At 37.3% G+C, this 72,089-nt stretch overlaps 2 protein-coding genes across 13 annotated transcripts; one reads left to right on the top strand and one right to left on the bottom strand.

Annotated features, from left to right (window-relative positions):
* Positions 1–21,135: 21,135 nt before the first annotated feature.
* LOC107991735 (uncharacterized) lies at positions 21,136–59,905 on the bottom strand. Of its 12 annotated transcripts, XR_007824118.1 has the most exons (7): positions 59,507–59,905; positions 59,316–59,400; positions 59,130–59,229; positions 58,834–58,883; positions 57,963–58,029; positions 56,708–56,790; positions 55,772–56,338 (listed from the first exon to the last, which is right to left on the bottom strand). XR_007824118.1 is itself a non-coding variant. In XM_051090741.1 (6 exons), the coding sequence occupies exons 5-6, from the start codon at positions 28,211–28,213 to the stop codon at positions 22,429–22,431; spliced, it is 1,308 nt and encodes a 435-aa protein (XP_050946698.1). In that variant the 5' UTR covers positions 28,214–28,218; positions 58,834–58,883; positions 59,130–59,229; positions 59,316–59,400; positions 59,507–59,890; the 3' UTR covers positions 21,136–22,428. The 12 variants fall into 12 exon arrangements, 6 of the variants coding, with proteins under 6 accessions (XP_050946698.1, XP_050946700.1, XP_050946695.1 ...); XM_051090741.1 differs by lacking the exons at positions 55,772–56,338; positions 56,708–56,790; positions 57,963–58,029 and adding exons at positions 21,136–22,469; positions 26,947–28,218 and having other exon boundaries at positions 59,507–59,890; XM_051090743.1 differs by lacking the exons at positions 55,772–56,338; positions 56,708–56,790; positions 57,963–58,029 and adding exons at positions 21,136–22,469; positions 26,947–28,218 and having other exon boundaries at positions 59,130–59,216; positions 59,507–59,890.
* Positions 59,906–64,612: 4,707 nt separating this feature from the next.
* On the top strand, positions 64,613–66,949 carry LOC103499351 (putative pectinesterase/pectinesterase inhibitor 45). The gene is made up of 3 exons (XM_008462336.3): positions 64,613–65,830; positions 65,913–66,073; positions 66,195–66,949. Exons 1-3 carry the CDS (start codon positions 64,893–64,895, stop codon positions 66,881–66,883), a joined length of 1,788 nt encoding a protein of 595 aa, XP_008460558.1. The 5' UTR covers positions 64,613–64,892; the 3' UTR covers positions 66,884–66,949.
* The last annotated feature ends 5,140 nt before the right edge of the window (positions 66,950–72,089 follow it).

Here is a 72,089-nt window from a genome sequence, read left to right as displayed (position 1 = left end):
AAAGACTTGTTGATGCAGCTCTTGAAATGCATGTACGATGCATCCCCTTCTGGCAATTGCAACTGGAGTAAATGTGCATTCAAAACATTTCAAATATGGCCCTTGGACAGTAGTGAGATCGAACACCACACTACAGACAGGCCGTTCATTAAATTATGGGATTTTTTGTCCGAAATTTATTGAATGCCTTGTAACAAATGCTGACCATGATTATCTAACTATGGATAACATGAAACTATTTAGACAATAGTATGTATTAGAACTTTGGACAAATAAATTCTTTTGGTAAATATACATGTCCAGTATTTACTTTTTAAATTTAATTTTACTAAACTTTTAACTAAATGTTTGTATTCTTTTAGATAGATATCACTAAACAAATGTATAAAGATACAAAAAAGGTTGTCTAGAGAAATGTAAAAGATCGTTTATATATCTGTAAGCGATCGTTTATATTCCTTAAGCGATCGTTTATATTAGTTAAGCGATCATTTATATATATTTAAGCGATCGTTTATATTAGTTAAGCGATCGTTTATATATCTTTAACCGGTCGTTTAGTAAGGTCTAAGTGATCTTCTTAATACACATAAACAATATTAAGCGATCGTTTATATATACAACACTAATATCTAAACGATCATGAATTTCCCGATTAATGTAAACGATCATGTAAAATATCATGGACTACCATGCACTTAAATAAAACCGATTTCCTAAACGTATATGTGAATAATATTAAGCATCGTTTATATATATCACACTAGTGTAAAAGATCCTGCATATATCTTTAAGCGATCGTTTAGTAAAGTCTAAACAATCTTCTTAATAAACATGAAAAATATTAAGCGATCGTTTATATGAACCACACTAATATATAAAAGAATATTAAGCGATTTCCTAACGTACAGGTGAAGAATATTAAGCGATCGTTTATATGTATCACACTAATGTAAAAGATCATGCATATATCTTTAAGCGATCGTCTAGCAAAGTCTAAATGATCTTCTTAATAAACATAAAAAATATTAAGCGATCGTTTATATATCTAATGTCTAAACGGTATCAACTCTCCATCAAAATTAATATCAAACGTGTATACATAATAATGATAGAAAGATAGTACGCATTTTCATTAATTGTTCAAACCTTGCCTTGTTTATAAGTTCTACTATTATGTCCTTTACGATTACAATTGGAACATCTGGTTGAACTACTAAATTCCCCAACATATGGAATTCTTTGTTTTCTTGGTCTTTCAGTCTGTCGTTTAAAGACTGGAGGTAATATTTTTATGACAGAATCTATAACTCTCCAATCAAAATGAGATCCAACAGGTTGAATACACAATTGTATGTTGTTGATAGTGTTTCTGTAACGCCCCAAAATTTTCGAGGTAAACTTTATCATTTTATGTAAATTTTCGGAAATTTAAAATTTTGGTGTAAATTCTCAGTTGGTTTTGAAAAGGGAAGAAAAAGAAATTTAGGGATATGAATTTCTTTAAATTTAATATTGTGTAAATTAATATAATAATAATATAATATTAATTATATTATTATTATTATTTATTATTATTATTATTATTATTTAATATTATTATCATTATTACTATTATTATTAATTAGATTATTATTATTATTATTGTTATATTATTATTATTATTAATTATATTATTATTATTATTATTATTATTATTATTATTATTATATATAATAATTTTTTTAAAAAACAAACCCTAACGCGCGCGCCCCCTTCTGCTTCGTCTTCTCCTTCTTCATCTTCACGCCGCCGTCTCTCCATCTTTCTCTTCCGCACGCGTCTCCACCTCCGTCCCCGTCTTCGACTCCGTCTTCGCTTTGTCTACGTCTTTGTCTCCGTCGGTTTCACAATGCCAGTGTTCAACCGTCGTGGCCGCCCCATTTTCGATCTTCTTTCGGTCTCATGCAACCAGACATCGTCGTGCGCCCTTCATCCGACCGTGTCTGCCGACGCCCAGTCGCTCTCCGCCACATCGCGTGGCCGAGCAGCCATCGACCAGCCCCAACGTTCGCGCATCTCTAGTTTTTGCAAGCTCCTATGCGAGGTCGAGCCGAGTCAAGCAGAGACGAGCCAAAAATTGAGTCGAGCCACGAGCCACGAGTTGAGCCGAGCCGCGAGCCACGAGCTAAGCCGAGCAAAGCCGAGCCGAGCCAAGAATCGAGCCGAGCCCCAAGTTGATCCAAGTCGAGCCGAGCGGCGAACTGATAAACCCAAGCCGCGAGCCGAGCCGAGCTGATCACCTCCAAGCCAAGCCGAGCTCCCTGTTCACCAAGCCACCTAAGCCTTCTTTCCTGCACTTTGGGTCACGGTGAGTCTTCGGTATGGATTATTTTGGTGAGTTTCCTAATGTTGCGATAACCGATTCGAGTTTAGATTTTGGGTTAAGACATGGTCCTACGTTTCGTTCCTTGAAGGTATTAGGGAGTTGACGTTCAAGTTCTCGGGTTCCACGATAGGCTTATTTGGAGATAGCTCTCTTTACTCGGGTAAGCCGAAGAATGTTGTTTGAACGATTTAAAAATGACTTTTACTAGTGTCATCGTTTAAACCCTTGTGATTTCGTTTAGGTGGATTTCGTTGAGCGTGGACTCGATCGAGGGGCATAACCAAGTTTCAGGTAAGGGATTTCTTATTACAGGACCTCGGATCGAGGCTGGAAACTTAGTAATCCACAGAGGATTTTACGTTGATAACTGTACTAAATGAATTGACGCATGTTTGACTAATATATATCGCTTAGCAACTGAGGTTATAGTTGTTTAAACCTATACTATCTGACTGGTGAAGCTTATGGCGAAATTGTAATATGAACGTTGTCGGAGTGTCACTGTTGTGGACGGTTTAGTATGGACTGATGGGTAACGGTTAGCTTCATCTATGGGGTAGTGTACCTTACTGATATGTGTATCCTTCAGGATCACTAGACTGATATGTGCATCCTCCGGGATCACTAGACTGATATGTGCATCCTCCGGGATCACTAGATTGATATGTGCATCCTTCGGGATCACTAGACTGATAGGTGTATCTTTCGGGGTCACTAGACTAATACGTGCATCCTTCGGGATCACGAGTTTGATGTGTGCGTTCTACGAAACCACTAGACTCTTTATGTAGAGTAACCCTTAATAGGAAGTTAACTGTTGTTCCATAACGGGCCCAGTAATGGGTCCCTTACTGGGTATATCTTATACTCACCCTTTTTCCTTTTTATCTTTTCAGGTAAGGGTACAGCGAGGGACAGACCGACGAGGGGCAAGAAGATGTATCAGAACCTGAAGTGGGTTTATTGGTGGCGTAATTTGTTAGTAAATGCTTGGTGTGTCAGCAGGTTAAGGCACCAAGGCAGAAACCAGCAGGTTTATTACAACCCTTGAGCGTACCGGAATGGAAATGGGAAAACGTGTCTATGGATTTCATTACAAGACTGCCAAGAACTCTGAGGGGTTTTATAGTGATTTGGGTTGGGGTTGACAGGCTTACCAAATCAGCGCACTTCGTTCCGGGTAAATCCACCTATACCGCTAGTAAGTGGGCACAGCTGTACATGTCTGAGATAGTGAGACTACATGGAGTGCCAGTGTCGATTGTTTCTGATAGAGATGTCCGTTTCACTTTCAAATTCTGGAAGGGTTTGCAGACTGCTATGGGCACGAGGTTAGACTTTAGTACAACTTTCCATCCATAGACTGACGGTCAGATTGAGCGTCTGAACCAGGTTTTAGAGGATATGTTGCGAGCATGTGCATTGGAATTTTCAGGTAGCTGGGACTCCCACTTGCATTTGATGGAATTTGCTTATAACAACAGTTTTCAGGTTACTATTGGCATGGCACCATTTGAGGCCTTGTACGGGAAATGTTGTAGATCCCCTGTTTGCTGGGGTGAGGTGGGTGAGCAGAGATTGATGGGTCCTGAGTTAGTTCAGTCTACTAACGAAGCGATACAGAAAATTAGATCACGTATGCATACCGCACAGAGTAGGCAGAAGAGTTATGCGGATGTGAGACGGAAGGATCTTGAGTTTGATTTGGGGGACAAGGTGTTCTTGAAGGTAGCACCTATGAAAGGTGTCTTACGATTTGAAAGGAGAGGAAAGCTGAGTCCCCGTTTTGTTGGACCGTTTTAGATTCTGGAGCGGATTGTCCATGTAGCGTATCGCTTGGCGTTGCCACCATCACTCTCGGCAGTTCATGATGTGTTTCATGTTTCTATGTTGAGGAAGTACGTGTCAGATCCATCCCATGTAGTGGATTACGAGCCACTGGAGATTGATGAAAACTTGAGCTATACAGAACAACCCGTTGAGGTGCTGGCTAGGGAGGTGAAAATGTTGAGGAATAGAGAAATTCCTTTGGTTAAAGTCTTATGGCGGAACCACCGGGTCGAAGAGGCTACATGGGAGCGAGAAGATGACATGAGGTCCCGTTATCCCGAATTGTTTGAGGAATAAAACTTTCGAGGACGAAAGTTCCTTAAGGAGGGAAGAATGTAATGCCCCGAATTTTTCGAGGTAAACTTTATCATTTTATGGGAATTTTCGGAAATTTAAAATTTTGGTGTAAATTCTTGGTTGGTTTTGAAGAGGGAAGAAAAAGAAATTTAGGGATATGAATTTCTTTAAATTTAATATTGTGTAAATTAATATAATAATAGTATAATATTAATATTAATATTATTATTATTTAATATTATTATTATTATTATTATTTTTTATTATTATTAATTAGATTATTATTATTATTATTATTATTATTATTATTGTTATATTATTATTATTATTATTATTATTATTATTATTATTATTATTATTATTATTATATATAATAATTTTTTTTAAAACAAACCCTAACGCGCGCCCCCCCCCCTCCGCTTCGTCTTCTCCTTCTTCATCTTCACGCCGCCATCTCTCCGTCTTTCTCTTCCGCACACGTCTCCACCTCCGTCCCCATCTTTGCCTCTGTCTCCGCCTCTGTCTCCGTCTCTGTCTCCGTCTCTGTCTCCATCGGTTTCACAACGCCAGCGTTTAACCGCCGTGGCCAACCCATTTCCGATCTCCTTTCGGTCTCACGCAACCAGACGCCTTCGTGCGCCCTTCGTCTGACCGTGTCTGCCGATGCCCAGCTGCTCTCCGTCGCATCGCGTGGCCGAGTAGCCGTCGACCAGCCCCAACGTTCGCGCATCTCCAGTTTTTGCAAGCTTCTACGCGAGGCCGAGCCGAGTCAAGCCGAGCTGAGCCGAAAACCGAGCCGAGCCGCGAGCCGTGAGTTGAGTTGAGACGCGAGCTGCGAGCTAAGCCGAGCGGAGCCGAAAAATGAGCCGAGTCGCAAGCCGCGAGTTGAGTCGAGCCGCGAGCCACGAGCTAAGCCGAGCCGAGTCGAGCCGAGGACCAAGCCAAGCAGCAAGCTGATCCAAGCTGAGCCGAGCCACGAACTGACCAACCCAAGCCACGAGCCGAGCCGAGCCGAGCCGATCACCTCCAAGCCAAGCCGAGCTCCTTGTTCACCTAGCCACCTAAGCCTTCTTTCCTGCACTTTGGGTCGCGGTGAGTCTTTGGTAAGGATTATTTTGGTGAGTTTCCTAATGTTGCGATAACCGATTCGAGTTTAGATTTTGGGTTAAGACATGGTCCTACGTTTCGTTCCTTGAAGATATTAGGGAGTTGACGTTCAAGTTCTCGGGTTCCACGACAGGCTTATTTGGAGATAGCTCTCTTTACTCGGATAAGCCGACGAATGTTGTTTGAACGATTTAAAAATGACTTTTACTAGTGTCATCGTTTAAACTTTTGTGATCTCGTTTAGGTGGATTTCGTTGAGCGTGGACTCGATCGAGGGGCATAACCAAGTTTCACGTAAGAGATTTCTTACTACTGGACCTCGGATCGAGGCTGGAAACGTAGTAATCCACAGAGGATTTTACGTTGATAACTGTACTAAATGAATTGACGCATGTTTGACTAATATATATCGCTTAGCAACTGAGGTTATAGTTGTTTAAACCTATACTATCTGACTGGTGAAGCTTATGGCGAAATTGTAATATGAACGTTGTCGGAGTGTCACTGTTGTGGACGGTTTAGTATGGACTGATGGGTAACGGTTAGCTTCATCTATGGGGTAGTGTACCTTACTGATATGTGTATCCTTCAGGATCACTAGACTGATATGTGCATCCTCCGGGATCACTAGATTGATATGTGCATCCTTCGGGATCACTAGACTGATAGGTGTATCCTTCGGGGTCACTAGACTAATACGTGCATCCTTCGGGATCACGAGTTTGATGTGTGCGTTCTACGAAACCACTAGACTCTTTATGTAAAGTACCCCTTAATAGGAAGTTAACTGTTGTTCCATAACGGGCCCAGTAATGGGTCCCTTACTGGGTATATCGTATACTCACCCTTTTTCCTTTTTATCTTTTCAGGTAAGGGTACAGCGAGGGACAGACCGACGAGGGGCAAGAAGGATGCGTGAAGGCCATATGGACGCGTCTGGTTTTCTTTATGCTTTCGCTGATGTATTTTTGTTACTCTTTATTTTCATTGTCAGATCGAGTCACGGTTAGGATATTTGGTTTTGTGATTTTGTGTTTGATGGTTTGAGCACTGTATTTTGAAATTCTCGTGAATGTGATTTAAAATAGGGCTCGAAACTACTTTTGTAATATTATAAAACGTTTTTAATGAATCGTAACCGGTCTTTTATGAGTTTGTGTGTTTTGTGGTCGAGTCTTAGTACTGAGTAGTGACCTCAGCTTAGTCCGAAAAGTTGGGTCGTTACAGTTTCTCTATAATAAAACTCAGATACATAAGAATAGGTATCGAAGTTAAGCATTCATAGAACAACAAGAGCATGTGCACAAGGAATTTCTTCAACATCCCATACTCGGCAACTACAACATCCCATGTTTAACTTCACAATAAACTGTTGATTTCTATCTGTTACTTGGTATTCAGTTGTACTTGTTGGATCAACCTAATACATAACACAAATAAAGACAATTAATAACATAAGAAGAAATATATTCCAATATCTGTATACATCAGATATATATAGATATTAATCTATCATTGCCTATCTGAAACAGGAATAGATAAATTGCTATCTTTATCTATTGGATAGACAAAGATAGCAATCTGTCTCTAACTGTTCGAGATAAAAATATATAAATAAATAAATAATCTTACCAATAATCTTCTCGACTTTTCATGTTCTAAACGTAGAATGTTCTCAACCCAAGAAGTCAAATGACTCTTCATTGTAGAAGCAGCTTTACTTCGTTCATAAAACCACTTTTGCAATACATCCCTAATTGAACAAAGCATCGTTGCCACAGGTAGTTCTCTAAGATCTTTAAACACAAAATTTACACATTCTGCACAATTTGATGTCACATTCTATACCTTTGTCTACGTGAATATGCCCGAGACCACTTCTCAAAACCAATACTACTAAGATAATCTCTAATATTTGAACAAACAGACTCCATGCATCTCATGTAATACTCAAATTCTTCAACAGTGTAGGCATAAGCACAACTAAAGAAATACTTATCAAGTAGTGGATCCTTAAAATGAAGTTTCAAGTTACTTAAAAGATGTTTTGTGTACACACAATACTCAACATCAGGAAACACTCTTAAAACTCCTTTGGGGATGCTAAGATGCCTATTAGAAACAATGACTAAATTATCTCACTCTGAAAAACTACTTCGTATCTTCTAAAAAAAACCATGTCCATGATGCATCATTTTCAGAATCTACAATGGCAAAAGCAAGAGGGAAGATTTGATTGTTACCATCTTGTGATGAGGCTGCCACCAAATTTACACTTCAAAAATGTCCCATCAACAGAAATAATAGGTCTACAATATTCCACCCCTCAATTGATGCACCAAAAGCCATAGAACAAAACTTGAAATGACCACTATCATTCATTTCTAAAGCAATGCATGTACCTATAATAATTAAAAACATTTATATTAGCACAAACAAAAAAAAACAAAAAGAATATCAAAGATGCCAATATTGGTCTATCTAGATAGACTGTGATATTAGTCTATCCACATCTATCTACAAATCAATTAAAATTTGATATAAAAAACTGATCATACCTGGGTTAGATTCAACCAATTTATCAAAGAATCTTGGAATCAATGCATACAATTTAACTGTTTCACCGTGAAATATATTTACTATATGTTCTTTTGCCCTCAAAGCTTTCTGGTAACTTATACTAACTCTAAGATTTGTACGAGCCTTATGCACAATCTCTTTAGGAATGGAATGATCAGTAGACATGAATCTAAAATCATCTATCAAACAATTGCCAATTACTGTTGAAGAAGTTTGCATGTGAGAACTTTGGGCAATACTCAATGAACAATCATGGTCAGAAGTGTATTTTCGCAGCATCCACAAATCACTCTTTTTATAACGAGAAGCCCTTACATACCATTTGCAGTCTTCTTGCAGACATCTAAATTCAAGAGACCTTAAATTTGATATTGTAGTCCTAAATTAAAAGTTGTTCTTCACTGCTATTATGCAAAAACACTTTCAAAGCACTTCTTTACTTTCAAATAAATTTTTTCCTTCAAATCAGAATAATAAGAGATGTCTCTTATAACTTCATCATTTGAAACCTATATTCAATGACATATCAACATTCCCCCGTACACTATTAGATGAAGAAGACATTCCCAAACAATCAACACTTACATTCACAACTAATGGATGTCTACTAGTTGCATCTTTAACAAAAGCTAAATACCAAGCAACATCATTGTTCTTGTTTATCGGCACCACAGTTTGAACATTACTTTTACCAAAATCAAGTAAAATAGATAATTCTACTGATTCATCCAATTCAAGTTGTTCACATATCAAAGAAACCAAAGAATTAAAGTTGACTCGCATATCTACCAAAATTTCAGACACTGAGTAATTCTCATAAACATTGTAGCCATTCCATTGACCTCCATAAAAAACAACAATAGGAATAGACATTCTAATTTGGAAAAAAAGAAAATATAATTAAGCATTTACATGTAATAAGAGAATACTAAACGATCGTGTCAAGAAGTTAATAAATACTAAATGATCGTTTAACACCAATACACGATCGTATATAATAAATTAAACGATTGTTTAAAGACACTGATCATTTAAACCATCATACAAATAAGCTAATAAATACTAAACGATCGTTCAACACCAACACACGATCATTTAAAGACACTGATCATTTAAACCATCGTGCAAAGAAGTTAATAAATACTAAACGATCGTTTAACATAAATACACGATCGTATATAATAAATTAAATGATCGTTTACGTTTAAACCATCATATCCAATTTGATGCACGATCATTTAAAGATATTGTTCGTTTAAACCATCTTATTGAAATTGATACACGATCGTTTTTAGACGCTCATCGTTTAAACAATCGTATTGAATTTGATACAAATCGTTTAAAGATGCGGATCATACAAAATATTGAAAATTTTCATGTTCATAAAGATGAACGATCGTGTTAATATAACAAAACGATCGTTTTGTATATTGTTAAACGATCATGTTGATAGAAGTAAACGATCAAGTAATTCAATGAAAATTATCCTGAAAAACTTCTAACTATTGATCTTCATAATGGTTTACACATCTTACAGTGATTCTTAAAAGTTCAAAATGAAATAAAAAACCTTAAATTCTTACAAACAACAAAAAACTCAAACAACATTCATACTGAAATATAAATTCTTAAATCAACGTAAACAGTAATCAAAACCTTCAACGATCTTCATAACCAAATACAGGATATCTTATAGTAATACCAACATATACTAAACATTCTATCTTCACGCTGAAATATATAATTTTGAACGAAATTTTATAATCAACTAAATAGTTCAAAGAAAAACGATATTTAGAATACTCACCGAAACCAGAAAAACTGAGATGATATCAACAAAGCAGTATACACGATCTTGATTGTCCAAGACGACAAGAAGAGAAACGATTTTATCGAAGATAATGGATATCAGAGTGAATGTTATCGAAAATTACGAAAAATAACTCGAATAGCTCGAATGATCTAGATGAAAGATATATAAAAGACGAGGTGAATAACTCGAAAACGACGATCGTGAAAAAATCGGGAAGAAAAAAAAAATCTGATTTGAAAGATCGTTATAAAAGAATAAGGGCAAATAAGGAATTCTGAAAAAATAATTTACCTTAATGGGCTTGTTACACGGGTCGTAAATAGTTTACAGTTTTGTTACATTTATGTAAGTTTTCCTATAAATTTTCCCATAACCTATAATTTTGATGTATATCATATACACATTAAATTTGAAGCTATAGTTTTAATACGAATTTAATTCATATTAAATTGATATTTGAGCTCATTCAAATATTTTATTCTCTCATAAATTAATTTCGAATCATATTCAAAATTAAATTTCTATAATAAAGTTTAATTACAAAATAAACTTTATATTATAATGTATCAATACATTATATAAATTCCCAAAGTAAATTTGAGCATTTCAAATTACAATCAATACAAATAAATATTGTTACCCATTATGAGGCTAGGAAGAGAACTTAATGAACCTATAGATCGGAAGCTACAACGATATAAGAGTAATTGGTTAAACTTATTAACCACATTAATCAATATTCATTAACTGCGTGTACAGTTCACTAAAGACTCACAGCGAACTCTTCTCACTATAGATAAATTTCTATATCCACGGATATAGACCAATAATAGTAAGTTAGTCTTTCACAAGTGTTCATAAAACCAACTAGGTCAAATTACCGTTTTACCTCTACGTTATTTCTATTCCTTAAATACTAGTGCTCCTCTAATTAACAACCTGTTTATTGTCCAACTTCAAAACATAAACCCTTGTCGTGCCATAGAAAGGGTGTGACCCTTTGTTCATGTCCTAGAGATACCATGTAGGAGAACACTCATCTACTTACCCTAAAGTCGGAAGGGAGTGAATTCCATCTTGTGTGATTATCTTTCTAGCTCTCTTTCGATGTTGTCCCCAAAATGATAAGCATATTGAGTCGGTAATCTGATCACTCTCATCCGTACAAATGAAAGGACAATCCTTCGTGAACAGAAGTTCATAATACACTCAGGATTAAGACTAAGTTACCTAGGTCATTCTAATGAAATATAAACCTAACTAGTTAACAGAGTTGCAAACTCATCGCATAGGATACCCTCACTTGCATGTCATCTACACGAACGCGTTGGATCATTGCATTTGTAACAAATACAAAGTGAGTCGTATCTATAATGTTACCAAGATAAGGTACCCAATATTATCCCTATACTATAGACCCTTTAAGCTGTATCTCGAACATTAATCTCTGTATATCTCTACATACTGTTCAATACTCATAAAATAACTTAGAATATTATTCTATTAGATTTACGTTATTAAGACAAAACTAATAATAAGCCTTCCTGTTCAACCTCTTCTTCATCATTGAAAGCTAATATAGCTTGTAGCACTTCTAGCTCTGAACAAGAGTTTGAAAATAATCTTGCACTCATATCTAAACAAACTAGGTAACTAGTGAATCAATTAGGAAGGAGACTAATGCATTTAAACAAGAGACGAATTCTACTATTTTTGATCTAGGAAATAAGATCATTCAGTTAACTGCTACTTTTAATAGATTAGAAGGGAAGGGCAAGTTACCCGTCTAACCCGATCGTGCAAATGTTAGTGCCATATATTGCACAGTGGTATACTTTGAATGATGATAATATTGATGTTCCTTTGTCTAAAGTTAATTCAAATCCTTTTATTGTTGAATCTAATGCAAATGAAGAGCAAAAGTTAACTTCTTGTCACCCCTCCCCCCCCCCCCGAAGCCCCTTCACTATACTTCTAACCTGATTCTAAAAGAGGGTGCTTGACAACACTCACCAACCATCTAACCTATCTGACTTAACCAGCAGTTACAACGCAGATGCATGCTTTAAACAAAACAATGGAAACTAAATGCTTTGCGAACAACTTGGACTACTAGTTGTAATCTTATAGGTACATCAGCGAAAACATAGACTTGATAACAATTTACTAACTAGGCACACAACTTGTAACTCGTACTAAAAACATAAACATGTTGACTATGGAAACATAATGACCTTAGCTCAAAAATAGCGACTAGCAGTTGTGTTAGGCTCGGGATGATGATCACAACCTAAAAAGTGGAAAACATTTGAAAGAATAAGTCGAAAGACTTAGTGGGCGACAATTTTATAGAACATACTTTTCTAAACAGTCATGCATAAATCTTTGGCTTTAGAAACTTTCAAGCAGTTGAATGACATTTCATAAACGTGAAACTTGTAACTTATAAACATTTGAAATACATATCATAAACTTGTTCATTAAACTATAACCTGTTCTTAACATGAAACAAAGGTGTTGGTATACCACATTTTCAAGACGTAATTTTCTATACATAGGTACAATTCAAACTGTATCCCTCTCTAAATAAGTGCAATGAATTACACTTCACTAATGTACAACGAACATAAGCTCGTCAGCCTTCACATCTGTAACGAAAAACCACTATGTGTACATATCTGGTCATAGAGAATAACATAGAACATACATGCATAGCTTCATGAAAAACATACTTGAAACCTTATCTTTGAACACATGTTTGTTTTAAGTCTCTTTCAAATCTCATAACCATAATACATGCTTGGAGAAATAGTTTATCAATCATGCTTTGTAAATAATTTACTAAATTTGTAAAGAAATATCTTTCAGAGTTTCAAACATGCTTAGGAACATTTAACTTTAAGATCATGTTTATAGATAAACATTTGAAATTATTTTGTCACTCACAAACTCGTGTTTCAACTTCTTAGCTTAGAAATCCTTTAAACTCCTCTTGTCCTAAAATAATCATATTTAAGCCTTAATTAACATCTTTTCCTTAGAAAATATCCTTTCTTTTCTCAAAAATAATAAACAATATCAAAAATAGCTTAAGAATGCCCTTTCGACATAGTTGGCGCGGATGGCATGGACGATAGGGTGGTTGGCGCATGCGCAACTGATAACTTGTTGAAATACAAGTTATTGTAGCCTTTTAGGAACTTTGAATGCATGAAAAAGGAAGAAAACACATAGTAAAATAAATAAAACCAACTTGGTTACGTGTTACAATCTACAAAGAGCATTATGCCTGGTTATCGCGGTGAAATGGTTACAACAATGTAATCCTATCATTGAGCTTATTCTTAGCATACATATCAGAAATGCGGGTGTGTACGATGAAGGTATCGAGAGGTTGCTTGCCTTAATATAGGATAGGTTGCGGATAAGTAATTTAGAAGGATTAGATACAAATCTTTTTTTAATCGTAAGTATTTGGATCCCAAAAGGTGAGCAAGTATGGTGAAGACACCGAGGTTGCTTATGTTAAATCTGAAGTTAACAAATGCTTTGTATCGCCTCGATGCATTAATTATCCTTGCTTTACACTTGATTTGTCACACCCCCTCCTGGATCACTTGCTCTTGACCCATGAGATAACATGAAGTCAATCGATATCGTTCCTTTTTCTGAATGACACCAGCTGACCCTTAAATCTCTAACCTTTACGTGAAAAGCAAGCAGAAGCAAATAACATAACTTAGATGCAAAACTGCAGTGAAGCCCATTTATTAAGGGAAACTTTGATACAAGTCTTAAATAGACATTTAACAAAATTCGTACATACATGAAAACAGACTCCACAAACTCTAACTTAAGTCTGGCATAATTTAAAAAACCAACTATACATAACTTTAAAACAACAAGACACATGCAAAAGAAAAAAAAAAAAAAAAAACCCTTCTGCAGATAGACAACAGTGTATCAGGCTCGAAGAACACTACCTCTACCAAGAAAGTGGAAGCAATATTTTGGAAAGTATGAGCTAAATGAGTTCAGTGAATGAATAGATTTTTAAACAACATTTCATAAATAGTTAAGCAATAATCATATCTTAAATACATTAGTTTGGCAAACATTTTGAAATCAATACTTAGGTATTGGCTTTTCCTCATCTAGAACCCAAGATTCTACTCCTCAGAATATAGTAGAGCTAGTCAATACCAAATCCAAACCTCAGAGATGAGCATCCCCATCTCCGTTTCTCAGAATTAGGCATCCCTAACTTTGTTCATTGGGGATTAGTGTTCTTACCTCGAGTTCCTCGACGCCCCATGATCTATCCCGTAAGGTTATTTTGAGATAACTTGCATTAGACAAAACATTTTTCAAATCATATTGCAAACCAAATTTCAATACGTTAAAGAATCTTTTGCAATAAAGCAAACCATAAACCATAACCAATTTTTTTGTCAAACTCATTTTTCTTTGAAAGCCATAATTATTTCTTAACAGTCGTGCTTGATCAAATAATTTAATGAAATCACATATTTAAGAAATCAATCATAAATCATGTAACTTAAACATTTAGCTCAAATCATGTAAGACCCACACCAAAACTAAAAACAAGGAAGTAAAATTAGGTCAAGTGTTTTGAAGTAGGTGTTTTGAAGTAAGAGTAGGCGAGAAGAAGGGGAGAACGAAGGTAGTTTGTGAGGAAGATTTTTAAAGTTTGAGTGTTGCTATGTGATTAAGGCATTAAGCGAGATGAAGGACTAGGCAAGAAGAAGTAAGGAAACTTCTTAGAAATTTCCTAAGTCTACCTAATAGGTCACATGTAAGGTTTAAGTTAAGCATGTTTAGGATAAATTTGTAACTTACATGTGCACCATTGTGAGTAGTAGTTGAAAAAAGGACAAGAGTTTAAGGGTTACTAAGCTCGGTTAAGAAGTAGTATAAATAGGGGTTAAGGTCAGACCATGAGAATTGTTGTTCTGTTTATTTGAGAAGAAAAACTAAAGAGTGGAAATGGTTCCATTTTAAAGGCCTTGCTGGGCAAGGAAGTTGCCTAGGCATTTTACATTTTTTTTTTAAGTTTTAAGAGCTATGTGATTTTATAGTTGGTGTAAAGTTATTGTATGTAAAACGCTTAATGAAGGTTAATAAAGTTTTGGTTTGGATACTTTTCGTATGTTATGTTTTCATATTGCCTAAAGATGTTTGTTATGTTATAAGTTAAGATTAAGAAAAGTCATGAGGATATTAAGCAAAGCTCAAGAAACTTAAGACTGAGTATCTTTGGCATTTAGACATGTCAGAGGTGCTCAAGTCACACCACGTCTCACATACAAAGCAAGGGCATTATATAGGATGGGATATGATAAATCATACGATAAATAATAGCCTTGCTCAGCCTTGTCGAGTGCGAACCTCACGCACAGGGCAACAAGGGTATTATTTACCACAGGCCTTAACTCATGCCAATAACCTCTTTTTACCCAAATCTAACACCTAGCTCGCCTTCTCTTGCTTTTCACTTGGCCAACCTCTAGCACTGCCTAGAATTGATTTTTTGTATAGAACTCTAACCCAACTTTGAAAATTAATAACTAAAACTCCATAACTCTTTTGATAAAACTTCCTTCTAAAACATTGTTTAAAATTTTCATAGCTTGCTTACCTAAAAATTGTAGATCAAATCTCCAAGATATGCGTCTTGTGGGTTTCAAAAAGTGTACATTACTCAGTTTGCTTTGAAAAATGACCTCTCTCTCTTTCTTTAACCCAAACTTAATCTTCCTCACCTCAAATTTGACCGACAACTCTAATCTGAATGCTAAACTCAAAATGTAAAATTTTACAAGTGGTTTGAGCAAACACACATGTAGCATGTGAGCACTCCTCTTCTAAAGTAATCCAATTATAGTGAGCCTTGCATGCCAGCTGTTTGACACCTTCTACTTGCCGTAATTTAAAGCTTGCATGGAGTGGCCACGTATAACACACATAGACCAACTTCCCTTGAATGCCCTATAGCCTTACAACCCCACCCAACTTAAGACTCCATGCTCAAACCTCAAACAAAACGCCCAAAGAACCTCTCTTGGTTGTATAACCTTCCTTGTGCACAACCTCCTTACCCACCCACCAAGCCGCTTAACCATAACACCTAGACCTTTACACAACCCCAATAACCTCTCAAGACAAAGCTCTTCTCACCTAAGTGCAGTTAGTTACCTATGACATTCTTTTAGAGGTTTGCACGTCTATAGCCACACACACATGCCTTGGCCACTTAGAATCATCCTTAGAGGTTGTTAATCCTTTTTTTTGGACTCCTACAAAGCCCATCTCACCTCACCTATCGACTTAGCAAAAATTCCTCATCAACCTTAAAATCAACATCATCCTAACCACCTTAACTTAGATTTCCTTTTTTCCAATAACCTTGATACAGTTCCCATGATCCTCTTTGAATTACTTTCCCAATCTTAACACCAACTCAAAACCTAACCTTCCAAGCTCTTAAAAGACTCAAGTTTTTCCGAGGGTCCTAGGTTTACATAATTAGTTAGTTAGACATTCATGCACACCATTTCCAAGTACACGAGTTCATATTCCATCACAATTCATCGCCATACCCATCTTGCTACTTCTTTGCATTTAGTGTAAATATATAGCATACATCATACTATGCATGTCAATTGAAACTGTATAGATACCACCAAACTTTATGATGCATGATTAGTCTATTAGAATTAGCTAATTCCCCATGTTCGACCATGGCTTACCCAAGATACACTGCATAGGCACTTTAGCAGCACTTCAACTCTTTTGTTTTCCTTCTCAAATAATCATCAATTGTCTACGGAAAATGTAAAAGATACGGACCGCAAACACATGTGTTATCCTTAACGAAAACTTATCCTCAACTACAAAAATTGGATAGTCCTTAAACGAAGAGGCGATTACATTTCTTAGCAAACATAGAGATTACAAATTTACAACTATCTAACCAACATTTAAAATTCATTTAGTTGATAAGCAAAATGGGTCTATTATTACCAGTGTGCTGTGAGTTCATATTCAAAGTTGATATTATATATAAAACAGAAAATATAGAGCTTGTTAAACAACCATAACATCATGCAAGATCATATCTCTCAATGCACTCAAATGTAAATGGGAGTGAATAAATTGCAGAAGATACATAAGATTCATAAGATTCGAAAAAAGATTATGTACAATCTCGGTCATGTTTGTGATATAATCTCGGTTAGAGTTATGCTATGCCTACCAAATTACTCTTAGTTATGTTGTATTCTAGCAGAATTAGTGTTGGTTGGTCCAGTAGCTTGGTAAATGACTCATTTCATTTTGAATCAGTGGCTTGTAGTAGACTTGGGGTTGCCATTGGAAAGCACCCAACTTCTGTCATTTAAGGAAAAAAATACTTCCACTTCCTCCTTCACTCTTATCTCAAATCTCAAGCAAATATGCTTTATGCCTCATTCACAACTTTCTTAAGATAGTTTTTTTCAAAGCATTATAAGGTTAGAGGGAGTTCTTGAATGAAAAAAAATGTTGTATTATCTAAAAGCTAAATCATGAGCCACAATCTATGGTTGATAATACCATACTCTTGTAGAACCGTAGAGAACTCCTCATAAGTAATAAATGAATTTTCAACATAGCTCACATGGATAAAATCTTTGGAAGACAACTAAAAGTAATGATCCTAAAAAACTTTATGTGAATCAAAAGTTGTAAGATATCACACATAATAGGATTTGTAAAAGTTGTTAGAGATCTGGAGTGTATAATAAGACCAATATCTCCAAGGAGGAATTAAGAAACAAAGCTATGTGGACTTAGGTTAGGTTTAAAAGCAAATCCATATTAACCTTAATTCTTAGTGAGCAATATTTTAATATGCAATTTTTAGCCCATTCAGAAATTAAATGTCTACCAACTAAAGTTGTCTGATCATTCAAGATAATTTATGTTATACTTTTTCCATGGAAAACTAAGAGATTACATTCATTACCCATGATTTCTTCACCAGTATATGTATACTTCTCATTGGTTTAGTTCATGAATGACATAACAAAAAATTGGAATAGGGAAGGGAGACTGACAAACCTCACTGAAGCAAAAGAAATCCATTAGGTCAACAAGCCTGCAAGCTTGGTCACCCCAATATGTCGTGTGCCATATATCTCTTTGATTTCTTTCGGGCTCACAGCTGCATTGTGCGATTGAAAAGGAAAAAATAAAATTAACGAACTAATTTATAGCACCTAAAATTAATCTGAAAAGGTATAAATAGAATTTTAAAGGCCAAACATCATCAAGATAAACTTGTTTTATTTCGAGAAAGTGTTCGAAAAGTAACAAAACTTTGCCAAAACTACAAACAAATGCTTCCAAGCCCTAGATATCAATCTAAAAAACCCTAAACTAGTTCAAAACAAATTTAAAACGTTATACCCACAGTTTCTCACTGAAGAGGAATGGAGTTGTTAGGGAATGGGTAATGGATGCCTTTTGACGCTTACCCTTCAACATTACATCCTTTGGAGTTGATTTTCTAGTGGATGTCGATTGAGGCGATGAAGAGCCAAAACCTCGAGGCGATGAGGTACATGGCTTGGATGAAGTTGCAATTGGAGCATCATCAACAATTTTCGAAATGGGTTTTTCAGATTCAGATGGGTTCTGAGATTTGATGATGAATTTATGTTTAGAAGAGAAAAGATGAAACAGTTGAAGAGAGAAGGCATGAGGCACTGCAAAATTGAAGGAGGTTGATTGTAAACGTTGTTGTCACAGGTGACGACACTGTATAAACATTCTTGTTTCAACGTTTTTGTCAAGGGCTAGGGCTACTGAATGGTTTTCGTTTTCATCAAGAAGGGAAGGCTCTTTAAGTTTTGATTTTTTTTTTTATTCTTGCCTCCGAGTACGATTTTTTTTAATATTTCCAAAATTAAGTGAAAGCTCTTAAATTTTGTGAATAATTATTTTTTGCTCTTTTAAACCTGTATTTGATGTTTTGTCCACGTCAAGTAAGTGTTAACTATATTTGACACGAAAAAAATGTCAAGTCAAATCTCCATTATACTTGATACGAAAAAAATGTCAAGTAAAATGTTCACTATACTTGACGCGAAAAAATGTCAAGTAAAAGCTGACGTAAAATAGTTTGAAAAATTTCGTGAAAGTTTTGCTTTCTTAAAACTATATTTGACGTTTCTTTCACGTCAAGTAAATGTTCACTATACTTGATGCGAATCAAATGTCAAGTAAAATCTCCCTTATACTTGATGTGAAAAAAAACATCAAGTGAAAGCTAACATAAAATAGTTCGAAAAATTTCGTGAAAACTCCACTCTTTTAAAACTATACTTGACATTTTTTCTTTAAAATGGTCAATACTTGATGTTTTTCTTAATAAAAACTCAAGTATGTAAAAGTTGTTAGTGTCAAGTAAAGCAGATTTTGTAGTAGTCAATAAGCAGAAATAACCTTTCTAATAGTTTGAACTTAACCCCTATTTATACTACTTCTCAACCGAGTTTAGTCACCATTAAACTCTTTTCCTTTTGCCAGCTACTAATCATAATGTTGCATGTGTAAGCTGAATATTTATCTTAAACATGCTTAATTTAATCTCCACACGTGGCTCATAACTTAGGAAATTTTTTAGAAGTTTTCTTACTTCTTCTCGCTTAGTCCTTCTTCTTCTTATGTAATGCCTTAATCACATAGCAATACTTAAACTTCAAAAATCTTCCTCGCAAACTACCTTAGTCCTCCCCTTCTTCTCACCTACTCTTACTTCAAAATGCCTAGTTCAAAACACTTAGCCAAACTTTACTTCTTTATTTTTAATTTTGGTGTGGGTCTTACATTACGCGAGAAGAAGGACTAGGTAAGAAGAAGTAAGGAAACTTCTCATAAATTTTCTTAGTTTACCTAATGGGCCATGTGCAGAGATTAAGTTAAGCATGTTTAGGTTAAACCTTAAGTTTACACGTGCACCACTAAGAGTAGAAGCTGGCAAGAGGACAAGGATTTAAGGATGACTAAGCTTGCTAAAAGATCAGTATAAATAGGGGTTAGGATCAGACCGTTAGTTGTTATTCTGCTTATTTGAGAAGAAAAAATAAAGAGGTGAAGTGCTACCTTTTTGTCTATGTGAGAGAGGAGAAAGAAGAGTATTTTGGATTGGAGTAATTCTAAAGAATGATTGCTTTTAAAAGAATTTGAATTATTTTAAGCTTTCTTATAAATTCTTTGATGGTTTGAAATGATGATTTCAATTTAAATGCTTCTAAAAGAGATTTACATGAAAAGCTTATATGTTTCAAAGTATGATTTATGTATTTCAAAGCATGACTTGTTTATGAAATGGTGTTCAAACCATTAGTTAATTCCTATCAATGAGCTAACTTTTATGTGCACATAATCAGTCAAGGAAACTATGGAGTGAAATGGACGACATGGTCATGAGAAGCTGGCTTATACATTGAAAGGAGTGTATTAATTAGCTTAGCGACCTAAGCAACAAGGACAAATCTTTATACTCTCAGATCACTGCAAGAAAAAACTTTACAATAGCTTAAAAAAATTCTATAAGAGATTTATTATAGCATTTCATGAAAAATCGTGACAGCCCACTCTTAAAAGTAAGAAACTTTTGATAGCATTTTTAAAATGCTATAAAAAGTCAAACCTTTTATAGCATTTAGTTACACGCTATATAATGTTTGACTTTTTATAGCATTTTCAAAAAGTTTTAAAAATATTTTTATAGCGAAAATATAACGTTATTATTTAGGGGTCTTTTCAAAAATATAAAAAAGCGGCAAAATATTCACACTCTATAGAAAAATTCCAAAAACGAAAAAAGCCCAGAGGCCCACCATGTAAAATACCAAAAGTGCCCCGTCAACCACACCGTTAATAACGCACACAATATATTTCCGATCGTTTAGATTTGGTTCTTGTTTGATACGCAATCATTTAGATATGGCTACAATTTATACACGATGGTTCAGATATAGCCACAATTTATATGTGATTGTTTAGATATGGTTCAATTTATACACGATCGTTTAGATATGGCTACAATTTATACGCGATTGTTTAGATAAGGCTACGATTTATATTTTCAGTTGTCACACCCCCTCCCGGACTACCTGCTACCTTAGACCGAAAGATGGCGTGAAGCCGACAAACAACGCTTTTCTGTACCTGTATCTGTCGACTCTGCTTAAAACTTTCATGTGATGAACTTGCCAATCTAGTATATAAACTATTGTACATGCCACAAAACACATCGGATCCTAGGCTAGTCAAACACAGCTAGTCAAACACATACATGATGTGTACCTCAAAATTTACCAATTTCACGAGTAAACCTAAAGACATCTTAATCAAAATATAACCAACAAAATTTACACAACTACAGCTCCTAAAGCTTATACAAACTGTGGAGTATCTATAACATACAAGGGTGTGAATACATCACAAATACAACAGACTTTATGCCCAACTCAAAACACGTACTGGCAATCGATAATGAAGCTTCCGCAGACTAAGGCAGTCTATCAGGCACCGGGAAGTCGATCTCTACCTGGAAAATGGGTAAAACATTTTGGAAAGGGTGAGCTATGAAGCTCAGTGAGTGACTCAGTTTAAAACTATGAATTTAAAGATAACAGCACGTGAAAACTTTACACATATAAATTTGTTTATACCAGTCGTAAATGTAAATGTGTAATAGTAAGAATAGCTTCCTTAAATACTCAGCATATTCATCATTGAAATCTAGCAAGACATATCAAGTATATCGAAGCATTTTAACTAACATGACGAATCTACGTTGTGTAGGGTACACCTAGTACAACAACGTTTACAAGCACTACGATGTAGTGGGGCCCGCCCAGCACTCCCATCGTCTTTGTCGTAGTGGGGCCCGCCCAGCACTCACGACAGCATCGTTGTTACGGAGTACACTCAACGTCAACAACGAAATCTAACCAGTGTGCACACGGTAATCTCTAGCCTCAGGCTCAAGATCTCAGTCATGTAGTTAATGAAAATTTCATAAATCATCATAAAATATTAAAACATGCCTGCTTATAAATTTTACACAAAGCTCGAACTTTACTCAGCTCTTTCGTGGAAAATTGCAGTTCTTAAAACAAAACTTCATACTAATTCATGCTTTGCTTAAAATATTGTGGTTTAAATACTTTCCAAACATTTAATATCAACGTGCTAGCATAAATTTCTTTAAGAAATCTAGTCTTCAAATGTATACTTGAAAATAGTCATGAAATTCAAATACCTTTCATGGCTTCGTAAATAAACATTTATCGCATTCAATCATAATAACAGTTATGGAAAATATTTCAAAGTTGGTTTTGTCACTCACAGTCTTGGGCTAGATCCTTGGTCTGTAAGCTCGGTTTAATTCTTCTCGGCCTGCCAACAACCCAACCGAGTATTAAAACCTTAAACATTCTGGTTTCCTAAAGATATACATAACACGTCGCACAAAAGATGACGCTCACGAAAACAAAGCTTAAGAAATAAAATCCTATTTCAACAATTCTTTAAAATTTCCAGATTTCTAACATAAACTTCAAAGAACTATAACTTTCTCAATACTTAACCACAATGAGTGTTCTTTATATCAAACTCTTCATTTTGAGATCCTCTAAAACTTACCTGAAGACATATAAATCTGATTCCCCGTGCATAAACACATATAACCCTCAAAACAGAACCACTTCCAGAATCTTGCGCACACGACCTCTTTAACTTGTTTCTACAATTTAACCAATTTTTAGTCGTTTTTGGTTTACAATTTCTTCATGAAAGTTGTAGTAAATTGAATAAGCTTTCCAACCATACTAAATAGAAATTCTAACTCCACCGATACACTCTGAAATACAAGAAAAACCAGAGACCTCCTGATTTCGAGTGAAAACCAACTGCCCTGTTTTCTTCATCAAAAAGCACCAAATGAAAATCCGAATTTGCTCCAACGTTCTTCATAAAGTTTGTTTAAAAATGAGTTAACTTTCAGTAAATGTAAATCTCACCTCTTAATTCCTTTTGAAGAGTTCAAACCGAATTAAAAACCAGTGATGTGCAGAATGAACTAAAATTCAGCCATTGATACACTTTGCTTGAGTTCTCCTCCTCTTCTTCAACCTAAAAATTCTAGTAAAATTTCTCTTCTTCTTCCAAACTCTCTCTTAGAAGTTCTCTGCAAATTGAAGAAGGAAAAAGAAAAAAAATAAAGGGAATTTGGATGTCTTCAACTCTTGGCGGTGAAGGGAAGAGAAGAAGAAGAAGAAAAGAGAAAATGAAATTTTCTTCTTTTTGTCCTTTCTTTTCTTTATTTTCTTCAATTAATTTAATAAAACTATTTAATATATAAATATATATATTTATATTTACACTTAATTTCCATTTTTTTTTCTTTTTTTTTTTTCCCACATTTAAAGAAATTAAACCAAGAAAAAATATCGGGTTTACAACTTACCTTCCCTTTAGAAAATTTCGTCCTCGAAATTTAGAATGTCCTTAACTGAAAAGTATCGGATAGCTCTTCTTCATCTGATATTCTGGTTCCCAAGTTGCATCCTCCGCTCCATGATGTCTCCACAAAACTTTTATGAGTGGAATCGTTTTGTTTCTCAAAACTTGTTCCTTTCTGTCGAGAATCTGAACTGGTTCTTCAACATAACTCAAATCTTCTTTTAATTCAACTGGTTGATCTTGCAACACATGCGATGGATCTGGTATATATTTTCTTAACATGGATACATGGAAAACATCATGTATTCGTGCAAGTTCTATTGGCAACTCAAGTCTATACGCTGCTGGTCCCACTCGTTCCGTTATCTGATATGGCCCAATATATCTAGGACTTAACTTACCTTTTCTTCCGAAACGAATAACACCTCGCCATGGAGATAATTTTAAGAAAACTTGATCTCCAACTTGGAATTCTAGGTTTCTTCGTCGCTTATCCGCATAACTTTTCTGTCGATCTTGGGCTTTCCTCAGATTTTCTCTGATCAACTTAATATTGTTTGTCGTAATCTGAACCAACTCAGGACCTACTAACTTCCGCTCTCCCACTTCATTCCAGCACACAGGAGTTCTGCATGGTCTCCCGTATAAGGCTTCATATGGTGCCATACCGATACTAGACTGATAGTTATTATTATAAGCAAACTCCATAAGTGGCAAGTGGGTATCCCAACTTCCTTTAAGTTGTAGGACACATGCTCTCAACATGTCCTCTAAAGTTTGGATGGTCCTCTCGGACTGACCATCTGTTTGGGGATGAAAGGATGTACTAAACTTTAGCCCTGTTCCCATTGCTTTCTGTAAACTAGGCCAAAATTTAGAAGTAAACCTCGGATCCCTATCTGAAACTATGGACACTGGTACTCCATACTGACTCACAATCTTATCAACATATAATCTCGCTAGCTGGTCTAACGTAGATGTCATTTTAATCGGTATAAATCGTGTCGTCTTGGTGAGTCTGTCTACTATTACCCATATACCATCATGTCCACTGGGTGTACGAGGTAATCCAAATAGAAAATCCATAGTAATATGCTCCCATTTCCACTCTGGCACTGGCAAAGGATTAAGAAATCCTCCTGGCCTCTGTCTTACTGGTTTAACCTGTTGACAAATCAAACATCTATCAACATATTCAGCTATCTCTTGCTTCATTCCAGACCACCAATAAGTCTTCTTTAAAGTTCTGTACATCTTGGTGCTACCTGGATGCATAGCGTAAGCTGAACTGTGAGCTTCTTCTAGAATAGCATTCTTAAGCTCACTGATATTCGGAACACATAATCTTCCTTGTTTAACAATGGCTCCATCTGTTCTCAGCTCAAACTCCACCTCTAAGCCTTTCTTGGATTTCTCAAACTTCTTCTGTAAATTACTGTCTTCTGACTGTCTTCTTACAATCTCAGTTACTAGAGAAGACCGAACCTGAAATTGAGCTAAGAGACTTCCTGAATCCTCTGTAGTTACTACTGCCTTGGAACCTCTTAACTCATTCAACAAAGCTACTCGAATACCACACAAGGCACTCTTCGGAAGTCTTGACTTCCTACTTAATGCATCTGCTACTACGTTGGCCTTACCTGGATGATACTCTATAGTACAATCATAATCTTTAATCAGTTCTAGCCATCGCCTTTGTCTCAGATTTAGCTCTTTTTGATCAAAAATATACTTCAGACTTTTATGATCTGTGAAAATATGGCACTTTTCCCCGAACAAATAGTGTCTCCAGATTTTTAGTGCTAAAACAACTGCTGCTAGCTCAAGATCATGGGTAGGGTAATTACACTCATGCTCCTTCAACTGCCTTGAAGCATAAGCTATTACATTCCCATTTTGCATAAGCACACAACCTAATCCTAGCCTTGAAGCATCACAATAAATCACATAGTCCTTCCCTGTTACAGGAAGTGCCAAAATAGGTGCTGTAACTAGTCTTTTCTTCAATTCCTGAAAACTTTGCTCGCATTTATCTGACCACTCAAACTTAACATTCTTCCTTGTCAAAGCGGTCAAAGGCAATGCCAATCGAGTGAAATCCTCAATAAAACGCCTATAGTATCCTGCCAAACCCAAGAAACTACGTACTTCTGTCGCACTAATTGGTCTTTCCCAATTGACAACCGCTTCTACTTTTTGTGGATCGACACTAACTCCTTTTGCTGAAACTACATGCCCCAAAAATACTACCTGTTCCAACCAGAACTCACATTTGCTGAACTTAGCGTATAACTGTTTTTCACGTAGAGTCTGTAGAACAATCCTCAGATGTTCCTCATGAGATTCTCTGTCAACTGAGTAAACTAATATATCATCAATGAACACAATCACAAACTGATCTAAATACCGATGGAAGATCCTGTTCATGAGATCCATGAAAACCGCTGGCGCATTCGTTAAACCGAATGGCATAACTCGAAACTCATAATGCCCATACCTCGTTCTAAATGCTGTTTTAGCAATATCTGATTCTCTAACCTTCAACTGGTGGTATCCTGACCTTAAGTCAATCTTAGAGAACAACGTTGCTCCCCTTAGTTGATCAAATAAGTCATCGATGCGTGGTAAAGGATACTTGTTACGTATTGTAACCTTGTTTAACTGTCTATAGTCAATACATAATCTGAGGGTACCATCTTTCTTTTTCACAAAAAGCACTGGTGCTCCCCACGGCGAAACACTAGGCCTGATGTATCCCTTGTCAACTAGTTCTTGTAACTGCATCTTCAATTCTTTTAGCTCGCTTGGAGCCATTCTATACGGGGCCTGTGAAATAGGTGTTGTTCCTGGTAATAATTCAATGGTGAACTCAATCTCTCTATCAGGTGGCAAACCTGAAAGATCATCTGGAAATACATCAAGAAACTCTTTCACCACAGGAACATCTTTTGGCTTTAGTTTTTCTCTCTGCACTACTACGATGTGTGCAAGAAACGCTGTGCAACCCTTCCTCAGTAATTTCTCAGCTTTCAACTTCTAGAAACGACCTTCCTCATACCTCTAAAAACCACTTCAGCAAAGCCTGGTTTTCTGAAAACCACTTCCTTCCTATGGCAATCCATAGATGCATAATGAGCAAATAAGAAATCCATTCCCAAAATTACATCTAACCTCTGCAACTCTAGTGGTAGCAAGTCCACTAGCAAACTGATACCTTCTACTAAAACTTCACAATTACGTAACACCTCATTAACAAGTAAAACGTCACCAACTGGAGTGTATATAGCTAACCCCTCAGATAAAGGCTCTAGCATCCTATTCAACTTAGTCAGAAATATACTAGAAACAAAGAAATGCGTAGCACCTGGATCAAATAAAACATCTGCAAGTACATTACAAATAAGAATTGTACCAGTAATAACGTCTGGTGCATCCTCTACTTCTTGTTGAGTCATAGCATAGACTTTTCCCTGTTGCCTCGGTCTTCCAACAACTCCCTTTTGCCTTGCACCACTGGTGCCCTCTGTTGGAACCACTGAAACTCTCGATTGCTCAACTGTCTGGGACCCAACTCCCTGATGTCTCTGAACTGTCATGTTCAACTGCGGACAATCTTTCTTGAAATGTCCTGGCTGTCCGCACTGGTAACATACACCGGCACCTACCAAACACTGACCCCGATGGTTCCTGCCACAACTCGTGCATGGTATTCGCCTGGCGGTACTAGCAATGGACTCCTGACCTGGTTGCGATCTTACTGTTGATCTGATGGGTTGACTAGGTATTCTCTGGCTCTGTCTCTGAAAAACACTACCATAACTCACGTTCCTCGATGCTTGGCCTCCAGAGCGATTCTTAAAATCTTGACGGCTTGAAATATTTATCCCAGGCGTGAACCTCCGCTGCTCACGGCCTCTAAATCCACTAGCTGTTGAAGTCCCACGACTAAGCTCCACTGCCGATTTCTCTTCTGTTATACTCTGCTCCACACGAAGGGCAGTCTCCACTAACTGAGAGAAATTCGTCCACTTAGCAATGGCTGTAACTGGGGTACGTATTTCAAAACGCAATCCTCTTTCAAACCTTCGGCACCTGTCACTCTCAGAAGCTATAATAACGTCAGCATACCGTGAAAGCTCGGTATACTTCCTCTCATACTCAGCCACTGAAAGTGATCCTTGTTTCAACCCCAGAAATTCATCCCTCTTGGCTTCGCAGTATGTGCTGGGATAATACTTATCTTCGAAGATGCCTCTAAAAGTCTGCCAGTCTAAAGCACGTGCATCACTGCGTCTTGCTAATATAGATTTCCACCATCCTTCAGCCTCTTTTTGCAACAAAAATGTGGCCAATCTAACCTTTCGCTCCTCAGGACAATTCATCACATCAAAACACTTTTCAAGCATATTCAACCAGTTCTCTGCATCAGCTGGATCTGTGGAACCTTCAAACACTGTAGCCCCTAACTTCTTCAGCCGTTCAATTCCGTATGCCTTTTCTGGATCACTAGGCTCTGCTCTATCTGTCCTTCCTATTTCCTGTGTTGTTCTCGCAAACTGCTCGTTTCCTGCACCACCTCGAACTCCTAGGGTACTAGATTCCCCTACAGATGGACCTTGGGTAGGACCTTGCATCCCGTCCTGATTCTGCCGGCGTCGTCTACCAGTACGTGGTGGCATGACTCCTATAATATGTCAACACATTAGACATACTATAAATACTTAACTCAAATGCATGATACTAAATGTCTACTCACGTATTAATAATAATTGGACTCACTTCTACCCTTACCTAGACCATACTCCACTAGTTCCCTTTAAGCTAACTTGACGTTCAATTATTTACTTTCCAGTTTCTTCTTAGAGCTAACCGCTCTACCTTAATTCCCATGGAGCAAACTGCTCTGATACCAAGTAGAAGGAAAAAGAAAAAAAAATAAAGGAAACTTGGATGTCTTCAACTCTTGGCGGTGAAGGGAAGAGAAGAAGAAGAAGAAAAGAGAAAATGAAATTTTCTTCTTTTTGTCCTTTCTTTTCTTTATTTTCTTCAATTAATTTAATAAAACTATTTAATATATAAATATATATATTTATATTTACACTTAATTTCCATTTTTTTTTCTTTTTTTTTTTTCCCACATTTAAAGAAATTAAACCAAGAAAATATCGGGTTTACATCAATGCTATCGTTTAATTTTGTTACACGATCATTTAATTTGGTTATGTTTAAATTTGGTTACACAATCGTTTAGATTTTGGGACCCAAAATCTAAATGATTTTTTTTCCAAAATTTACCACACGATATTTTTAATTCTTTTGGTACACAACCATTTAGATTTCTTTACACGATCATTTACTTGTTTTACACGATCGTGTACATTTGGCTACTCCAATCTAAATGATTTTTTTTCAAGGTTCTTTATACACGATCTTTTATTTTTTTTACACGATCGTTTACATTTGGCTACTCAAATCTAAATGATTTTTTTCAAGATTCTTTATACACAATCTTTTACTTTTTTTACATGATCGTTTACATTTAGCTACTCCAATCTAAATGATTTTTTTTCAAAATTATTTATACACGATCTTTTATTTTTTTTACACGATTGTTTATTTTTTTAAACTATAGTTTACATTTGGCTACTCTAATCTAAATGATTGTTTTTTTCAAGATTCTTTATACACGATCTTTTAGATTTTGCTATTTTTTGTACAAGACGTAAAAAAAAAGAAAAAAAGAAAGACGATGGAAAGAAATTGCAGCAAAAAAAAGAAGAGGAAAAGTAGAAAGACGATGGAAAAGTGAAAAAAAGAAAAGGAAAAGAAGAAAAACGATGGAAAGATTAAACGACGTAAATAAAGAATTGAAAAATAAGAAAGATGATGGAAAGAAATTGCAGAAAAAAATAGGAAAGAAGAAAGACGAAATCGCAGGAGAAATACTATGAAAGAAATAGCAGGAGAAAGACGAATCGCAAAAGAAAGATGGAAGGGCAAACCTGAAATATTTAAAAAATTGCTGACTTTATAGCCTTTGTTATACGGGCCGTAAATAGTTTGTGTTTTGTTACATTTATGTAAGTTTCTCTATTATTTATATATCATAGCATTTAGTGGCAATTATAATGATTTATTTAATAAAAGCTATAATAAGCCTTTAAATTATAGAAAAATAAATTTCATAGCTTTTATAAACTTTTTATAGCTTTAAAGCTATTATTGCCTCTTTTATAGCTTCTCGAATTTACTCATATTGCAATGTTAATGTAACGCTCCGAAAAATTTAAGGTAAAATTTTCTCGTTTTATGTAAATTATTCAGAATTCTAAAATGTTGGTGTAAGTTGATATAATAATAATATAATATTAATTATATTATTATTATTAATATTTATTTTATTTGTTATAATATTAATATTATAATTATTATCATTATATAATATTATAGTAATATTATTAATTTAAAACAATAACATTATTATTACATAATATTAATTTATTATTTATTTAATATTAATATTATTAATATATTATTATTATTACTTTATTATTATTATTATTATTATTTTCTTAATTTAATATATAAATATATATATATATATATATTTTAAAAAAAAGGGGAGAGGAGGAACCCTAGCCCCGCGCGCGAGCCCCCCCCCTGAAAATTTTTCTTCTCTTCTTCCTCCTTCCTCGCCCGACGCTGCCACCCACCGTCTCCATCTCTTCCTTCTTCATTTCCGCATCACCGCCGTGTCTCTCCATTCTTTTCCTCTTCCGCCTTCGTCTCCGCCGCCATCACCCATCCTCTCCGTCCTCATCTCGTGCTCCGACGCCGGCAGAACACAGAAGGGGTGCCGTCCACATACAGCCGACGCTTCTCCATCTCTCTCTCTTCGTTTCTACCACCGCCGGCATCCTCTCCTTCATCATCTCGTGTTTCCGACGCCGACAGAGCACAGAGGGGAGCGTCGTCGTCGCCGGAAGGGGGAAGAGATACACGAACCGTGAAGTGAAGCCGACCCGACCCGGTTCCATTGCTGACCCGACCCGAAACAGCTTCCAGTCCGAGCCGAGCGAGCCGCGTGAGCCGAGCCGAGCGAGCCGCGCGAGCCGAGCCGAGCGAGCCGCATGAGCCGAGCCGAGCGAGCCGCGTGAGCCGAGCCGAGCGAGCCGAGTGAGCCGAGTGAGCCGAGCCGCGAGCCGAACCAAGCCGAGCCGAGCCGAGCCGAGCCGAGAACCAAGCCGAGTTAAGCCGAGCCGAGCCGAGCCGAGCCGAGCCGAGAATCAAGCCGAGCTGAGCCGAGCCGAGCCGAGAACCAAGCCGAGTTAAGCCGAGCCGAGCCGAGCCGAGCCGAGTCCAAGCCGAGCCGAGCCGAGCCACCTCAGCCTTCCTTCCTCCAATTCGGTTCACGGTGAGTCTTCGGTAAGGATTGTTTTGATGAATTCCCTAATGTTACCTCGTCCGATTCGAGTTTGAATATTGGAATAAGATATGGCCCTACTTTTCTCCCTTGAAGGTAGTACAGAGTTGACGCTTAAGTTCTCGGGTCCCGCGGCAGGCCTGGTTGGAGATAGCTTCCTTTCCTTGGGTAAGTCATCGGATGTCGCTTCCGACCTTTTTAAAACGACTTCTACTAAAGTCATCAACTAAAACTTTCGTGTTTCGTTAGGTGGATCTGTTGAGCGTGGATTCGATCGAGGGGCATAACCGAGTATCAGGTAAGGGTTTTCCTACTACTGGACCCCGAATCCAGACTGAAAACGTAGTAATCCACAGGGGATTACACGTTAGTGACTGTACTGAATAACTGTATGCGTGTTGACTGTTAAGTACTGTTATTATATTTGTCTGATGTAAATATACTGTGACTGCGAATTGTGGATTGAGATTTTATGTTGATGGACCTTGAAGTTACGGTTCAGTATGTAGTAAAACACTGTCTGGGTGTGGTTCATGGAATTTGGACGGGAAAGGACAGTGAGTCCGGTTTTGGTTGGTTAGTCGATTGGACCTAGGGTTTTCCCTATTGGTGTGCGAATTGGTGATGCGTATAGCAGCTGAGGGTGTAGATGTTTAAACCTATACTATCTGACTGACAAAGCCTATGGTGGAATTGTAATATGAATGCCGTTGGGATGTGATTGATGTAGACAGTTTAGTATGGACTGAAGGGTAACAGTTAGCTTCGTCTATGGGGTAGCGTGCCTTACTGATAGGTGCGTCCTTCGGGAGCACTAGACTGATATGTGCATCCTTCGGGAGCACTAGACTGATATGTGCATCCTTCGGGAGCACTAGACTGATATGTGCATCCTTCGGGAGCACTAGACTGATATGTGCATCCTTCGGGAGCACTAGACTGATATGCGCGTTCTACGGAACCACTAGACTGTTATGTAGGGTACCCCCGAATAGGAAGTTAACTGTTGTCCCCTAACGGGCCCAGTAGTGGGTCCCTTACTGGGTATGTTTATACTCACCCTTTCTTTTCTTTAACTTTTCAGGTAGGGGCACAGCGAGGGGCAGACCGACGAGAGGCAGGAAGGATGCGTGAAGGCCATATGGACGCGTCTGGTTTTCTTTTCGCTTCCGCTATGTATTTTGTCAGAATATTTTGACTTGTGATTTTGGACTGGTGACTTGATATTTTATTTTGTGACTTTTTGAATTATTTAAAATAGGGCCCGAAACTGTCTTTTGTAAGGTTTATAATGTTTTAATGAATCGTATCTGGTCCGTTTTAAATTTTATGTTGAATGGTCGAGTTTTGGTATTGGGTAGTGACCTCAGCTTAGTCCGGAAAGTTGGGTCGTTACAGTTGGTATCAGAGCCTAAGTTTTAGGTTCTGTAGACTGGCTTATAATGTGAGTCTGTGTTTTGTGTCCTTATGGCTGAAACGATCCTTGCCGCTCGTCAGGTACGCTCTCATGAAAGTATATGTATAACTCTACATGCATTATCTTACCTAAGTTAAACTGCAAATTCAATTACCATTTATGACTAAAGGAATCGTTGGTGGTTGTTAGGGAAATGCCACCAAGGAGAGGTGCACGTAGGGGTGGCCGAGAAGGCCGAGGAAGGGGAGCAGGACGCGTTCAACCTGAGGTGCAGCCTGTAGCCCAAGCCCCTGACCCGGCTGCGCCAGTTACTCATGCGGACCTAGCCGCCATGGAGCAGAGGTTTAGAGATTTGATTATGCAGATGCGGGAGCAGCAGAAGCCTGCCTCGCCAACTCCGGCGCCAGCTCCAGCGCCAGCCCCAGCACCAGTTCCTGCCCCAGCTCCGGCTCCGGTACCAGTTGCGCCCCAGTTTGTGCCGGATCAGTTGTCAGCAGAGGCTAAGCACCTGAGGGATTTCAGGAAGTATAATCCCACGACGTTTGATGGGTCTTTGGAGGACCCCACCAGGGCTCAGATGTGGTTATCGTCCTTGGAGACCATATTCCGTTACATGAAATGCCCTGAGGATCAGAAGGTTCAGTGTGCTGTTTTTATGTTGACTGACGGAGGTACTGCATGGTGGGAGACTACAGAGAGGATGCTAGGTGGCGATGTGAGTCAGATCACGTGGCAGGAATTCAAGGAGAGTTTCTATGCGAAATTCTTCTCTGCCAGTTTGAGAGACGCCAAGCGGCAGGAGTTCCTGAACTTAGAGCAGGGTGACCTGACAGTGGAGCAGTATGATGCGGAGTTTGACATGTTATCCCGCTTCGCTCCCGAGATGATAGCGACCGAGGCGGCCAGAGCTGATAAGTTTGTTAGAGGCCTCAGACTGGACATTCAGGGTTTGGTCCGAGCTTTCAGACCCGCTACTCATGCCGATGCACTGCGCCTGGCAGTGGATCTCAGTTTACAGGAGAGGGCCAACTCGTCTAAGACCGCTGGTAGAGGTTCGACATCGGGACAGAAGAGGAAGGCTGAGCAGCAGCCTGTTCCAGTGCCACAGCGGAATTTCAGACCAGGTGGTGAGTTTCGCAGCTTCCAGCAGAAACCTTTTGAGGCAGGGGAGGCTGCCAGAGGGAAGCCGTTGTGTACCACTTGTGGGAAGCACCATTTGGGCCGTTGCTTATTCGGGACCAGGACCTGCTTTAAGTGCAGGCAAGAGGGTCATACAGCTGATAGATGCCCGTTGAGACTCACGGGGATCGCACAGAATCAGGGAGCAGGTGCTCCACATCAGGGTAGAGTCTTTGCTACCAACAAGACTGAGGCTGAGAAGGCAGGCACAGTAGTGACAGGTACGCTCCCAGTGTTGGGGCATTACGCCTTAGTTTTGTTTGATTCGGGTTCGTCACATTCTTTTATCTCTTCCGCATTTGTGTTGCATGCCCGCTTAGAGGTAGAACCCTTACACCATGTTCTATCAGTATCTACTCCTTCCGGGGAATGTATGTTGTCGAGGGAAAAGGTGAAAGCATGCCAGATTGAGATAGCAGGCCATGTGATTGAGGTAACGCTGATAGTCCTGGATATGCTGGATTTTGATGTAATCCTGGGTATGGATTGGTTGGCCGCTAACCACGCCAGTATAGATTGTTCACGTAAGGAGGTAACGTTTAACCCTCCCTCGATGGCCAGTTTTAAATTTAAGGGAGGAGGATCAAAGTCGTTGCCTCAGGTAATCTCAGCCATCAGGGCCAGTAAACTGCTCAGTCAGGGTACTTGGGGTATCTTAGCGAGTGTGGTGGATACTAGAGAGGCGGATGTATCCCTGTCGTCAGAACCGGTGGTGAGGGACTATCCGGACGTTTTTCCTGAGGAACTTCCAGGGTTACCTCCTCACAGGGAGGTTGAGTTTGCCAAAGAGTTGGAGCCGGGCACGGTTCCTATATCCAGAGCCCCTTACAGAATGGCCCCCGCAGAACTGAAAGAACTGAAGGTACAGTTACAGGAATTGCTTGATAAGGGATTCATTCGACCGAGTGTGTCACCTTGGGGTGCGCCAGTCTTATTTGTTAAGAAGAAGGACGGATCGATGCGTCTGTGCATTGACTATAGGGAGTTGAACAAAGTAACCGTAAAGAACAGATATCCCTTGCCCAAGATTGACGATCTATTTGACCAGTTACAGGGAGCCACAGTGTTCTCTAAGATTGATCTTCGGTCGGGATACCATCAGCTGAGGATTAAGGATGAGGATGTGCCGAAGACAGCATTTCGTTCCAGGTATGGACACTACGAGTTTATTGTGATGTCTTTTGGTTTGACGAATGCTCCGGCAGTATTTATGGACTTGATGAACAGAGTGTTTAGGGAGTTCCTAGATACTTTTGTGATCGTGTTTATCGACGATATCTTGATATACTCCAAGACGGAGGCCGAACACGAGGAGCACTTATGTATGGTTTTGCAAACACTTCGGGATAATAAGTTGTACGCAAAGTTCTCGAAGTGCGAGTTTTGGCTAAAGCAGGTGTCCTTTCTGGGCCACGTGGTTTCTAAGGCTGGAGTCTCTGTGGATCCAGCTAAGATAGAGGCAGTCACCGGTTGGACCCGACCTTCCACGGTCAGTGAGGTTCGTAGCTTTCTGGGTTTAGCGGGCTATTATCGACGGTTTGTGGAGAACTTTTCTCGTATAGCTACTCCTCTTACTCAGTTGACCAGAAAGGGAGCTCCTTTTGTTTGGAGCAAGGCATGTGAGGACAGTTTCCAGAACCTTAAACAGAAGCTAGTTACCGCACCGGTTCTTACTGTACCTGATGGTTCTGGCAGTTTCGTGATTTATAGTGATGCTTCCAAGAAGGGTCTGGGTTGTGTTTTGATGCAGCGGGGTAAGGTGGTCGCTTATGCGTCTCGTCAGTTGAAGAGTCATGAGCAGAACTACCCTACACATGATCTAGAGTTGGCAGCAGTGGTTTTTGCTTTGAAAATATGGAGGCATTATTTATATGGTGAAAAGATACAGATATTCACAGATCATAAGAGCTTGAAATACTTCTTTACTCAGAAAGAATTGAATATGAGACAGCGAAGGTGGCTTGAGTTAGTGAAGGATTACGATTGTGAGATACTGTATCATCCGGGTAAAGCAAATGTGGTAGCTGATGCTCTTAGTAGGAAGGTATCACATTCAGCAGCACTTATTACCCGACAGGCCCCATTGCATCGGGATCTCGAGCGGGCTGAGATTGCAGTGTCAGTGGGGGCAGTTACTATGCAGTTAGCCCAGTTGACGGTACAGCCGACTTTGAGGCAAAGGATCATCGATGCTCAGAGTAACGATCCTTATCTGGTTGAGAAACGTGGCCTAGCAGAGGCAGGGCAAGCGGCTGAGTTCTCGTTATCCTCTGACGGTGGACTGTTGTTTGAAAGACGCCTCTGTGTTCCGTCAGATAGTGCGGTTAAGACAGAATTATTAGCTGAGGCTCACAGTTCCCCATTTTCTATGCACCCAGGTAGTACGAAGATGTATCAGGACCTAAAGCGGGTTTATTGGTGGCGTAACATGAAGAGAGAAGTAGCAGAATTTGTTAGTAAATGCTTGGTGTGTCAGCAGGTTAAGGCACCAAGGCAGAAACCAGCGGGTTTATTACAACCCTTGAGCATACCGGAATGGAAGTGGGAAAACGTGTCCATGGATTTCATTACAGGGCTACCGAGAACTCTGAGGGGTTTTACAGTGATCTGGGTTGTGGTGGACAGACTTACTAAATCAGCGCACTTCGTTCCGGGTAAATCCACCTATACTGCTAGTAAGTGGGCACAGTTGTACATGTCTGAGATAGTGAGATTACACGGAGTGCCAGTGTCAATTGTTTCTGATAGAGATGCCCGTTTCACTTCCAAATTCTTGAAGGGTTTGCAGACTGCTATGGGCACGAGGTTAGACTTTAGCACAGCTTTCCATCCACAAACTGACGGTCAGACTGAGCGTCTGAACCAAGTCTTAGAGGATATGTTGCGAGCGTGTGCATTGGAATTTCCAGGTAGCTGGGACTCCCACTTACATTTGATGGAATTTGTTTATAATAACAGTTATCAGGCTACTATTGGCATGGCACCGTTTGAGGCCCTGTACGGCAAATGTTGTAGATCCCCGGTTTGCTGGGGTGAGGTAGGTGAGCAGAGATTGATGGGCCCTGAGTTAGTTCAGTCTATTAACGAAGCGATTCAGAAGATTAGATCACGCATGCATACCGCTCAGAGTAGACAGAAGAGTTATGCAGATGTGAGGCGGAAGGACCTTGAGTTTGAGGTAGGGGATAAGGTGTTCTTAAAAGTAGCACCTATGAGAGGTGTTTTACGTTTTGAAAGGAAGGGAAAGCTGAGTCCCCGTTTTGTTGGGCCGTTTGAGATTCTGGAGCGGATTGGCCCTGTAGCTTATCGCTTGGCGTTGCCACCATCACTCTCGACAGTTCATGATGTGTTTCATGTTTCTATGTTGAGGAAGTACGTGCCAGATCCATCCCATGTGGTGGATTATGAGCCACTAAAGATTGATGAAAACTTGAGCTATGTTGAACAACCCATTGAGGTGCTTTCTAGAGAGGTGAAGACGTTGAGGAATAAATAAATTCCCCTGGTTAAATTCTTATGGCGGAATCACCGGGTAGAAGAGGCTACATGGGAGCGTGAAGATGACATGAGGTCCCGTTATCCCGAACTGTTCGAGGAATAAAACTTTCGAGGACGAAAGTTCCCTAAGGAGGGAAGAATGTAACGCTCCGAAAAATTTAAGGTAAAATTTTCTCGTTTTATGTAAATTATTCGGAATTCTAAAATGTTGGTGTAAGTTGATATAATAATAATATAATATTAATTATATTATTATTAATAATATTTATTTTATTTGTTATAATATTAATATTATAATTATTATCATTATATAATATTATAGTAATATTATTAATTTAAAACAATAACATTATTATTACATAATATTAATTTATTATTTATTTAATATTAATATTATTAATATATTATTATTATTACTTTATTATTATTATTATTATTATTTTCTTAATTTAATATATAAATATATATATATATATTTTTAAAAAAAAAGGGGAGAGGAGGAACCCTAGCCCCGCGCGCGAGCCCCCCCCTGAAAATTTTTCTTCTCTTCTTCCTCCTTCCTCGCCCAACGCCGCCACCCACCGTCTCCATCTCTTCCTTCTTCATTTCCGCATCACCGCCGTGTCTCTCCATTCTTTTCCTCTTCCGCCTTCGTCTCCGCCGCCATCACCCATCCTCTCCGTCCTCATCTCGTGCTCCGACGCCGGCAGAACACAGAGGGGGTGCCGTCCACCTACAGCCGACGCTTCTCCATCTCTCTCTCTTCGTTTCTACCACCGCCGGCATCCTCTCCTTCATCATCTCGTGTTTCCGACGCCGACAGAGCACAGAGGGGAGCGCCGTCGTCGCCGGAAGGGGGAAGAGATACACGAACCGTGAAGTGAAGCCGACCCGACCCGGTTCCATTGCTGACCCGACCCGAAACCGCTTCCAGTCCGAGCCGAGCGAGCCGCGTGAGCCGAGCCGAGCGAGCCGCGCGAGCCGAGCCGAGCGAGCCGCGTGAGCCGAGTCGAGCGAGCCGCGTGAGTCGAGCCGAGCGAGCCGAGTGAGCCGAGTGAGCCGAGCCGCGAGCCGAACCAAGCCGAGCCGAGCCGAGCCGAGCCGAGAACCAAGCCGAGTTAAGCCGAGCCGAGCCGAGCCGAGAACCAAGCCGAGCTGAGCCGAGCCGAGGCGAGAACCAAGCCGAGTTAAGCCGAGCCGAGCCGAGCCGAGCCGAGTCCAAGCCGAGCCGAGCCGAGCCACCTCAGCCTTCCTTCCTCCAATTCGGTTCACGGTGAGTCTTCGGTAAGGATTGTTTTGATGAATTCCCTAATGTTACCTCGTCCGATTCGAGTTTGAATATTGGAATAAGATATGGCCCTACTTTTCTCCCTTGAAGGTAGTACAGAGTTGACGCTTAAGTTCTCGGGTCCCGCGGCAGGCCTGGTTGGAGATAGCTTCCTTTCCTTGGGTAAGTCATCGGATGTCGCTTCCGACCTTTTTAAAACGACTTCTACTAAAGTCATCAACTAAAACTTTCGTGTTTCGTTAGGTGGATCTGTTGAGCGTGGATTCGATCGAGGGGCATAACCGAGTATCAGGTAAGGGTTTTCCTACTACTGGACCCCGAATCCAGACTGAAAACGTAGTAATCCACAGGGGATTACACGTTAGTGACTGTACTGAATAACTGTATGCGTGTTGACTGTTAAGTACTGTTATTATATTTGTCTGATGTAAATATACTGTGACTGCGAATTGTGGATTGAGATTTTATGTTGATGGACCTTGAAGTTACGGTTCAGTATGTAGTAAAACACTGGTCTGGGTGTGGTTCATGGAATTTGGACGAGAAAGGACAGTGAGTCCGGTTTTGGTTGGTTAGTCGATTGGACCTAGGGTTTTCCCTATTGGTGTGCGAATTGGTGATGCGTATAGCAGCTGAGGGTGTAGATGTTTAAACCTATACTATCTGACTGACAAAGCCTATGGTGGAATTGTAATATGAATGCCGTTGGGATGTGATTGATGTAGACAGTTTAGTATGGACTGAGGGGTAACAGTTAGCTTCGTCTATGGGGTAGCGTGCCTTACTGATAGGTGCGTCCTTCGGGAGCACTAGACTGATATGTGCATCCTTCGGGAGCACTAGACTGATATGTGCATCCTTCGGGAGCACTAGACTGATATGTGCATCCTTCGGGAGCACTAGACTGATATGCGCGTTCTACGGAACCACTAGACTGTTATGTAGGGTACCCCCGAATAGGAAGTTAACTGTTGTCCCCTAACGGGCCCAGTAGTGGGTCCCTTACTGGGTATGTTTATACTCACCCTTTCTTTTCTTTAACTTTTCAGGTAGGGGCACAGCGAGGGGCAGACCGACGAGAGGCAGGAAGGATGCGTGAAGGCCATATGGACGCGTCTGGTTTTCTTTTCGCTTCCGCTATGTATTTTGTCAGAATATTTTGACTTGTGATTTTGGACTTGTGACTTGATATTTTATTTTGTGACTTTTTGAATTATTTAAAATAGGGCCCGAAACTTTCTTTTGTAAGGTTTATAATGTTTTAATGAATCGTATCTGGTCCGTTTTAAATTTTATGTTGAATGGTCGAGTTTTGGTATTGGGTAGTGACCTCAGCTTAGTCTGGAAAGTTGGGTCGTTACAGTTAAGAAATCCATCTTTCTAACCACTCATTTATTTAAACTATAAAGCATGAACTCTTGATGCCACTATCTAAATTATGATTCTTTGGATAAAGAAAAAGTGTCCATTTTTTTTCACAATGTGACAGTTTAAATTGGTTGCTAGCATTTAACACTTGATTAGGAAAATGTATGTTAGGATTCACTTTATATAACCCTTGCAGAGAAGTTTCAGTAAGCAGCAATATGTAAATAAATGTAATAGGAAAGGGAGAAGTTGTAAACCATGATACAAGTAAAAAGTTGTACCCTAATGTAAGAAAATATGTTATTAGGCTAGAAAGTCAATACTAACCTCGTCTATCAAATGTAAAAATTCACTAGCAGGCTAGAACATATATAACTTTGTACCCCAAAGTAATTTTGAACATTTATTGACATTGAATCATGATTCATCTAAGCTGCAAGAATAAGAGGAGATAAGAGGTTGTGTTTTGAACCTGAAATATAACTGAATGCTAAGCACACAATACCTCAACTTATACATAGAAAATCAAATATGGATTACAAAAAGAGTAGAAAAAAATAATCTTACATAATTGATATTTTCATATCTTCAATTTCTAGCTCACAGCATTGCTCATTTTGTTTCACTAATCCTGCATTCACACATGTAGCAACATTCTTGAAAATCCCTAAACACATATATGCCACCATAGAGTACAATAAAAGTGACAATACAAAGGAGGCCATTAAATGATTTTGGAAGAGAAACATACCCATAACTACTAAAAAATCAAAAGATGAAAAAGAAGGGAGATGCAAGAGAAACATGCCCATAAGTATTCACTCCAGTGGTCCATGGAGGAGATCATTCTTCAAATCCTTCTGGGATAGGCAATAGAGGATTTGCAAAAATGTAAACAACCCTCATCTTAAACTCTTCAACTACCTTACCATCTCCGTTGTTAAACTACACTTCATAGATGCAAAACATAAGCAACAATATAACATCATTATTGATAAAAAGAATTACATAGCAAAAGAAAGAATCAACAAGACATTCCTACCAATTCTGCACTAATGTATTTTGATGTTGTACCATCGGGTACTACAATAACACTTTGAATTAAGAACTTATCCTTGCACTGCATATCAAGAGGCACCTCCTTAGGAACTTGCATGGTAACTAAAAAGCCCAATAGCAAATCAAATATGCAACATTCAAAAGTAGAAATGAAAACAAAAATAAAGTAGATAGGCTAAGTTTCATATATCAAGGACCAAGAAAGCAAGCAATTCATTGAAACTCACATTAGGTTTTCCCTAGAAACAACGTATTGAAATGGTTGGTTCCTATTCACTTATAAATTTGAAAGACCTTGTATTATGCACTTACTTGATCTTCACAAATACAGTATTGCCTAAGGGAAAAATTCAAGGTGTCCATCTTTACCCTTTAGCACCTTCAGGCCATTTGGTCTTCAGATGGTGTCTCAAAGAACATAGAGTCCATAACTTATCCTTCCTAGCTGGCTAGTACGAAAACAAAATCTCCTTTTGTTCACATACTCCAATGACATTTGTGGCAACTTCGCTCTTTCATGTTCTATACCTTGGTCGATCACTTGCCATCACCATTCACCTTGATGTATGTGCCATCTAATGCACTAAGAAAATTCTAAATTTTATAATCCACCGTGGTTCTATGCAACTGTTTGTCACTGGTTGTTGTTTCTTCAACAACTCATCATGCAAGCGTAACACTGCTAACAAGACTATGTTGAAGTGTCATGAAATAGTCTTACCGGACCGTAGAAACTCTCTTTGAATGACTCAATTCTTAGCATTGTGCGCCAGTACGTGGAGGAACATTGCCATCATCTCCTCGACATCGATGATTTTCGTCGACTTTAATCCAGTGATGGTTCAAAGTAAGTGGCATAGAATGTCGAAACATGTTCGGTTCATTCTCGTATTGTGACGGCATACTAGGTCAGACTCATAAATCATGTGGAAGTATGCTAACTAACGAATTCTATGCCTAGTGTCGTGAGGCACATGGGTTATCTGCTTGTTGTAATTAATGAACAACTCCAACTACAGTAGGAAATGACGTTGTAATGTCATGAATGTGGTAAGTAGGGACCCAATGCCTTGTTCATTCATTACTGATTCTATAATGATACCCTACTGACAAAAATGCTTCTTTAAAGTTTTTATTAAAAAATGATAGAAAATCAAATAAGCGTCTATAATGGTTTTTTTAAAGAATGCATAATGTGAGTTTCAGATAAGTCTCATTTTTTTAGCTTCTCACTAAAATAATATTTTGAAAAGAAGTTTGCAAATTTTTTTTAAGAAAGTTACATCCAACACTTTTTTAATTCATTTGAATAAAGATTAAAATGTTTTTGAAATTCCCCTTTTCTCCTATTATTTCTCCATTCAATTACTTGTTCCCAATTGTCTTTTTTCTAATTTTGTCTATTGCCTTAAGTTTTTTTTAATAATAATAGATCTCTATGCTAATTTCAAAGAAACATTTTTTTGACATTTATCCTACAGCCACATAAACCCTCGCACCCTCTTTCATTTCTCACTCTCTTCCCCAATTAACTATCCTTAGTTGGTTTGTAGTTTCAACATAAAAAAATTAGGTGCATTAAGTCTCTAAACTCTATCAGAGGAAGAGAAACAACTCTTTCATTGGTACATCCTCAACAATGTAGATGAAATATCGGAGTATCTCAAGTAAGCATTTCTTACCTTCAACTGTTTAAGTATTCATTAAGTAGTTGATAAGTATTTGTTATACATTGATGTTACACAAGCTCATAATCATTGTTGTTAGGAAACATTTGAGGTTGATACATCGTGAAGCTCAAAATGCTACTAGTTTGTACAAAAGACATCAACGAGCATTTCTTGAATGGTTTCAAAATCACGTATATAGTGTGCACGCATTTGATAACTTCCATATACGAATTCCATGGTGTTCTTATGTACATAATCATTGTCACATAAATTTTAGGTTATAGGATTGCATGAGACAAAAAATTTGTCTCATGATTTCTTCTTACTTGCGATGGGGCCATCACTTGACGTTTGGTGTTACAATGGATGCATTGTCGATAGGGTGAGATTTCACACAACAGAACGTGATTCTCGATGCACTACACATAAAGTGGAGTCATGGTAGTCAGTGAAAGCAATGCTAGTGAAAGTGGTGACATCAATTTCTATAGTGTTCTGGATGAAGTTTTATACGTTCAATATTCGATGGGAAGACGTGTTTAGGTATTTAAGTGTAGGTGGTATGACACTGACAACAACGAAAGCCAAAAGAGATATGTGGAATTAGGGTACAAAGCAATTAACACGTCCCATTTTTTATTTTCTAAGGAATTGGTCATTCTTGTGATGCAAGCACATCAAGTATTTTACCTAGATGACCCAAAAAATGGTACTAATTGGAAAGTTGTCCAAGTGGTCCAGAATAAGTGTATATGGGACGTGTCAGAAGTGGACGATGTTGAGAATAGGCAACTGAATGTACTGGAAATTGTTGTCAGCCATCGAGTTGTGAAGACCTTGAGGATGATACTCTGTAAAGGCTTAATGTTGATCCTACAGTTGTTGAAAGATCGGTTGTGCATCATGTCGCTGACGACTTCATAAACGATGGTGATGAACAATTGTCACATTAAAGCGGATCAAGCGATGACGAATGATAGTGACGAATCACGTATCCACATATTTGATTAATTTATATTTCCAATATGATTAGGTATTTGTATTTGCTTAATCAATGTTTGTTGCTATGTCAACAGATACTATGTCATCATTCCTAAGTGATTTTGTGGAGATAGATGCGTTGTTTTTCGAGTTTGGCGACGAGTTAAACACTACGGGAGGGTTGTCCTTACTGGGTTACAATTCGGGTGAGTCTCTTAGTACTTTAACTCATAATGATTTTAACTTGTTTCTCATATGATTTGTTATTTTATTCAGCAGTAACTACTTAACCCTCTCCAACTTCTAGAAGACGTAGCAGTCTCGACTCTTGGAGTTGAAGAGGTACGTTTATGCCAATCGTAGGATTCCCATGTCCATAGCCCCTAGAGCGGAGAAGCCAATATCTTTACACGTTGTTTGATTTAAACAGGCCACTGGTGTGTGTGTGTGAGGCGTTCATTTCCAGTTTGCTGCCTTAGGTGGGTAGATGTTAGGAGAGATTATATCGAGGTCATTAACTGCGATCTATAGGTACATGCAGTACATAATTCATTTTCATTTGAAACGTGCTTAAGTAACGAAGCTAATGTGTGGTGTTTTGTTATATGTAGAGCTTTTTTGTGCTTGATTTCAACGATCAAGCAATGAATAGATTTTTTGAGCATTAAATGCTCACATCTTTCAAGGAGTTTAGGGGTGACTGTCATAGACATTACATAAAGTATAGCGACCTTGAACAGGCACATACCAACCCGCCACACATATTAGTGAGACGTATGAAAGATTGACACTTCCTATGCAATCACTACATGAGCGTGCATTTTGGGTGAGACTTATATATTGTAATGGTTATTTCATTTAACTTTTTGGGATAGTTGCAAGTGTAGCAATTATATGTATAAAATAAACAATTGTTTTCATGTAGGGAGCAATCACGGGCGAACGAGGTTGCTAAATAAAAGCAACCTTACATCATAGTAGCAGGTCTAAGTCATTTCTACAACGACAACATGAGCTTCCTGAGTAACGAGGTCAGTCATTCGACCATGTGGTGTTATTTAAGCAAAAACACATTCGAGATGGCTCATTCATTTCGCAAGCTGCTGACAATGCGCATGTAAGTTCAAGCAATACTTTTGTCTTATTATGTACTTTTATTTTTGTTTTAATCACTTAATTACAAAATTTGTTGCAGAATCAAATGCTGAAACTCTAGTCCCAACCTACCCCAGAGGGTTCTCAGCCACTCTCTGGGCACAAGATATGCGAGACCGTATTGGGTAGACGACTGTGCTACTCAAAAGGTCTTGGTTGGGGACCCAATCCCAAGTCGCACAAGACCAATGCTAGCAGTTCTTCGACCACATTTTCGCAAGTCAGGGTGTACGAATTGCGACAAGCAATGACTGAGCAGCAATGAGTCAAGCTTGAAGAAGCTAAACACATGATTGAAGAATAAAGAAAGACGTCAGAGCTGCTAACTTCACAAATGGAAGAAATGAAGAAGAAGGTCGAAGAAATGCATCAGACACAGAGGGGACCATGATTCCTTGCGGTACGTATATCTAATAAACTTACTTTTGTGTCATTGTAGGTCTAGAGTTGGTGTAATATGGCGTACACGACTGTTAGGAGACGAATGTATTTTTTTTATTTCTATGTACTTTTTTTCAAATACTTACTATTCTATGTACTTTTTCGAACATTCGTAAACATAATAACATTTAATTATAATATGCTCATTTTGGATTTGGTATTTTATATAATTATTTACTAATTTATTACTTATTTTCTATAATTTGATTCAATTTAAATCGAATTAGAACCGAGAAAGAATAATACGACTGAATAAAGAACAATTCAAAAAATAAAATAAAATATATATTTAAAATCTTTTCCAACACAGCGAATATGTCGGCAATTGGAAGACTTTCTCGATGATACTCTGAGTGCGTCGAGACAACCATTTTCGACGTTGCATCGAGACAACATCGGGGAATGTGGTTTTCTGACGTCGCATTATCGTTGGCCATAGTGATGTCAAGAGACGTTCACTTCTGATGTCGTGCAGGTAGCACGTCAGAAATGGTTCCCCCGGTGCATTTCTCTCGACAGTTTTCCCAACATCGCTTTCTGCGTCAGAAAATTTATTTCTGACTTATTTTAAGCCTACTCTAACGCTTTTATGCATCGGGAATCCCCCGACTTGTTATAGTCATACCGCTGCCTTACCCAAAATTGGCCCATTCAATGCCATAAACCTGTAAGAATAAATAAATGTAAGATTCAGTAAATGAAATAAGGAAAAAAAGGTAGCCTCAAAGTTATGAAATTTGTTCAAGGTCTAAACTAGAATGTTCTTTGAGTAGAATTTCACGTCGTGGAAAAAAATGACCTCACAGATGCAACGTAGTAGATGACATGACAAAAAACATGTGGATGAAGAATTTCTTCTTCATACAATCACTTTGAAATTACAATGGAAGTGGACATGTAAGAGAATAATTGAAGCACACATATAGTAAGAGAATGGCAAACATACCAAAGAGGTAAAAATAAAAGGATAAAATAGAATGTAGTTTATAGAAGTTTATAGAAGTCGAAAGATGGGATTCAAACAGAGGGCAAATGTATAAGATGGTAGAAGTGTAAACAGAATGCAAGAAAACATGAACATGAAGAATGATACACATATCAAAGAGGTAAAAATAGATGGGAAAAGGTAGCAATTGAATGTGAACTACAACATAAGCAAACATGTAAGAGAAGAATGGTAAACATACCAAGAAGGTAAGAAATAGAGGGAAAATACAGGAATCCCGAAAATGCAAGGAAATCAGTTTTTTGTACTATATTTATATTGAAGGGATGATGGTAATACATTAGAGCAACAAGTTGTAAACAACCAACAAGTATCCTAAAAAATAGGTGATATGACCATCATTGTGACAACCAAATCTGATGAAATGAAGGAATTGACCCATACCAGAACAAGAATGACAGTCAAACATTAGTTTTGAAGACCTAATAGTAAAATTAGGCAATTAGGTATGCAAATCCAATTTCTATACAGTAGCACAAATACACAATATGTTCTAAAATATGGGTCTAAGGACAGAAGGATGGTTGAGGTGAAATAATTATGAGTAAACATCAACAAAGTTGCAAAGTAATAGGTAGTAACAACATTGAATGGAAAGAACTGGAAGAAATTTTCAAGGAAACCAAAATAAAAAGATCCGAGTGCATACATCAGAACCAAACAGAGGGACGCTTTTAAAATACCACTTTAAAGGAAACTAATATGAATAAAATTAACGGTGATTTTGCACAACCTAACATGTAGGTTGCAGGAATACAAGAAAGTAAACCCTAAACATAATCTAAAAACAGAATAGGAACAATAAAATAAATTAAGAAATGCAATGAAATGTATATGAGAGATTGACCATTACAAGACCTAATCATCGACTACACAAATCAAAGAAAATAGCAGACTCCCTATTGTGCTCTATCGTTTCCCCTACCGAGCCCTTTCGATGTATATATTAAAACCAAGGCTACTTGGGTGTAGCAACTGTCCAAGAATGCCATTTAGGTCAAAACCAAATCACGACTAACTAGAATCAGAGCAGCAAGCGTACAAGCGACATGGGTTACAGCAAGCCATGCTTGGAAACATAGAGAGGAAGGCAAAATGTTTTGGAGGAAACGCGTGAAACGTAACTAGTCAACAAAACCACAGACATAGAAATCAAGATCCGTTTCGGAGGCAACGTCAAAATGCAGGCATCAATGAATGCAAACATTCACTGAAGGATGAAGATGAGATTTTGGGGACAAAAACGCAGCGACGATGAAAGACAAAAATAGAAAAAGTGGGTGAACGATCGAAGAGGAAAAGTGGGGAAATAGGAAAAGTTGCAATTCATATCAAAGGAAAGCGAAAATGGAAGGGAAAGAAGGAAAAAGACAAGTGAATGAGGATAATTGTCGACGGATTACCGAAAAAATTAAGGAGGATCTTGAGATGTGTTACGATCGGCTCAGGAAGGAGGTTGAGAGGGTTATTAGGGGGGTTATGGAAAGTATTGAGAAGAGATAGGGGATTAGGATAACCCTAATCCCCCACTTATCCTAACTCGCGACCCAAACGAGAGTTGGGCTTTAAAGCCTAACCTAATCCTCCATAAAACTTCCTCTAAAAAGTCCCTTAAGGTTAATCTATATAAATGTAACAAAACCCAAAAATATTTATGGACCATGTAACAAAAAAACAAAAGCCCACAAAGTCAGTAAAATTTTTCATAATTTCCAGATTTTCCTTTGCATCTCTTATATTTCTTCTTCCTCCTTCTTTGCGATTTCTTTTCTTTCAGATTTCTTCTTCTTCTTTTCCAGATTTTCTTTCTTTTATTACTAAACAATTTATTCTTCTATTTAAATCTTCTATTTCTTCTTCATCATTTTCGGCAAGATTCTTTTAAGCTATTTCACAATTATTTCAATATTCTTCTTCATCTTCCTTATATTTGAAAATATCAAGATCGTTTAAATATCATTCTAAATGATCAACACTATCGTTTACCATTATCAACACGATCATTTAAATTTAAAGCATTTTCCCATCGTTTAAAACGAACTACAAATCATGTTGACATTATTTAAAAGATCGCTTGCCATAGTCAACACGATCATTTAGCATGATCACACGATCGTTTACCATGGTTAACACGATCATTAGATATGAAGTTTTTAATGATCATTTACATTGGACTACAGAATCGTTGACCATAATCAACAGGATTGTTTACCATGATTAACATGCTATCACACCTCCTTCAAGAATTAAACAAACTTCATATAAGTTTTATACAGATAATCGATAAAACCTTGAAGTCACTCAATATCGCTCCCATTCTGTATGACTCCAGCAGACCCTTAACTTAAATCTTTTTAATAAAAAAGCAAGCGAAAGCTAAACACATAAATTTAAACACAACTTAATAAAACCTTTCATAATTAAACAAACTTTATATAAGTTTTATACAGACATAACTTAAACTTAATTACATAGAAACATAACCAAATTTCAACCCTAATAGACCTAAGTCTGATACCATAAAAGACCAACTAAACATGGATTCAAAACAACAAGACACGTACAATATTTAAAAAAAAATCCTTCAGTAGATAGATAGAAGCTATTCAAGATCTGAGGACATGATCTCTACCAAGAAATTGAAAAAATAATTTGAAGGGTGTGAGCTAAAAAATTGCAATAAGTGATAGCTTTTTAAAATAATTTTTCATAAATCTTTTAGAAATAATAATTCATAATTCCTTTGAAACAGTAAACAATGAACAATAACGTGAATACTTTAACTTCATAAACATTTAAGAAACGGTAACTTAAATCCTTGTGTTTTCCTACTCGAATCCCAAGTATCTACTCATGGGAGGTGGTAGAGATTACCTGATACCAACTCCAAATCTTAGAAATAGGCATCTTTAATCCCTGGTCCTGGAAGATAAGCATCCCTAGCTCCAATCCTGGAGATAAGTGTCCTTACTTCAATTCCTTGATGCCTCTTATCCTACCCCGTTAAGGACTGTTTTGAGATATCTAGGTTTCGAGAAAAATATTTATAAAATCATATACTTCAAACATCAACTAATCTTTAAATTAATTTTCTAGTAAGCCTTAAACATTTCACAATAACCAAACAAGCTTAAATAAATACCTCAATGAAATCACATGCCTTGAAATCATTCGTAAAATAGCTTAAACATCTAACTTAAATCATACATAAACAATAGCTTAAGAAAATGCTTTAAATCACTTTAATAAATTAATTTTTCACTAATAAATACAAGTTTAGGTCCTTGGCTTATAGATTTTCTTGATCTTCTCTTGACCTTAAATAATGATAAAATTATCCATTTAATTTCTCTTAACCAAAAAAAATCTTAGAATTTCCTAAAAAACACCAAAATGGCCCAAAACACCCCACGACACTAGCTGGTGCGTAGGGATGGACGATAGGACTTGGCCATGGGCACAAGCCTTGCCTGGCCTGGCCATGTGTTAACCTCACGCACAAGCAAGTTGGGTGCCTTACCTGATTGCATGTCTAACGCCTAGTAAACCTTGTCACTCAACTAGCCTTCAACTTGCCTAGAAACCACTTTTTTGCCCAGTAACTCACCCTCACTTTGAATAATCATAGCTAAAATTTCATAACTTGTTTTAGGAAATGTTCTTCTACAACATTGCTAAAAACTTTCTTATCTTGCTTACTTTAAAATTTCAGCTCCAAAATCCCAGAGAAGTGTTATGTGGCCTTCAAATAGTACACCTTGCTCATAATGCTTTGGAAACTGACCTTTCTTCCTTTCTTCAACTTCAACTCAAACCTCCTTTGCTTAAATTCGTTTGATAGCCTTAGCCTAGAAACTTGACTCAACTGTTTTTGAAACTTTGAGGATAATTTCACCCAAAACGTACGAGTGAATTTGGAGAAATGTCCTTCAAGCATGCATAGGATACCAATAAAGTACTCTTCGACTCCACCTCTTCATCACCTCCCTTAACCAAAATGTCTAAGTGTCCACTATCAAGCCAAACACCTAGCTAACCTTCAAACATGGCCGCCAACAACCCTTTCTCTTTGCATGTAAGGCTCCTTGCCCAATACCATGCTACCTAGCCATTTTGCCTAAACTCTTAATGCCCAATAACCTCTAAATGACAAGTCTTCTCTCCTAACCAAGGTCATCTCACCTCTTAGAATTATCCATCCTTCTCGACCACACATACAACTCAAGATTGGCCACCTACCTATGTCTAAATGCCTAGATAACCTATTGGCCACCTAATACGCTATCTTATACCCTCCAAATTCCTTATCCTTAAACCTTTGACACTTTAGCCAAATTTTCCTCTTTTCGCAATAATCATGACATATCTTTAATGACACTTTTGAGTTCCTTTCCAACCTTAACCCCACTCAACTGTTATCCTTCTAAGTTCTTCAAAAGATTTAAGTTTTTCTAAGATACGGGGTTCACAAGTACGATCGTTTACCATAGTTAACACGATTATGTAAAATATATTATTTCACTACACAATTGTCTATCCTTGTAATATATCTTAAAAGATCATATAGTTATGATAAACGATAGTATGTTCGATCTTGTATTACTAAAGTATGTTATTTAAAATGAACTATACGATCATGTATCATGATCCAGACGATCATAAATTACACACCCCACCCCGAGCACCTCCTTACTTGGTCTGAGATGTGGCATGAAGTTAACCGACATCGCCCCTTCAAGAATGACATCAGCTGACCCTTAACATAAACCATTAAACAATGAACAACAACGGAAGCTAATACGCATAAATTTTAAACACGACTAACTAAAACATTTCTCATTAAACAAACTTTATATAAGTTTATACATACATGACTTAACTTTATTTACATAAACATAACACCCAAAATAAACCTTTCTAAACCTAAGTCTAATACCACAAAAGACCAATTGAACTTAAGTATAAAACAACAAGACACATACAATATTTAAACAAAATCCTTCAGCAGACACATAACAGCAATTCAGGCTTCGGGGACACAGTCTCTACTTGAAAAGTGGGAAAACATTTTGAAGAGTGTGAACTAAACGAGCCAAGTGAATGATAGTTTTTCTAAATAACTTTTCATTAACGTTTCATGTAAACCCCAAACCCTAAGAAACTTAGATTTTCCAAAGAACTTGGAAGGATGATTTTAAATGAAGTAAAGATGGGAAAGTAGGCTTGAGTAGGGTCATTATAAGTGTGTCATGGTAGGTGAAAATAAGGAAAATTAAGAAGGAATGGTTTTAAAGTTAGAAGGGGGTTAAGTTGAAAAAGGAAAAACTTGACAAAGCCCACATCTTAGGCGTTTTGGACTTAGTGAGTAGCCAAAAGAAGAGAAAATAACTCTAAAGAGGTTATCTTAGCATTTTAGGCATAGGTAGGTGGCCAAGCTTGAGCATGTGTGGCTAGGCATTGAAGACTTGCTCATAGAGGTTATTTGAGCGTGATGGCTTTGGCTAGGCAAAAATAAAATTCCTTAGAGGTTAGTAGGCATTTTGGCTTGGCAAGAAGGCTTCCTTAGAGGTTAGTATGACGTGAAAATGTGTTTCGTAGCTTGCGGCGATACCAAGTGAGGTTAGCAAGGTGTTTTGGCTTGATGTTTAGCACTTTGGTGTTTTGGTTAGGCGAGATGATGGACTAAGAGGCGATGTGAGATGATATTAAGTGTTTTGGTTGGGCAGCCAAGTCTATGTGAGAAGGACTATAGAGGTTATCTAGGTATTTTAAGCAACTACATGGCAAGCCTATGACAATCAGTTTAAAGTTAATCTAAGTGTCTTAAGCTAATCACATGTATTTACGATCAAGGTGGTGCTGGATTAGAAGTAAGAGGTGTCTTAAGGAGAATTAAGGGTGGATTGAGCAAGGTTTATGTGTCAAATAATTTTCCTGCAAGGCTTCCTATAAATAGGCAACTTCACATAAGGATTTCTCATAACTTACTAGTGGAATTTCTCTCAAACCACTTTTAAAAGTTTAGTAATTGAGTCTAGTTCTTTGGAGAAGACTGCTATTAAAATTGGAGGTGAGAAGCTAGGTGTTTTGGTCAAGAAGATGCGATAGGGTCATTTTAGAGAAGAATATGAGAAAGGTGAACTTCTAGAGAGCAACAGAGCTCATCCTTTGGAATTTTGATTCTGAAATTTAGAGGTAAGAATCTTTGTAAAAGGAAGTATTTTCATTTGAGTTCTAGATTTTAAGATATTAAGCTCTAAAGTGAAGGTAAGGTCTGGTCGAAAAAGTGAGTTCTGGGTAGTATGGGTGGTTGGTCGAGTGTCATGAGTTGCTGGGTGAGATGGTCGTGCGTTTTGGGGTAAAAGAGGTTAGCGTGGGTATATTGAGCATGTGTTGGATGCACAACCTGCTTGCAAGGCAAGCCATGTGCATAGGCGTGCGACCAGGTAAGTGCACGGCAACCCTGCGTGCTTAAGTTGACCATGTGAAGAGCGTGAGGTGTGCGCCGGCAAGGCCCCTTGCAAGGTTAAAATGCTACTGGCCTGCCCAGGTCATGCATGCACGTGCTAGCCTTGTCGCTCACCCCCCTATGCGTCAACCCTACAAAAAATGTGTTGTTTGGCTGTTTCTTGTGTTTTTGGGAATTTTAAGAGAGGTTTTGATAACTTTATGGTAAAAGGGAATTGAATAGAATTATTTTTCATTATTTCAGGTTAATAAGAGATTGGGAAAATTTACAGGCTAAAGGTTTGAACTATCATTAGTGAGTGACAAAATGAGTTTAAGGTCAATTTCTAAATACGATTTATTATCTAATATTTTAAGCATGTTTTGATGTATGTATATTTGAGTATACTGATTTATAATGTATTTCCAAAGCATGAGTTTAGAAATATTTGACAAGCATGTATTTCCTGATGAATTTACTTATGAGATTTACAAAAAAAAAAGTATGTTTATGATAAGTATTTAATTTAAAGAATGAGTTTAGAATGTTTTAGACTATACCGTCCGATATATATAGCAACCCTTCGGGGGATATTGCTTGTGTACGGAGGTTCCTTTCATGAAAGTATTCAGTAGATACCTAATTTCCTGTCAATGGACAGATTCATGATCTACATATATGATATCTAGTTTTTAACATATCTAGTATCCTATCATTGGGACAGATTAATGAGATGAGGGTTCTACAGATGCTTAGTTCTATCTTAAGAAATGAAGGTCTATACGAACATCTAGTCTCCATCTCATTCTAGCTATAATGAAAGAGGGCACTACTGATGCCTAGGTTCCATCTCATAAATATCATATCACAGGATGAGAGCCCACCTGAGTGTTTGTGATTCCATCTTTATGATTCATGTGATATAACAATTGAAAGGAAGTTTAAAAGGTTTAATGTTATGTTATGTTTCATAATTTATATATGCAAAGACAAAGTTTAAAGTTTATTTATTTCAAAATATGTTTGTTGAATAAGAAATTTTTGGAACCAATCACAGATCGCCATGTCATTTACTAAAATAGTTGAATTTGGGATTAACTAAAAATTGACATGTGTCCCAAATTAAAATTAAAGATATAAATTGGCCAATTCTAATGATGTCACATGTCTTTATTATGACCGTTGGATCAAATTAATTATTTTGGTCCAATTAAATATTATTTACTTGGGCTAAAATTCAATTGAGCGAAAAAATAAGCTTAATTTAACCCAAAGGTTAAATATGACTAAAATCCATGTGATTGAGCCCATGAGTCTGGTCCATGGACCAACTAGGCCCGAGTCTATAAAAGCCCATCGGAGAACTCTAGAAATAGAAGAGTTCTCTTCATTTGTAAGAGTTGGAAATTTTTTACTCCAGAAGGTCTAGAGAGAATTTTTCCAATAACTAGAAGATTCCCTAACTCTTAAAGTCGACCATCCTCGACGATTGAAGCTCCTTCGAAGATACAAGCTTTCTTCCAAGATTTCAATTTCAAGAACATCATGTGCTCCGCTTCCTCAAACCAAGCGTATGATGGATACGAACATTCGCAGCAGAAAACATGATCGAAATTTTACCCTAATTGCAACTAAACTTAATTTAATGATTAACATGCATTAAACACAAACCTAATTACACTAGTTAGGGTTCAAAGAAAACATACTTTTGAAGCTTTTTCTGACTTATCCAAATCTTCTCCCGAACTCAAACCGGACCTCCACTAGAGTTGATCTACTAATCTCCAGACTAAGAACTGGGTTGTGGGACTCGTTAATTAAAGGAATTAGAGAGAGATGTGAAAACAATGAAGGGAATTAGGTTGAGATATGTTTAATTTTTTGAAGAGAAGAAAAATAAAAGATTTTGAAAAACAAATGGCCAGAAGTCTTTTCAATTACTCCTCATTTGAACCAAGACAATCTTGACCAAATACTAACTCCTGAATATCTCATATTCACTTAGCACTTAGTTAACGCTAGTTCAGTCGAGAATATACTAACAACTTAGTAATTCTTGTAACTATAACCCTCCATTTTTAGATCTCAGAGATAAAAATCATTATGTTCCCGAAAGTGGAAAGACAATATGAAAACTAATCTAAGGGACCCTATCCATGTATAGAGTTCGCGGTGTTTCGAATCCTATAATACAACCCTCTAAAGGGAACGTCGCTCTAGGGCAGACAAGCAGACGCATTATAGGAATCTCACGGTGCAACCCAATGAAAGAGACCGTGGGATGTGTTATCACATATCCCTCACCCACTTACTATGAACTACTTCCCCCATTCACCTTGATATTGATCCATGTAGGCACTCTCTAAAGGAGTTCGCTCCTATGCACGACCCAAAGCCCTGCATGGACCTCACGGTGTGAATTCTTAGGGGCGCTGAAGCTAAAAACACGCTACTTTTCATTAGTTGAAGTGTTCTAAGATAGTTTTTTAAAGGTTACTCAGAAAAAAGGGATCACATTTAGACTAACTTAAACATATCCTAATGTCTAAGTGAAACATCTAGTATAACCATTATACCGGATTTTAACCTACGATGTTTAGGTGATAAACTAATTTTATTACCTCAAAACTCTCACGCAAGCTCATAAAACTAGGTTAACTAGGCTCAGGAATTGATTACGATCTCCAGGTAGCAAGTGTTCCATCAACCATCAACTTAAGAACCTCCAACCTTTGTCATCTTATTTGACTTGTTGACAAGATCGAACCAGCTGAGCCTCTTGTAACTAGATTTACAAGATATCGACCTAATTCTACACAAAATTGGTTTATATGTTTTTAACCTAGGTGAGCATGTAACTTATCTTTGTTATAGATTTTAAAAGTCTAATTCATTTTATAACACTTATAAAAGAACTAGGTTATACTATAACATTCATTCAACAATATATAACCATTATATAAACAAATTAATTAATATGAATATTTTTTATTTACTTAACTTTTAATTGAAACATATTTAATTAAATTAAATCATATCTATTAAATTAAATCATTTTTAATTAAATTAAATCATATTTAATTAAATTAAATAAATCACTAATTAATTAATTAATTTCATTAAATCATATTTAATTAAAATTAAATTAATTAATTAAACATTAATTAATCATATTAATTAATTTCCACATAATTAATTAACATGTATACCAATATTATAACCATTATAACATACTTTAATGCATGAATATGTAAACCTATGGCGAGATCTTAAAACAATATGACATACATTATACACATACAATTTAGTTTAATTAAAACATACATCACATGCATAATTAATTAAACAAACACCTTAAAATGGATTGGTTTTGGCTCCTAAATTAAGCTAACACCTAAATTATTACATTAATAATTTGAAGTAGTACATAAAAGCTCCCGAATACTTCGAACCGATTGGAAAACCACCTAAAACAGCTTGAACCGAACAAAAAACCATTAAACCGACCCAAGACCCAACAGATTGGGCTTGAATCGACCCAATCCACCCATAAAACCTTCAGGTGCGTACGGGTCCGATGGCACCAGATCGGACCGGGGCAGGCACGTGGTGTGGGGCAAGACTCGGGTTGGGTCGTGGGCGCACAGGTAGCAGGCTTCCGAATTCAGGCTGCGCGCGCATCATGGGCTGGGCCTTCAAACGACCAGTGGGCCACGATGGGCATGGGTTGGGTATGAAGGTCGGACGCGTGGGGCAAGGGTCGAACCGGTAATTCGCTGCAGAAACGGATTCCAGCCGGGTTCTCGGGTCTGTTGCTCTAAAACAGGTCTGTCCAATTTTTTCTTATCAAATTTCTTTGAATTTCTCTCTCCTGATGTAACCATTACAGCCTAATTACAACTCTAATGACACTTAAACGAATTACAGACTCTTTGCAAATTAAAATAAGCCATCAACCAAGCTAATTACAATAATTAATAAAAAAAAAACAAAGCTTAATTTAATTGAAAACTACTAATCCATTTTAGTTCATCAGAAATTTATCAAATAAATTAAAATACCTACACCATATGCAATTGAGTAAAATCAAGCATGCTCTGATACCACATGATGGATACGAACATTCGCAGCAGAAAACAGGATCGAAATTTTACCCTAATTACAACTAAACTTAATTTAGTGATTAACATGCATTAAACACAATCCTAATTACACTAGTTAGGGTTTAAAGAAAACATACCTTTGAAGCTTTTTTCAACTTATCCAAATCTTCTCCTGAACTCGAATCGAACCTCCACTAGAGTTGACTTGCTAATCTCCGGACTAAGAACCAGGTTGTGAGACTCGTTAATTGAAGGAATTAGAGATAGATGTGGAAAAAATGGAGAGAATTAGGTTGAGATATGTTTAATTTTTCGAAGAGAGGAAAAATAAAAGATTTTGAAAAACAAAGGGCCAAAACTCTTTTCCAATTTGAAAAGATGACTATTTATAATCTAATTATATGCAAAATTTCATGTAATTAGTTGGCCAAAATCTCAACACCTAGCATTCCACTAACATTTAGTGGAATTAATCACCATTTCATTTTCTCTTGGTGGGTTTGGTGTCATCATCATAACCTTCCACATAACCCACTAAGAGTTACTGGAATTATCCAACAAAATGTTGGATTTTCCTTATAACTTTTGTCAAGGGGCAAAATGGTCATTTAACCATTCTAGTCAAAGTCAAACTTTAACTTTTTAAGTCAAAAGTCAACATTTTGAATTTTTACCATTTTGTCCTTCTTGACTAATTCCAACCTCCTAAGCATGAATCTACATTTATTTTTTTCAAATTCAAATCACATTTGAATATAAAGCCGGTCAAAGTTTGACTTTTCAAAGTCAAATGTTAACATTTTGACTTTTTACAACTTTGACCATTTCCATTAATTTCGATCTTTCGAATATGAATCTCTATTCATATTTTTAATATTTAAATCACATTTAAACATAAAGCTCTTGCTCAAAGCTATAACCGACGACTATATCACATGTAGTTGTCAGTTTCTCTCTCTTTACATAGTTTGAACGATTCGAATTATTCCAACATATTGTTTGTCACACCCCCTCCCGGACTACCTGCTACCTTAGACCGAAAGATGGCGTGAAGCCGACGAACAACGCTTTTCTGTACCTGTATCTGTCGACTCTGCTTAAAACTTTCATGTGATGAACTTGCCAATCTAGTATATAAACTATTGTACATGCTACAAAACACAGCGGATCCTAGGCTAGTCAAACACAGCTAGTCAAACACATACATGAAGTGTACCTCAAAATTTACCGATTTCACGAGTAAACCTAAAGACACCTTAATCAAAATATAACCAACAAAATTTACACAACTACAGCTCCTAAAGCTTATACAAACTGTGGAGTATCTATAACATACAAGGGTGTGAATACATCACAACACAACAGACTTTATGCCCAACTCAAAACACGTACTGGCAATCGATAACGAAGCTTCCGCAGACTAAGGCAGTCTATCAGGCACCGGGAAGTCGATCTCTACCTGGAAAATGGGTAAAACATTTTGGAAAGGGTGAGCTATGAAGCTCAGTGAGTGACTCAGTTTAAAACTATGAATTTAAAGATAAGAGCACGTGAAAACTTTACACATATAAATCTGTTTATACAAGTCGTAAATGTAAATGTGTAATAGTAAGAATAGCTTCCTTAAATACTCAGCATGTTCATCATTGAAATCTAGCAAGGCATATCAAGTATATCGAAGCATTTTAACTAACATGACGAATCTACGTTGTGTAGGGTACACCTAGTACAACAACGTTTACAAGCACTACGATGTAGTGGGGCCCGCCCAGCACTCCCATCGTCTTTGTCGTAGTGGGGCCCGCCCAGCACTCACGACAGCATCGTTGTTACGGAGTACACTCAACGTCAACAACGAAATCTAACCAGTGTGCACACGGTAATCTCTAGCCTCAGGCTCAAGATCTCAGTCATGTAGTTAATGAAAATTTCATAAATCATCATAAAATATTAAAACATGCCTGCTTATAAATTTTACACAAAGCTCGAACTTTACTCAGCTCTTTCGTGGAAAATTGTAGTTCTTAAAACAAAACTTCATACTAATTCATGCTTTGCTTAAAATATTGTGGTTTAAATACTTTCCAAACATTTAATATCTACGTGCTAGCATAAATTTCTTTAAGAAATCTAGTCTCCAAATGTATACTTGAAAATAGTCATGAAATTCAAATACCTTTCATGGCTTCGTAAATAAACATTTATCGCATTCAATCATAATAACAGTTATGGAAAATATTTCAAAGTTGGTTTTGTCACTCACAGTCTTGGGCTAGATCCTTGGTCTATAAGCTCGGTTTAATTCTTCTCGGCCTGCCAACAACCCAACCGAGTATTAAAACCCTAAACATTCTGGTTTCCTAAAGATATACATAACATGTCGCACCAAAGATGACGCTCACGAAAACAAAGCTTAAGAAATAAAATCTTATTTCAACAATTCTCTAAAATTTCCAGATTTCTAACATAAACTTCAAAGGACTATAACTTTCTCAATACTTAACCAAAATGAGTGTTTTTTATATCAAACTCTTCATTTTGAGATCCTCTAAAGCTTACCTGAAGACATATAAATCTGATTCCCCGTGCATAAACACATATAACCTTCAAAACAGAACCACTTCCAGAATCGCGCGCACACGACCTCTTTAATTTGTTCCTACAATTTAGCCAATTTTTAGTCGTTTTTGGTTTACAATTTCTTCATGAAAGTTGTAGTAAATTGAATAAGCTTTCCAACCATACCAAATAGAGATTCTAACTCCACCGATACACTCTGAAATATAAGAAAAACCAGAGACCTCTTGATTTCGAGTGAAAACCAACTGCCCTGTTTTCTTCATCAAAAAGCACGAAATGAATATCCGAATTTGCTCCAACGTTCTTCATAAAGTTTGTTTAAAAATGAGTTAACTTTCAGTAAATGTAAATCTCACCTCTTAATTTCTTTTGAAGAGTTCAAACCGAATTAAAAACCAGTGATGTGCAGAATGAACTAAAATTCAGCCATTGATACACTTTGCTTGAGTTCTCCTCCTCTTCTTCAACCTAAAAATTCTAGTAAAATTTCTCTTCTTCTTCCAAACTCTCTCTTAAAAGTTCTCTGCAAATTGAAGAAGGAAAAGGAAAAAAAAATAAAGGGAACTTGGATGTCTTCAAAATCTTGGCGGTGAAGGGAAGAGAAGAAGAAGAAGAAAAGAGAAAATGAAATTTTCTTCTCCTTTTCTTCTTTTTGTCCTTTCTTTTCTTTCTTTTCTTTAATTAATTTAATAAAACTATTTAATATATAAATATATATATTTATATTTACACTTAATTTCCATTTTCTTTTTCTTTTTTTTTCCACATTTAAAGAAATTAAACCAAGAAAATATCGGGTTTACATTGTTCTAAGTTAATTCCGTATAAGCTAGCAGGGGAACCTAATCGACCTATAGATCATGGGCTCCAACGATTCGAGATTAACTAGCTAAACCCTTTTAGACCAAGCTAATCAACATTCGTTAACTAACGAATCATTCCACTAAAGTCTCGTAGTTGCACTTCCCTCCCTATAGATATATTTTTGTCCATCTGATATAACCAAGTTAATCCTTCACAAGTTATTTGTAACCTCGGCTGGATCAAAATACTGTTTTACCCTCGAGGCTACATCTTGTTCCTTAAGTCCCACTGATCCACTATTGAACAATTGGTTTAAGGTCCAACCTTTAAACTGAATCCTTCTCGAACCAATGAAAGAGTGAGGCCCATTGTTCAAGACTTAGATTTAGTCCTTAAGAGAACAACCTATATACTAACCTTAAAGTGGGTAGGAGTGATTTCCGTCTTGCACCCTATGTCTCTAGCTATCCACCCGGTCTTACCCCTGAAATGGGAGGCTTGTTGGACTAGCACCATTGAGCTACCCTCACCCATGCAGATTTAAGGATAATACTGTTTGGATAGAAGTTCATAGTTAGCTCAGGATTAAGATTAAGTTACCTAGGTCATCATAATAAATCCTCAATAAACACTTTATTGAATAGAATGTAACTTAAACTACAAACTACGAGTTTTAGGACATAAATTCCAACAGCGTAAGCATCCAACCGATAGAGAATCAAAGGATTAAATTCTAGAGATCAAAGCACATCGCATCAAATCAACACAAGCACAACACCACACAAGTTCAACTCCACAAATCAAATTTCTCCAAAAATCTCGTGTGAACAATGTTTTACAAAAATCGTCACTCACGGGACTATTTAGCTCATCATTTCCAAATATTTTTCCCACTTATAGGTAGAGATCGTGATCCGAGAGCTTGACCGTGTCTCCAGTCTGTTGTGCCAAGTTATTAATAGTTTGTTATTGTGGGTTAGTTCTAGATCTTTGTGTCATGTACATTAGTTTTGTTTATGGATAGATCAGTTCAAATGTTTTCTTTTGGTTAATGGGATGTGTGTAAATAAACGGTGTTTCGCCTAAAACTTATTTTGTATTAATGTAAAGAAGTTTATTTGAGTTTGTTTTACTTTACTCAAGGTGTTTAGCATCCCAAAGGTTTTAAAAGTCAGGGTCAATTGGTGTTGTTTAGAAGGGAAGCAACCTCGGTTGACTTCACGCTACATCTCGGATTGAGTAAGTAGGTGCTTGGAGTGGTGTGTGACATTTCAAAAGCAATAAAGCATAAAACCTTTGAAATAGTAAACAATGAACAATATCGTGAAAGCTTAAATTTCATAAACATTTAGGACCAGTAACTTAAATTCGTGTTTTTCTGCTTAAAACCCAATTATCTACTCTTGCGAGATGGTAAAGATTACTCGATACCAACTCATCCATAAATATCAGAGATGGGCATCCCCAATTCTTATCTCTACGAGGTAGGCATCCCCAACTTGTTCCTACGAGATAAGCGTCCCTAACTTGTTCCTACATATAAGTGTCCTTACCTATCCTTGGCGCCCTTTGTCCTACCTCGTTAAGGGATGTTTCATCTTGGTTCCTAGAAAACATTTATAAAACCATAAACATTAAACTTCCTTAAAGAATTCTTTTGCATAGAGAGCCTTTAAATCTCACAATACCTTGATAAACTCATTTTCCAGTAAACCTTGAACATTCCTCAGTAAACAATATTCTTGAATAAATTCTTTTAAACAATAACATGCTTGAAAAACTATTCATCAATCACTTAAACATTTACTTCAAAACAATCATAAATATTAGCTTAAGAACATGATTGAAATCACTTTAATAAATTCATTCTTCACTCACATATACAAGCTTAAGTCCTTGATCTATAGATTTGCTCAATTTCTTCTTGACCTAAAATAATGGTAAAATAATCTATTTAATTTCTCTTAACCATGAAAATACAAAAAAATTACTTGAAACTTCCAAAAATCACCTCCTAACACATGTGTGCGTAGGGATGGGCGACAGGGCCTTGCTCGTGCGCATTGGGCTGCCAGCATGCTAACCTTGTGCACAGGCACACATAGCTGTGTGTCTAGCGTCTCACGTGCCCTCCCCCCCCCCCCCCCCCCCCCCCCCCCCCCCCGTGCGAGCAAGGCTTGCCGCACGCCTCCTTAACTACACATGCCTTGTGCCTTACTTGCCTTGCCCGCAGGCTGTGCGTCCAACAAAAACACTAACACGTCACTAGCCTCCAATAATTTTATCTCGCACACCCATCTCGCCTAGCACGACTTGACACTCGCCAGCCTCTACCTTTGCTCAGAAACTCATTTTTGTCCAAAAACATAACACAATTTTGAAAAATCATAACTAAAAATCCACGACTCTTTTGAGGAATCTTCTTCTACAAAGATGCTTAAAAATATCTTAACTTTTTAATCTCAAAATTATCAGCTTCTAATTACAAAGGATGTGCTCTGTAGCCTTCTGGAAGTCCACCTTGTGTTCAGATTCCTCCGAAAACTTACTTTCCTCACTTTCTTCAACTCAAACTCAAACCTCCTCTGCTCAAATTCATCTGATAGCCCTATGCTTGAAATTGGACTTAATTTGTGATCTTTTGAGAGTATTTTCAACCAAACCGCAAGAGTAATTTGGAAGAAAAATCCCTATAAAGTTACCTATTTATACTGAACTTTGCATGAACCTTTATTGACACCACCTACTTGCCGAAATTTAATTGAAGCATGTAGGGGACACCTGTAAAGCACTTCACTGACTCCACCTCTTCATCATCTCCCCTAACCAAAACACTTAAGTGCTCAGTAACAAGCCAAACACCTTGCTAACCTCCATAGATTTTCGTAAGCCACCCTTCTTTGCGTGCAAGGTTGCTTGCCCAACACCAAGCTTTCTAGCCTTCTTGCCTACCCTCTTAACACCCAAATAACCTTTAATTGACAAGCTTTCTCACCAAGGCAAGCACACACTCAAACTTGGCCTCCTATTACACTAAGTTGGAGGTTCTTCTCGCCCAATGCCCATCCAACAAGTTTTTGGTCACCTAGATAAAGTTTATTGATGAGTGTTATTCAAGCTACAGTTTTATGCTAAACTATTTATGAAACTTGTTTTATAAAACTATAGCAAAAGTTGTTATTTGTTATTTGACTTTAACTAGAAACTTAGTAACACTTTAAAATACAAAATAAGATTAAATAAATCCAAAAACTTGAAACATGTGTCAAATTTAACTCTATTACATTTAGATGTTATTTGACTAAAATAAAATATATCTCGTTCAAATTGAGGAAACTATAAATTTAACTTTCATACATGATAAATTTGTATATGAAACATCACTTTAATGTGAAGTTCCAATCGAATTTGAAAGTTCCTAAATAATGAATTTAATCTAAGGAAATTACATCAGATGACAAATATATATGACAAGTAATTAGATGTATCAAACTGCTATAAAAAGGTTATCAAAGAGATATCAAAGGGCTATCCGTTTTTAAAATTTAATGATATGAGCTCTATCATAATAATTTTTTTTTTTTGCTAATTTTGCAAATGCCTATTTAATGTAAACAGTTAAATCCTTTTTTATGTTTCAAATAACTTTCACTTTTTTTCACTATAGGTAGATGTGTATTCCACGAATTTGAACTTTCATCTCAAGAGAGGTGGTACAGATGTCATTATCGTTGACAATATATGAGATTATAATTAAGGGTATCTGTTGAACATCCAATTTTATATCCAAGGTCCTAACATCTTTGGCTATGATTAGATTATGGTAGTGTATGCACATTTTCACCTTCAAAGATAAATTTCTTGTTATTATGATACGGTTTAAATCGGAGAGAAATGTATGGATGGTGCATGCTAGGATACCCTTATTTTTTTTGCATATTCCAATTCAATTCTCCGATCATAATTTTTTTGATGGTAAACTTTTTTTTTTTCTTTAAATAGGTTTTTAATTCTTTGTTTTTGTGTGTGTTTGAGAGATTAGATTCAAAAGCACAAAGATGAGTGGATGTTGGAATATTTTTCAAACATGTATTATTGCTTAAATTTAACAGAAATGAAGCATATATATGAAATTGGTAGTAAGTCTGTAAAGAGTAGATTAAATTTAGCTCCCTACATTTTCATATAGATATGAGTTGGAATAAACCAAAGATGCAGAGTTGTCGTCACCCGTATGCTTATACACAGAACATACAGTCTCTCATGAAAATTAAATCACCTAATAATTGACGTGGATATGGCTAGTGATTTAGATATAGTCTCTTTCGTTTCCGTAACAAAACAGACAGAGAATTTAGTTATACTGCATTCTGTCAGCATGAAAAGAGGACAAATATGATTTTTTTAAAAATAAAAATAGAAAAGGCCATGGTTAATCGAGAGAGAGAGAGAGAGAGAGAGAGAGAGAGAGTAAGAATAGGAAAGAAGGGGGTGGAGAAAAGAAAAATGAAAAAGAAAAAAGGGGGGGATAATCGCCTTTAAAATCGTTGGTTGGCTAAGAGTCGTTTTCTGAAGGTGCGAGTATTGCGGTTGGAATTGTTTCTTCTCTCAACATGTTTTTAACTAACTTTTTCCTTTTTTAAAGATATTCATAACACAGACCTCAAAACTCTCCCCTCCAGACTTGTTCTCCAATTATCCCATGATAATAAGACTCTCCAACCCGACACCACTTACAAGGGAAAAAAATAGTTAAGATAAAAACTTAAAAAAAAAAACCAAAAAAAAAAAAAAAAAAAACGAGTTCTAACTAAAAATAAATAAATAAACGTCTTCCAACTATTTCCCATTAATTTGTGTTGTGGCCTCTGGCTTGAATTAACCTAAGGCAGAGTTGTCTCTGCCTTAGCCATTAGCCATTTAGCAAATTCATCCACCATGGTGTTCCAAGATTTCGACCAAATCTCCGAACGCCGACGAGCCGAGAGGGCTCGTAAGTTTCGTAAGAGAGTCACCATTGCCGTTGTCTCGGCCTCCGTCATCCTCCTCGTCGTTGCTGCCGCTGTGTTCGTTCAAGTCTCTTCCTCCTCTAAATCCACCACCAAAAATGGTGATAGCGGCAGTAGCACTGGCAACTCCAAAAAACCCCTGCCACCAGAAACAAAACAAGTATCACGTGTCGAGAAAATGATTACCATGATATGCAACTCCACAGACTACAAAGGAAAATGCGAGAGCACGCTGAAGGATGGTCTCCACACAGATCCTAATTCCTCCGACCCAAAAGATCTCATCAAGCTGGCAATCTCGGCAGCTGCGCATGAAGTGAAATCTGCGGTGAAAAAGGCATCTGGGTTCAACTTTGCGACCCCGGAGGAAAAGGGAGCGTTCGAGGACTGCAAGGTGCTGTTGGAAGACGCAGTGGAGGAGTTGGAGATGTCAATGAGCGAAGTGAGCAAGAAAAATATGGGAAAGCTGACGGCAAAAACGACACCGGATCTGAACAATTGGCTAAGCGCGGTGATGTCGTATCACGAAACTTGTGTTGATGGTTTTCCAGAGGGGAAGATGAAGAGCGAAATGGAGAAGGTTGTGAAGGCTGGAAAGGAATTAACCAGTAATTCATTGGCGATGATTTCGCAGGTGGCTTCATTCTTCTCGACGTTTGAGATGCCGGAGGGAGCTGCATCACGACGTCGTCTAATGGCCACGAAAGGAGTGCCGACTTGGATGAACAGCAATGAGCGGAGGATGTTGAAGGGAGCTGCGGCTGGAGAAAAGCCAAAGCCTAACGTTGTGGTCGCGAAAGATGGCTCTGGAGAATTCAAAACGATTAATGAAGCCTTGGCAGCCATGCCTGCCAAATATGATGGACGGTAATTACGTTATATATATCCTTCAATTCATCATATATTTTAGGTCATCGTGTTCAATTTCATACTTAAAAAAAAAAAACAGGTACGTGATCTATGTGAAGGAAGGAATCTACGATGAGACCGTAGTGATTACTAAAAAGATGGTGAATGTAACAATGTATGGAGATGGATCTCAAAAGAGCATGATTAGTGGGAGCAAGAACTTTGTGGATGGGGTTAGAACCTTCCAAACCGCGACATTTGGTAATTTTAAACATTAAGCCCATGTTTTATTTCCAAAAAACATAATCTGGTAATCTAAAAAGAAGTCCAAGCAGCAATTACATTTATAAGGATTATAGTTAATATAATTTATTATACACAGTGGCACTTGGAGAGGGGTTCTTGGGGCAGGCCATAGGATTCAGAAACATAGCGGGTCCAGAAAAGCACCAAGCCGTAGCGGCGAGAGTCCAAGCAGACAGAGCCATATTCGTGAACTGCCGGTTCGAGGGATACCAAGACACATTATACGCCCAAGCACATCGTCAATTCTACAGAAGCTGTCTGATAACAGGAACCATAGACTTCATATTCGGGGACGCGGCAGCCATTTTCCAAAACTGTAACATGATGATAAGAAAGCCGTTAGATAACCAACAGAACATAGTGACAGCACAAGGCAGAACCGACAAGCATGAAACCACAGGGATTGTCCTACAAAACTGCAAGATATTGCCGGATAAGACACTTGAGGCCGTGAAGTCACAATTCAAAAGCTACTTGGGAAGGCCATGGAAAGAATTCTCAAGAACCATTGTAATGGAGTCAAAGATTGAAGATGTGATTCATCCGGATGGTTGGATGGCTTGGCAAGGGGATTTTGCACTCAAAACCTTGTACTATGCTGAATTTAACAACCAAGGGCCAGGGGCTAAGACCGATGCTAGGGTCAAATGGCCTGGCTACAAGGTGATCGATAAGGATGAGGCTGCAAAGTTTACAATAGGAACTTTTCTAGAGCTGGATTGGATCGAGAGCACCTCGGCTCCTGTTCATGTCGGCCTATTTTGATATAAACACAGAATCCTTTTTCATATCGCTTCGCCTCTCTTTAATTTATCTATTTTTCTTTTTCTTTTTCTTTTTTCTTTTTTAATTTCTATTTCTACTTGTACCTTATACTTATACCACACACCCATATATACCTCTAACACAAAACTACACATTCTTTGGTAATATTTAAGAAAACTAAAACATTTTCTTCCGTATTTTCTTTTTCTCTTTCTTTCAAATTACGATAATTTGGATGGAACACACCCTACATAATAACCGTTAGTTGTGGATTCAAAATTTTTTGCATTCCCTCAAAATAGCTACGGTAAGAAAAAAAAAGGATAATTATAATGCGTAGTAATTTTTAGAATAATTATTAAGTATGTAGCAATATTTTTAAAAAATTACAAATATAGCAAAGTCTATCGGTGATAGAGTTCTAGTTATAGACCAACATTTGTTACATGGTCTATCAGTGATAGACTCCTATCATTGATAGATTTTGACAGATTTTGCTATATTTGTAATTTTTTTAAAATGTTGCTATATACTTCATTATTTTGAATATAATTGCTATATTTGCAACTATAAAAAAAAATGAACGTTTTCAGGTCCAATTATATTCTTACTTGAAGAAGTAGAAAAATAAAAAAATATTACTTAATAGTGGTAGCCACTTAAAAAGTTGGGTAATTATAATAGGTAGCAATTTTTAGAATAATTATTAAGTATGTAACAATATTTTAAAAAAATTGCAAATATAGCAAAATCTATCAGTGATACACTTCTATCGTTGATAGACTCTTATGGTTTATCAGTGATAGACCAACATTTGCTACATGGTCTATGATAGACTCCTATCATTGATAGATTTTGACAAATTTTGCTATATTTGCAATTTTTTTAAAATGTTGCTATATACTTAATTATTTTGAATATAATTGCTAAATTTGCAACTTATCCCAACAATCCATTAAGATCCTATTTTAGTCCTTCAACTTGTATCATGTTTAATTTTAGTTCATAAACTTTTAAAAGCTGTCTATTTTGGTTCCAAACTTTTGAAAAAAAACTTATTTTTGATCCTATATCTTTAAAATTTCATTAATTCTTTAATAAAAAGATGATGTGACCTTGGATGATTAGACTTTAAATTCATAGTATTAATTAAATTAATAAATATAACTAATTTATTCTATAAATTTTTTATGTCAACTGAGAAACATAATCAATAATGAATTAAATAAACCAAAATAAAAAACTAACTTTTGTTATATTTTTCTCCAGAACCTAAATCTCTTACATCCCCTCCTCGACTTCCCGACCTTTATTTTTTTTCAAACTGAAATCTTGAAGCAAATCAGAAGAATAATGGGAAATTGCCAAAAATAGGTTAAAAAAAAAGCTTTAAATGAATTTTGGGACAAGTTTTCAAAAGAAAGACTTTTAGGACAATTTGGGTGTGAATAGACAAAAATGCCCTTCCTTTCCTTTCCCTCTTCCACGTTTGCTTTCCCTTCTCTCCACGATCGATTCCTTCTCTTTCGCGTATAGTTTCCTTTCCCTTCTCTTTTCTTTCGCGTAGAACACTTGAACCTACTCCGCCCATCGTTGCTTGCCCATCGTCGCTTGCCCTTCGTCGGTCGTTGTCCAGTGCATTTCGTCGCTCCTATTCGAACCATTCAATCAACTTGGAGCGTTTTCTCTTATTTGGGTGAGTTTCATGTCTAACCGATTTTCAATTTATCTGCTGTAAGTAAATGTTTGGTTGGGGTATTTGGTGCTATTTTCATCCGTAATTGTCTGGTTTTTGGAATTGGACTTATTTGCCGTAAATTAGTTTAGTCAAAGTTTGGTTTTAGGTTCTTAGAAAGTTCAATGGGTAGTGAAAAATGAATTGAACTAGAGGATGAAAATTTAGTTGGATCAAATAGAGGAGGAGTAAGCAATAGGAATAGAAGGAATGAAGGTTTTTTTTTATCTCGCACGTATTTTTTTTATCTCGCACCTATCTCGCACGTATCTCGCACGTTCCAAACTTTCACTATTTATTTCAAAATCAACTTGGTACACCTCCTAATCCATTTAGAGCTATTCTTTGCATGTTTAGTAACTCTCTTAGGCCCTCATGTTTTATCTCGCACGTATCTCGCACGTATCTCGCACACATCTCGCACGTATCTCGCACGTTCCAAACTTTCACTATTTATTTCAAAATCAACTTGGTACACCTCCTAATCCATTTAGAGCTATTCTTTGCATGTTTAGTAACTCTCTTAGGCCCTCATGCTTTATCTCGCACGTTCCAAACTTCCACTATTTATTTCAAAATCAAATTGGTACACCTCCTAATCCATGTAGATCTATTCTTTGCATGTTTAGTAACTCTCTTAGGCCTGCACACATCTTGCAGTTATTTTTTTTTTTATTTCTTTACATCTTGCACGCATCTTGTAGGTTCTTAAGTTCAAATCAATTTTTGAAGATACAAAACTACTTAAGGTAGTTTAAGGATGGCACATGTTCGGATTTTAGTGCGTCACGGTGGTGCATGGGATGAGGAACGAAGAAAATATGAAGGAGGAGTGTTAAAAGGCATTGTTGTCCCTAAAGAAATAACGCACAAAGATTTACAATCTGAACTATATGACCTTGCAGAAGTTGACCCTACAAAGTTCGACATAAAGATAAGATGTATATATGAGATCAAAGGGGAAAAGGAAGCTCCTCCATTTGAGTTAAGCAATGATCGTGATTTGAAGTTTTATATTCTTAGTGAAAATCCATTGGAGGTCCCCCTATACCTATCATTTGAGCCTACAAGCAATCGAAGCATGAAAGTGTTAAACAAAGATTACAATACAGTATCTGGGAGCAACCAAGTTCAAAATTTAAACCCTCATCCTCCAATTGGAATGGATACATTAGATGAGAATGAAGTTGATATTGGTGAAGTTCAGGTTGGCTTGTGTGATAACATGATAGGGACCAATTCGGCTATATGGGAATCATATGAGTCATATCATTCAAAAGATGATACTTACATGGGAGTCAGTTGAGATGTACAATGAATTGTTTGACATCCCAGAATAAAGAGATGCTCCTACAAAAGATTGCAAAGGAAAAGGTAAAGTTGACTACAGCTCCTCTAGTCGGAAGTTGAAGACAAAAGGAAGTGACTGATCGGAAGAAAGCTCTACAAGTGAAGAGTTGGATGTAGGAGAAATCTTTTTTTGCAAGAGAGATTTGTCAATGAGATTAAGTGTGTTGGCAATGAAAATGTTTTTCAGTTTGTAGTAAAAAAGTCTACAAAAGAGGTTCTTTTCGTTAGATGCATCGACAACAAGTGTGGTTGGAGATTGCGAGCGGTTAGACTGAAGGATTCAAATATATTCAAGATTAAAAAGTATGTGAAAGTTCATTCATGTTCTCTTGAGTTTTTGAATCGTGACCATAGGCAAGCAAAATCTTGGGTTGTTGGAGAATTAATAAAGTCCAAATTCAAGGGACCCGGTCGCATATACAAACCACGTGATATCATAGAAGACATGAGGCAAGACTATGGCATAAATATGAGTTACGAGAAAGCATGGCGTGCCAGAGAAAATGCATATGAACGAGTGCGAGGGTCTCCTGAAGAGTCATATAATCTTTTGCGTAGATATGGTGAAGCACTCAAATTTACAAATCCAGGTACAATATTTCACATGGAACTCGAAGATGATCGTTTCTTTAAATATCTTTTTATGGCTGTTGGTGCATGTGTTAGAGGATTCTTAAATTGCATTAGACCGGTCATAGTCATGGACGGAACATTTCTTAAGAACAAATATCGGGGTCAGTTGATAGTGGCCGTTTGTTTAGATGGTAACAATCAGATCTATCCTCTAGCCTTTGGAGTAGTTGATAGAGAAACAGATGACTCAATACAGTGGTTCTTAGAAAAATTGAAAGGTGCAATAGGGGAGGTGCCTAATCTAGGCTTTGTGACAGACCAGAAAACATGCTTCGTCAAGGGTATTTCATCAGTTTTCCCCTCTGCATTCCACGGCCTTTGTGTCCAACATTTGAGTCAAAATTTGCATGATAAATATAAGAATGACACGGTTGCTACTTTGTTTTATAATGCATCGAGAACATATCGTGAATCAACGTTTGTAGAAGCGTGGAGACATCTTCTTGCATTTCCTAATGGTTCAGGGAAATATTTAAATGATGTTGGAATAGCACGGTGGTCTCGTGTTCACTGCCCAGGAAGACGGTATAACATGATGACAACAAATATAGCAGAGTCCATGAATTCTATACTGAAAGAACCTAGAGATTTGCCTATTGCTTCATTCCTTGAAAATGTTCGAGCTTTGCTACAACGTTGGTTTTGGGAGCGTCGAGAAGAAGGCATTAAAGTGACGTCTACATTGACCAAATGGGCAGAGTTAGTTATTCAAAAGAAACAAGAAGGAGCTTTGACAATGAAGGTCAACCCAATTGACTGTTACCAATTTCATGTCAAAGATTTAGATAAGGAGGAGGTCGTAAACCTTCAGACTAAAGAATGCACTTGCAAGGAGTTTCAAGCTGAGCAACTACCATGCTCACATGCCATTGCTGCAGCACGAGATCGTAATATAAATGTTTATAGTTTATGTGCTAATTATTACACTAATGAATGTTTGTTGGCTGCATATGCAGAGGCCATTTACCCAGTTGGGAATCAGTCAGATTGGAAGACAAGCAAAGACTATGTACATATGACTGTTTTACCTCCAAAAGTAGTCAAAAGAGTTGGTCGACCGAAGAAAAAGAGGATTCCAAGTGTTGGTGAAGCTCCGAAATTGCATAAGTGTAGTCGGTGTAAACAAATAGGTCACAACAGATTAACGTGTACCAATCCAATTTCATATACCGACAAGTCGAGCATACAAGATTAGAAATTTCTCTACCAATGTACTAAGTATTACACTAATTAATGAATGTTTGTTAATGATGTGTTTTCTTAATGATTTGTTCCAACATTCTTACTTTCTGTGCTTCCAGATGGATGAAGAAGACGAAAATAACAATTGGCTTATTCATTTAAGAACACAAAAACTGGTTTTAGGATCGTTTAAAAATAACTAAACGTTCGTTTAAAAATATCTAAATGATCGTTTAAAAATAACTAAACGATCGTTAACAACAACCAAATGATCGTTTGAAAACAACTAAACGATAGGTTAAACAA

The sequence above is a fragment of the Cucumis melo genome, chromosome 10, assembly GCF_025177605.1.
Source record: "Cucumis melo cultivar AY chromosome 10, USDA_Cmelo_AY_1.0, whole genome shotgun sequence".
Lineage (NCBI taxonomy): Eukaryota > Viridiplantae > Streptophyta > Magnoliopsida > Cucurbitales > Cucurbitaceae > Cucumis > Cucumis melo.
Note: the sequence above shows the minus strand (reverse complement) of the source record. Positions and strands in the feature narration are given on the sequence as shown.

Bases quoted from the DNA above. Each gene is read 5' to 3' on its own strand.
- LOC107991735 (XM_051090738.1), bottom strand. From the start codon at position 59,169: ATGTGTTTATGCACGGGGAATCAGATTTATATGTCTTCAG. The intron at 28,219-59,129 runs GTAAGCTTTAGA...GACATATTATAG, and splicing joins TCAGATTTATATGTCTTCAG to GAGTCATGCCACCACGTACT. The intron at 22,470-26,946 runs GTACAATTCTTA...GGTTGTTGGCAG, and splicing joins TGCACCAGACGTTATTACTG to GCCGAGAAGAATTAAACCGA.
- LOC103499351 (XM_008462336.3), top strand. From the start codon at position 64,893: ATGGTGTTCCAAGATTTCGACCAAATCTCCGAACGCCGACGAGCCGAG. The intron at 65,831-65,912 runs GTAATTACGTTA...AAAAAAAAACAG, and splicing joins CCTGCCAAATATGATGGACG to GTACGTGATCTATGTGAAGG. The intron at 66,074-66,194 runs GTAATTTTAAAC...TATTATACACAG, and splicing joins CTTCCAAACCGCGACATTTG to TGGCACTTGGAGAGGGGTTC.